This window comes from Sceloporus occidentalis, unplaced genomic scaffold, assembly GCF_023333645.1.
Source record: "Sceloporus occidentalis isolate IW3139 unplaced genomic scaffold, rSceOcc1.0.p SCAF_23, whole genome shotgun sequence".
Taxonomy (NCBI): Eukaryota; Metazoa; Chordata; class Lepidosauria; order Squamata; family Phrynosomatidae; genus Sceloporus; species Sceloporus occidentalis.
In genome coordinates, this window is record NW_028317003.1 from 11,342,453 (window position 1) to 11,414,541 (window position 72,089).

The 72,089-nt window shown below is 39.9% G+C and overlaps 3 protein-coding genes across 3 annotated transcripts; 2 read left to right on the top strand and 1 right to left on the bottom strand.

Annotated features, from left to right (window-relative positions):
• Window positions 1-12,087: 12,087 nt before the first annotated feature.
• On the bottom strand, window positions 12,088-34,743 carry LOC149300798 (pleckstrin homology domain-containing family A member 8-like). Its single transcript, XM_089484808.1, has 14 exons — window positions 34,704-34,743; window positions 25,850-25,966; window positions 24,698-24,853; window positions 22,772-22,896; window positions 21,943-22,101; window positions 21,256-21,296; window positions 20,150-20,298; window positions 16,379-16,592; window positions 15,779-15,864; window positions 15,256-15,314; window positions 14,527-14,657; window positions 13,823-13,893; window positions 12,759-12,820; window positions 12,088-12,285 (listed from the first exon to the last, which is right to left on the bottom strand). The coding sequence occupies exons 1-14, from the start codon at window positions 34,741-34,743 to the stop codon at window positions 12,088-12,090; spliced, it is 1,608 nt and encodes a 535-aa protein (XP_089340934.1).
• A 564-nt stretch (window positions 34,744-35,307) lies between these two features.
• On the top strand, window positions 35,308-42,888 carry LOC149300799 (peptidyl-prolyl cis-trans isomerase FKBP14-like). Its single transcript, XM_089484913.1, has 4 exons — window positions 35,308-35,492; window positions 35,990-36,141; window positions 39,409-39,536; window positions 42,730-42,888. Exons 1-4 carry the CDS (start codon window positions 35,308-35,310, stop codon window positions 42,886-42,888), a joined length of 624 nt encoding a protein of 207 aa, XP_089341039.1.
• Window positions 42,889-47,070: 4,182 nt separating this feature from the next.
• On the top strand, window positions 47,071-55,713 carry LOC149300800 (secernin-1-like). Its single transcript, XM_089484866.1, has 7 exons — window positions 47,071-47,229; window positions 48,432-48,613; window positions 49,293-49,495; window positions 53,971-54,159; window positions 54,521-54,686; window positions 54,954-55,116; window positions 55,555-55,713. The coding sequence occupies exons 1-7, from the start codon at window positions 47,071-47,073 to the stop codon at window positions 55,711-55,713; spliced, it is 1,221 nt and encodes a 406-aa protein (XP_089340992.1).
• The last annotated feature ends 16,376 nt before the right edge of the window (window positions 55,714-72,089 follow it).

The following is a 72,089-nucleotide window of genomic DNA, read 5'->3' on the forward strand; positions in this document are numbered from 1 at the left end:
TTAGCATCTGTTCGCTGGTGTTAATATTATCAGCTCGTCTGTAGTCTTCCTAGAGTAGACATGCCGAGCATACTTTCCTATAGGTCATAGTTTTCCACTTGGTTTTACTCAACAGCTGGTACCCGGACTCCTTCCTGCAACCGAGACGCAGTTCATCTCCTCAATCTGTAGCGTCTCACAGGACTCTTACAGACCCTCCTTAGTAACCCGATAGTGGAGACGTGAACTAAAGTATACAGCATGCTGCTAAACTTGATATAGGGCTTTCTTTTCTGCATCGTGTGGAGCTTGTCACTTTAGAGCTAAAAGAGTTAAAACGGTAATAACGCATACTTGAGGATCAGTCAATGAAAGCTATCTGCGAGGGCATGGTATAACACCCTATAAGCTGAACACTGATCACAGTCAATATACTTGAAGCCATTTGATCACACGTCGTGCACATTGTTCTAGCCCAGCTATTGTTTGTGGTAAGGTACCAAACTGTAAGTTATTAAATTAATGTATAATATATAAAAGTTCTTTTTTTTTTTTACATACTGTGGATGCGTAATTGCAATTATATTTGTAAGTAGAGCTTGAAGTAAGGGGAATACATTTCCATTTGTCTGCCCATTTAGGTAATATTCCATCACACAGACTCATTCCATCACATAGGCATTCAAGAGGAAAAAAAAAACTAAAAAAAACAGCAAACCTGAAAAAATATAGAAACAAAAGAGAGATAAAGAGAAATATACAGTGGAGAGATAATGGGGAGGAGAGAGAAAGGGGAGAGATAGAGAACAGGGAAGAAATGGGAGAGAGAAAGCGAGAAGGGGCGATAACGATAAAGAAGAGGCATGGGAAAAGTGGGAACAATATTGGAAAAGGGAATTGATAATGAATAAGGGAAGAGAAAGGAGGAGATAATGTGATATGGGAGAGATGAGCTATAGAAAAAGAAGCGATAATGAGAAAGGAGGAAGAGATAAAGAGAAAGGAGGAAGAGATAAAGAGAAAGGAGGAGAAATATAGAGAAAGAGGGGGAGAGACAAAGAAAAGAGGTGGAGAGATAAACAGAAAGTAGAAAAGAAGTAGACAGCAAGGGGAGGGGAGATAAACAGACTGGGAGAAACAGGGTAAAAAGGGTGAGGTAAAGAAAAAGAGAAAGAACAAAGAGAAGGGGATCTATACATCTGAACCTGAACTTTTATGCCTTTTAGGTTGTGCACTGCCCTGTTTTGTATATTTTTGGTGCTGTGCATATTTTCTGACCAAACCTTGGGGTTGAGCAGCCCCTCCTGCCTCACAGGTGCCCCATTAATGGTATCCAGAGAAGGCTTCACATTGCTCGAGAGTCCCACTGATTCAGCTCCTTGGAAATCAATATAGCCATAAAAATCAGATGGGAGTCGCGGGCTAAGCAATATATGGCCACATAGTGTGACAGAACCCCCAATATTCATGCCTCAGATAGGTTTTTAGAATGGTATTCACTGGGCTTGCGATGAATTATTGCTGTGTATTTGTGCAACGTGTGTGGACCTAGCTGTATAGATGGGAAATATGCAAGCAGAAGACTATATTGATGGGAAAATGCATGGATTGGGCTGGCTGTATAAAGAATATCCATGGATCCAGCAGGATGTATAACATGAGTGGATCTGTGTGGATATAAAATATACAAGGATCCCGCTGTAATTATGTGAAACATGCATGGATCTCATGCATTTATATGGATTTGGCAAATCCAGCATTTGCCCATTTACGCTATATGACCCTACAGGGGCTGTTGCTGCTTTATTGTAAACCCATCCTCCAGGGCTAATGTTCCCTCTTGGCATTTCTAGGGAGTCGATCCACATACAAATGCAGTTGCATTTAGCTTGGACACACAAGCGAATCCTGAGCTGGGGCGAATCTCCTAAGTGACATCTCTAAGTGAGGAGTTACAAGCAAAGAAGGAGTTAAAAAGCAAGAAGGAGGGTAAAGTATAAATCCTTGTGATTGCATATAATATATTTATATATATTTTGCGCCTTACTGTCTGTTTTTGCCAGTTATTGGAGCTATCCCCATTGCCAAGATGTCCTCCATGTTTGACAATGCGGTCAGGTGTACATCTTGCTCAATGTATGCAATCCTTGAGCAGCGCTTCGAGGGTGCATATTGCTGTGCGAGATGTGTGCGGGTTGCTCATTTGGAAGCACAAATCCTGAGTCTAGAGGAGCAACTGGCAACACTGAGATCTATTGACAACTTGGAGAGGAGTCTGCTGCTCACTGAGCAAGCTCTCTCGCAGGTAGAGGTGGGGGAGGATAGTGGGATGGAGGTACAAGACAGTCAGGCAGCTAGCTGGGTTACAGTTAGAAGGCGGGGTAGGGGGAAAAGCGCCAGGGAGGCTAGTCCTGATCTAGCACACCCCAACAAGTTTGCCCGGTTGGCAGATGAGGGGGATGTTAGTTCAGAGTTAGCAGTACTGCAGCAAGTCACTGCCTCTGACCACCAGAGGGGTGTCTGCTCCAGTAAGGAGGGAAGGAGGAGCGCAGGGCAGACCAGACAGGTGCTGGTAGTGGGGGACTCAATTATTAGGGGGACAGACAGGGCGATCTGTCACAAAGACCGGGATCGCCGAACAGTGTGTTGTCTGCCTGGCGCTCGAGTTCGGCACATCGCGGATCGGGTTGACAGATTACTGGGAGGGGCTGGAGAAGACCCAGCAGTCATGGTGCACATTGGCACCAATGACAAAGTGAGAGGGAGGCGGAGTGTCCTTAAAAATGATTTCAGGGACTTAGGTAGCAAGCTTAAGGCAAGGACCTCCAAGGTAGTATTTTCTGAAATATTACCTGTACCACGTGCCACACCAGAGAGGCAGCGGGAGATTAGGGAGCTAAACAAGTGGCTCAGAACCTGGTGTAGGAAGGAGGGGTTTGGGTTCATGGAGAACTGGGCCGACTTCTCTGTCGGATACAGGCTCTACGGTAGGGACGGGCTGCACCTCAATGGGGAGGGTGCAGCTGTGCTTGGGGAGAAGATGGTCAGAAGGGTGGAGGAGTGTTTAAACTAGGGAAAGGGGGGGAGGGAAACTACAATATAGAAGGGGAAGATAGTGTAGATAGAGAGCTGGGGCTTATAAATGTACCTGGGGGTGGAGCAGAGGGAGGGGTTAGAATAGTTAATAGGGATAGGCTTCATAGGGAAAAAAACCATACACCTCTAAATTGTATGCTTACTAATGCCAGAAGTCTGACCAATAAAACTGACGAACTGGAGTTAATAATGTCTGAAGAAAATTATGACATAGTGGGTATAACAGAGACATGGTTGGATGATAGCTATGACTGGGCGGTTAACATACAGGGGTATAGTCTATTCAGGAAGGATCGGAAAAAACGAAAAGGGGGGGGAGTTTGCCTTTATGTAAAGTCCAGCCTAAAGGCCACACTGCGGGAGAATATATGTGAGGGAAATGATAATGTGGAGTCATTATGGGTAGAAATATATGGAAAGAAAAATAATAAAATACTGATCGGGGTTTGCTATAAGCCACCAAATATAATGGAAGCAGCAGAAGATCAATTATTAAAGCAAATAAACAAGGCAGCTAATCACAATGAGGTGGTTATTATGGGGGACTTTAACTATCCCGACATAAACTGGGAAACAGAGACCTGTGAATCTCATAAAGGAAACCGGTTTCTGACTATAAGTAAGGATAATTATCTGTCCCAAATGGTACAGGACCCGACCAGAGGGGGCGCCCTACTGGACTTAATATTAACCAACAGACCTGACAGAGTAACTAATGTGCAGGTCAGGGGACATCTAGGAAATAGTGATCACAATATGATGCATTATAACTTGTCCTTCAATAAGGGAACTCTTAGAGGAGCCACAAGAACTATGCACTTTAGGAGGGCAAAGTTTGATCAACTAAGAGAAGCCCTTAACACTGTAAATTGGGAAAATGTCCTCAAAAACAAGAGTACAGACGCTCAATGGGAGATTTTTAAGAATATCTTAAATTCTCACTGTGAAAGGTACATACCGTATGGGAATAAAAGAGTCAGGAACAAGAGAAAACCAATGTGGATAAATAAAAATGTAAAGGGGGCAATAAATGGCAAAAAAAAGGCATTTAAGCTACTAAAACAGGAAGGCAGTGAGGAAGCACTAAAAAGCTATCGGGAAAAAAATAAAATATGTAAAAATCAGATAAAAGCAGCAAAATTGGAGACAGAAAGACTCATTGCCAAAGAGAGTAAAACAAACCCCAAAATGTTCTTTAACTATATAAATAGTAAAAAGGTTAACAATGAAAGCGTTGGCCCCTTAAAAAGTAATGAGGGAGAAGTTATAGACGGGGATCAGGAAAAAGCTAATCTATTAAATATATTCTTCTCTGCTGTATTCACAGAGGAAAATGAAATGCCAGGTAATATACAGCAGGATGAGATAAATGCCCCAGTACATGTCGCCTGTCTAACGCAGGAAGAAGTGCAGTGCCGCCTAAAAAAAATCAAAATAGTCAAATCACCAGGTCCAGATGGCATTCACCCCCGCGTTGTAAGGGAGTTAAGTAATGTAATAGACAGACCCCTATTTCTAATATTCAAGGACTCTATAGTGACAGGGTCTGTTCCCCAGGACTGGCGCATAGCAAATGTTGTGCCAATATTCAAAAAGGGGACAAAAAGTGACCCGGGGAATTATAGGCCTGTTAGTTTAACTTCTGTTGTGTGTAAACTGTTTGAGGGTTTCCTAAGAGATGCTATTTTGGAGTATCTCAATGAAAATAAGTGTATGACTCCATATCAGCATGGGTTTACAAGGGATCGGTCCTGTCAAACTAACCTGATCAGCTTTTATGAGGAGGTGAGCTCAAGACTGGATCGGGGTGAATCGCTGGATGTCGTATATCTTGATTTTTCCAAAGCATTTGATACGGTGCCACATAAAAGGCTGGTACATAAAATGAGAATGCTTGGGCTGGGGGAGAATGTGTGTATGTGGGTAAGTAACTGGCTCAGTGATAGGAAACAGAGGGTGGTTATTAATGGTACATACTCTGAGTGGGTGACTGTTGCTAGTGGGGTACCACAGGGGTCAGTTTTGGGTCCTATTCTTTTTAATATATTTATTAATGACCTTGTAGAGGGATTGCATAGTAAAGTATCAATCTTTGCAGACGATACTAAGCTCTGTAACGTGGTTAACACAATAGAGGACAGCGCACGATTACAAATGGATCTGCATAGGTTGGAGGCTTGGGCTGGGATGTGGCAGATGAGGTTCAACACAGATAAATGTAAGGTTATGCACATGGGGAAGAAAAATCCAGGCTGGGAATATGTATTAAATGGGAAAACACTGGGGACGACTGACATGGAAAAGGACTTAGGAGTTTTAGTTAACAGTAAATTTACCTGTAGCGACCAGTGTCAGGCAGCTGCTGCTAAGGCAAATAAAATCATGGGGTGCATCAAAAGGGGCATAGATGCCCACGACAAGGAAATAATTCTACCCCTGTACAAGTCACTAGTCAGACCACACATGGAATACTGTGTACAGTACTGGGCACCAGTGTACAAGAAAGATATAGTGGAGCTGGAGAGGGTTCAAAGACGGGCAACCAGAGTAATAAGGGGAATGGGAGGACTACAGTACCCAGAAAGATTATCAGAATTGGGGTTATTTAGTTTGGAAAAAAGACGGCTTAGGGGGGACTTAATAACTATGTATAAATATATAAGGGGACAGTACAGAGATCACTCCCAGGACCTATTTATACCCAGGACTGTATCTATAACAAGGGGACATCCTCTACGGCTGGAGGAAAGAAGGTTTCTACACCAGCACAGACGGGGGTTCTTTACAGTAAGAGTGGTGAGATTATGGAACTCTCTGCCAGAGGAAGTGGTAATGGTAAACTCAATAAAAGAGTTCAAAAGGAGCCTGGACGTGTTTCTTGAAAGCAATAATATTACAAGTTATGGATATTAGATTAATAGGGACAGAACGTTGATCCAGGGATTTATTCTGATTGCCATATTTGGAGTCGGGAAGGAATTTTCCCCCTGGTATGGGGCAATTGGCATCTGCTTCATAAGGGTTTTTGCCTTCCTCTGGATCAACACAGTAGGGACACAATATGTATATAGGTTGAACTTGATGGACTTTGGTCTTTTTTCAACCTTATGAACTATGTTACTATGTTACTATGTTACATGCAGAAAAACATCCAATTTGTTTTGGCTGACCTATGACTCTAGGGACTTTAGGCCTGAAACTGGGTTAATATTGTCTCCGTTTTGGATGAGACATCTACGTTGTGTTTGTAGGTCCGCGCTGAACTCTGTTACTCTGGATACCCTGGCCTCTATAGACCCAATTTTCTTTCTTACGTTTGCTGGTTGAATTTACTTGGGTGCAGGGATCACAGAACAGAGCTAATATAACAGCCCCGTAATAGCAGGCGCAGCCTGCATCGACTTCTGCACTAATATTCATGCGACTTGTGCCTCGGAGACCTTGTCAGTGGGCTGGTTGGGTTCTGAACACCTTTCAAAGGATGGCCACAAAAACATGCATGGGTGGGGGGCCTGAGAAAGCCATTCTTCTAGTTTTCAGGATACTTAATACCTAATTTTGTTTCCCATAGAAAGCAGTAAACTAAAAGCAAATGAAATGTATTGCTGCAATCCTGCATGTAGAAGAAATGTAAGGTTGCTCTTACAATTATTTATTGTATAAACAGTGCAGATTTTTATATTGACCTTAAATACCTACACGTAAAATGTACCAATAATTGTAAAAGAAAAAAATATATAAATATCAGTAACAATCACTAGGTGGCGCTATAGTACTATCATTTTGGCATTGAATTCCCTAAAATGAGGAATGTTTTTAAGGCTACAAAACAAACACTCCACATGTTCTAAATACAAATATACAAACATATTTATATCACTCTGGTATATCCCTTTCTTAACCATAGCAGCAGTTCTCTGCTACAGTCTGGTCTACTTTAAGCAAACATCATAGGTAAAGTTAATATCTTGTTTTAACCAGCGTTTCCCCCCTATTCCTGTTCTTGACTTAAAAGTCCTACACACTCTTCATTTTTCTACGCTTATTCTACTGATTACTTGTTCATAGGACTCTGTTTGAATATCACCTGTTACACACCTTATTGCGTATCCCATTGGAAAATGAACCAACTAGAAAAACTAGAGGACAACATTAGCCTTGTAGGAATAATTAGCTGCTTGGTGTTTCAAGAGATCAAGTCCTTTCCTTACGTGGGTAGCCATCCACATAATGTTGTGCTTCAATTACATCACCTTCACCAAACCTTCTTCACCAATTGTGATCGGGAGTTGAGGACACAAGCAACAACTGTCTCTTGATCTCTAGCATATAAAGAACAAACAAGAAAATTCATTTCAATTTTATTACCTTTTATTCTTTATATACAAAAGTTTAGAAGTACAATCTGCAACACCTGCATAGCAGATAGATCTAACGGAAATCTATTGTCATAGCACTGTACAATGGTACAATAAGTGCATCAAGAACACTGAGATACATAACACATAGCACCAGTGAGCTGGATTCAAAACCGGTAAAATGTTTGTGATAAAGCTTTGATTATAGCGCATTGTGCACAATTGAAAAGCCTTATGTTTACCACTTCCCTATTTGTTTTTTGCTCTACAGTTTGAAATTAATAATTATATTAGTAATAGAAATAGGACAAGATTTAGAAGAAAAAAAGAACGATCACATTCTCTATAGAAAGAAAGTATTGTAGATCAAGCACAAGCTAGAATTGGGTGTAGCCTGCTCACAATAGTAGGAGGCTGCTCACAATGGTAGGAGGCTGCTCACAATGGTAGGAGGCTGCTCACAATGGTAGGAGGCTGCTCACAATGGTAGGAGGCTGCTCACAATAGCAGGAGAATGCTTGCTCACAATAGTAGGAGGCTGCTCGGTGCAAGCTAAAATTGGGGGTAACTTGCCGACTACAGTAGGAGGCTGCTCAGGAAACACAGAAAAATGTACATGGGCTGCTGCTAGGCCCTTCTTTATTTTACCTCCCAGAGCACCCCTAAAAAATAAAAAAGGAATTTCTTGGCTAATGCACCTTATGGGGAATCCAGCTCTGAACAGAACCTAAGGTGACCCTGTATATATCTTTATACTAATCACTTGTAAACAGTGAATTGCCCATAAAAAAAAAAGTGGAAAAAAAATCCATAAAAAATGTTCTCCTATATTCAAGTCTCTTTCCAAAATAAAACAAATAAACTAACTTAGAATAACTTGGTTTATTCTCGTAAGTTCTTTGTATTGTGTGGGTGCATAGTATTATATGGATTAGTAATGCATTTTAAAATATTAAGAAGCAATAATCTACCAACTACATCTATAAATTGCATATTCGTCAGCTCTTAATTGAATAGACTTATGATATTTTATGACATAATTCAGCAGCATGTTTGCTTTATGTATAATTTCTGCACATAAAAAGCTCATGTGAATGATCCACCTGTGTGCATCCCTGTCTCGGGGAAAAATAACTTTTACTGTAAATGAAGTTAATTTATTTGTTCAAAGGACCTCTTCAACACAATATATAGATTGACTTTCTTTAGTATGTTGGTACTTAGTTTAGTTTAGGTGTCGCTTCTATATCTAGTATCATGGTTGGGTTTAAGCCATGGTCTCCCTACGTTGAAAACATGTCTGTAAGAGAACACATTCTAATGACGTCTTACAGCGTTTTTAGAATACTAATGCAATTTCTTTTCACTCTGTCCTGATGTACCGGTATATAGTAAGTCTCTAAAATGAAACATTATCTTAAATATTATATGAGGTATGGTTTATAAAATCTGTAGCAAATGTTGCTCAGAACAAATTTTATTAATGCTATTGGGCAATTATCTCAAAGACTGTAGAAATGAAGGACAATCTGTATTGCATTATATATGTTTGGCTTTAGTGGTAGTTGCTCCTAAGCTACTAATGTAAACTACTCCATGTTTGTCTTTAAAAATAGTATAACGATGGTATGTGGGATTTCCCAAGGAATACCGTATTTGCTCGATTATAAGATGACCCTGATTATAAAACGACCCCCCAAATCTGAATATTAATTTAGGGAAAAAAGAAAAAGCCTGACTATAAGACGACCCTATAGGAAAAGTGTTTTACCAGTAAATGTTAATTCATGTAAACTATTTTTTTTATTAAAAGCTATGATTGAGAAAAATATTTTGGTTTTATTTCCGTCTATTTTCCAACCTGCCCCCAAGTTATGCACATCTGCCCCAGAAATGCCTTATACCCCCCCTATATGCCACTGTGCCCCATGATATGCCTTTTAACCCTATATGCCACTGTGCCCCATGATATGCCTTTTGACCCCCTATGTGCCACTCTGCCTCCAGAAATGCCTTATACCCCTATAGGTCACTCTGGCATTAAGGGGGTTAAAAGGCATATTATGGGGCAGAGTGGCATATAGGGAGGTTTAAGGCATTTCAGGAGGCAGAGTGGTGTATAGAGAGTTAAAATGGCATTTCTGGAGGCAGAGTGGCATTAAGGGGGTTAAAAGGCATTTCATAGAACACTCTGCCTCCAGAAAGGCCTTATGCCTCCCATTTAACACTCCCCCCCCCCCCCCCCCAAACTTATCGGTGCTTCTGACTCCCCTGTCATGCAGCCAGGGCAGTGTGTAGATGTCTACGCGATTCACATAGACAACTTATGCTGCAGCCGGAAGGAGGTGTGGCTAGCAGCGGGGGTTGTCTGCGTCCATCGTGCAGACCTTCCCCGACTGTCACCGGTGCGGGGAACTCTGATCTCTGACAGCCGGGGAAGGTCTGCGCAAAGGACGCAGACAACCCCCGCTGCTAGCCACACCTCCTTCCGGCTGCAGCGTAAGTTGTCTACGCGAATCACACCGGGGACTCAAAAGCACCGGTAATGGGGGCGGGGGGGGGGGGGGGCTTGAGAGACAGGAGCATCCAGGTCCCATGCAGCTGCGGGGGATCTGGATCTTAGTCGTCTCATAGTCAGACCTATTTGAGGTCTGATTATAAAACGACCCCGATTATAAGACGACGGGTATTTTTCAGAGCATTTGCTCTGAAAAAAACCTCGTCTTATAATCGAGCAAATACGGTACTTTCCATATACTCTGCACTTTGTTTTTTTAGTGCACAATACCATTAATGCTAAAATTTAGATAGGCATCCTGGAGACACCTGTACCTCGATCAAGGGTGGTTACCTAGAAATTCTACACTCGCTATAAGAAAAAGTTGTGATCCATTGAAATGAAAGATTTGAACAAATCTTAAATTTAACAGCAGCATCCAAATAGTTTAATCCATTAATACCCAAGATTTATCAAAGACGTTGCTAACTATATTTACAAAGAATTTCAGCGCTGGCCCAGTTCTCCTGCATTATTACATATAGAACCCCCCAGGAAAGGTTCTGTGGAATTAATGGGATTCAAATGGCAAATTATCTTGAGAAGCATTTGGTAAATTATTAATGGCCCATTCTTTGGGTCACTTGGCCCCATAGTGGACAGGTCCTATGGTTCCTTTTTGTTTAACTTATTGGTAGTTTATAAAGACAAAATAAGATATATGGTTATTATTATGGCAAAAAAAATAAAAAATACATTGTTTGCACTTAATCATAAAAAAAATCTCATTCAATAAATAAAAGACTGCATTTATCATTAATGTTTTACCCCACGAAAACAACACAATAAAAAAAAAAAAAACATGTATTGAGGGAGGTTTTTTTTGTTGTTTTTCTTTACATCTTTTCTGTTCCTTTAGCTTGAGAGCTTCCAAAATTGAAGAAATTTATACATAAATGTATCTGCACCTAGTTTTAATAGAAATAAATGGGACAATGCTGAGCAATTGGAGATTTCACTGGATTTATTCTAGGATAATTTTCCGGCACATTGTGTTGTGAAATCTGGGGAGGTGCAGCGACGACCAGCGAGGTCAGTCCAGACTCGATATGCCACCGAGATCATCGGTATAGTTTTGCTCCTTGGGCATTGGTGATGGACGTGGATTGGTGTACTTTTCGCAACTGTAGTGCATTTCATCTTATCAATGGATTTATGGAATAAAAATGCTCAAAATGTGACAATGGGCGATCACCCCACAGCTGACCTGTCACCAGCACTGTTGCTAAATATAAATGTTTCCTCAGACGGTAGATTCATAGAGTAATATAAAATATTTAGTAATAGAAAATTGTAAATGGAAAATTCTATTACACAACACATGATAAAAGGCTGCCAACAAAATACAATTTCAAAGTACAATCAGTATAATTGGACGGCACTCGCATGTTCTGGTTTAGGTTCCTCGAGGATTGTTTCAGAAACTAGTGTTAGGTGGCATCTTCCGAAGGGTTCTATAAAACCCAGACAATTGGGACAGTTCAGAAATTTTGGTGTGAAGCTGTAGACATAAGACAATCAAACCCTCTATGCTATTGAACGTGTTACACAACCCGTTTGGCCTTAAAAAGTATATAACATACATATTGTGTACATTTACAAACCTGAAAACGTTCTGCTCTGAAAGTAGACAAGCTCCCAGACGGCCAGCCTTGTCCATCTCTTGTAATTATTAGGCCAATAGAGCCTCTTGGTATTTAGCTGTTCGTTCATTTACACAAAATGAAATTTTTAAAACGTGTGAATACATTATATACAACAAATAATATATATTTAATATAGGCATCTACATTTTGAGACTCCTCTGAATGACAAAGCTCTAATAATAAGTTACATTTCTTATCTGTTACTCCCCACTCACTGAAGCGGCTACTCAAAGGAGGTCCTCAGACTGAAGCCCAATTGACTTATGAGCCCTTAAGAGGGCAACTTCACAGCCAAAACAGAAGTCCAGATAACAGAACGTTTCCCTGTTCAATGCTCTTCATAAAAGACGTTATGGTAGCATCAGAAGATGGCACTCATACAGTTGGCCTAGGGGAACCAAGGAGATCAATGACATCCGAAATCCCTGAATCTTCGACCGGTCACTACTCCTCATACTACTTCATCCGATTCCAAACCATGTTTTTCGTACAGACTGTCCAGGAGGTGTAGGTGCTTCTCCATGGCAGGAAGGTAGATGCTCAGGTCTCTCTTCATGGCATCATGGAAAGAGTCTCTCTTGTCGTCTCCCTCATTGACAGCGAGGGCGGCCACAAATCCATCGTACGCTGGTGCTGCTCTTAGGGCCAACTGCAAACAGAACCACACAGATACGCAATCTGGTAACCCGAGTATTTTTCCTTAAAAGCGCAGACAAAAAAAATGCATCGCACAATGATATTAAATATTTCCCTCACTATGTTCTGAAATGTAGATTTACGTAAATCATGAACTTTTACACTGCTGTAGATATTAGTTGAACATGTTTTTTATGCCTTGATTTAGTAACAATATATTATATTTGTCTTCAAACATACATTCGTGTTAGAATGAACATTTGTTTTCAGCTAAATAAGATACACCTGGCTTTAGGAACAGATGATCACACTTACTGGTTCGTTCCAGAGCCACTTTGTCTCTTTAATGTGTTGCTAAAAGTTTGTTAGGAACAAAAACTGGACTGAGCAGGCAGTGGGTAGAGGGAAAGGGATGACACGGTCCTGGTTTCACTATGATAAAGAATTATGAAAATGATTATCTCATTGGGGAAAACAAATACTTACCGCGAAAACACCACGTACAACCCAGCCGTGATACTGCCGTAATGTTCTACCATATGCATTACCTGAAGACACAGAATGACAGAATCAGACGCAGCTAGAATAAGTTATAATTTCCTCTATAATAATAAATACCGTATTTGCCCGATTATAATCGATTATAGTCGACTAAGATCCAGGTCCCCCGCAGCGATGCAGGGGACCTGGATCTTCCTTCTGTGTTATGCCCCCCCCCCCCCAAATTACCGGTGCTTCTGATTCCCCGGTGCTTAGTCCGGGCAGCGTGGAGAGCTCTATGCGATTCGCGTGGAGCTCTACGCGCTGCCCGGACTAAGAACCGGGGACTCAGATGCAGGGGAGCCGGATCCTCCTGTGTTATGCCCCCCGCCAACTTACCGGTGCTTCTGAGTCCCTGGTGCTTAGTCCGGGCAGCGTGTAGAGCTCTACGCGGTTCGCGTAGACAACTTCCGCTCAAGCGCGTAGAGCTTTACATGCTGCCCGGACTAAGCACCGGGGACTCGGATGCAGGGGACCTGGATCCTCCTGTGTTATTTCCCCCCCCTCAACTTACCGGTGCCTTTTAACCCTCTATGCGCCACTCTGCCTCCTGAAATGCCTTATACCTCCCTATATGCCACTCTGCCCCATAATATGACTTTTAACCCCCTAAATGCCAGAGTGGCATATAGTGGTATAAGGCAATTCTGGAGGCAGAGTGGCACATAGGGGGTCAAAAGGCATATCATGGGGCACAGTGGCATTTCGAGGGTATAAGGCATTTCTGGGGCAGAGTGGCAAGCCTGGGGGCAGATGTGCATAACTGGCAGGTTGAAAAAAAGGAAATAAAAACAAAAACAAAATATTTTTCTCAATCATAGCTTTTATTAACAAACAATTGTTTACATGAATTAACATTTACTGGTAAAACTTTTTTCCTATAGGGTCGTCTTATATTTAGGCTTTTTCTTTTTTTCATAAATTAATATTCAGATTTTGGGGGGTCGTCTTATAATCAGGGTCGTCTTATAATCGAGCAAATACGGTAATCTATAGGAAATAGCACTTACTTAAGGCTGCTTGGATGTCGTTCTGACCATTTTTCAGCTCAGTTAGAAATGCATACAAAAACTTCAATCCCCTGGAGGGCAAAAGGAAACGTTACTTGTCACTTTGATCCTGCGCCAGACTATCTTTGGCCCACAACTCCCACCATCCTGTGAACATTTCACAGTAAATTAAATGCATTTCAAGGAGAGCCTTCTTGATATGCGTTTCACAGCATTCCTAATCCTCTGAGGGTGATGGGAGTTGCACATCACTCGCTGAACATGATGAGACATATAACCTGCTGCCAGAATGAATATGCGTTGAAGTTCACCATAGAGTTGCGGAGCAGGTAGGTCTCATATCATCTCTGATCGTATTACCCTTTAATCTCAACACTTACATTAAAAAGGGGCAAAATAATCTTGCTTAACTTTGGAGCCACATATCCCTACAATCTTACTAACAAGTCCTGATGGTGCAACCAGCTACATGCACCCATTCTATCTCTAGCCAACAAAAGTCGGGTGGAGAACATCTCCCCGAGACTCGCCTGAGTTCAGGTTTACATGTATACGTGACCTAAACATCTATTAAAAGGGAGTCTCATTTTATTTGTGGAAATCAAAGTTAGAGCAGTTGTGTCTTATCTGTCTTTATACCGGTCTCATCCGGGTGCTCTTCTATTCGATGCCCGCATGTAATTCTCGAGTTATCCGCAATTTACCTTTTGAGCCACAACAAAGCCTCGGTTGCAGAGTTCCTGACGTGTGCCACATTTGCATGAACTTCATGGAGGACGATCTTCTGTAGAGTCGTGAACTCTTCTTTATCGGTTATGTATTTTTGGTTTATTTTCTGGAAAACATGGTAACGGATAAGCTTTACCATCAGCATTTGGTGCAAAACTGGTAGGAAAAGTAGCATTATTGACTATAAGCATTATCAACTGCATGAGTAGCAGTACAGAACCCATGCGATTTTAGAGTGGATTCAACATTTCTAGGTAATAAGGAGCAAGATGATATTTATAAATCGGATTGGAAAAAATTAAATTGCAATGCCTTATAAAAAGCATGTAAAGAAGCGACTCTTGGATAGCTTCACAGTGTTCATTCTGGACTTAACTGATGTCAACGTCAGACTGATATAAAAGAGAAAGTCTTGCTAAATTATATGATTCACGCATTTAAGAATGGTGAACAAGTACCCCTCGAGTCTAATGGGTTGCAATATGGATCGCATGTGGCCACGAGTGTCTCAATAAATGCACTAGAGTTCAGTTTTAAGACGCTGTGATGGCTTTACTGGCCCAGGGTGTTTATAAGACTTGAAGAGCTGCGTACATTTTAAAAGAACATATGAGACATGGCTACCACGTGAATGCCATTGGTTTTAAATTATTCCGATTAGTGCGTTATTGAAAACAAATTGTTCTGACTTCATACAATCTCACCTTAATATTTCCCACAAAGTCCATTTTTACAGGAGCAAACACTGTTGATCCCAGCTTGTCTACAGAAAAACAAAGCATTAAGTGTCAATGACCATACAGAAAACGCTTAATAATAATAATAATTAGACCTAATTAAGTTCTAATTATATCAACAAGCAAAATAAAAAGTATTTAAATCTACAGATGTGTTTTTGAGGTCTTGGATGTAAGGAAATAGGGCTCTAAAGTAGGTTAGAGACTTTACCGGCACCTATATGTTCTGAGACCGGCAATAGAGATCAGCGATAATTCTTTAATCAAGTAAGTGTTTGCCTCATTCATAGTTTTTGCCAGGAACATAAAACTCAAAAGTGAGCACTGAAAAGGCTTCTAAAAAAATAGTTTTTTTATGCAGTTAAATTGCCAAGGTTTAACTGCTTAACATACTAGAGTACAATGTATTTATTTTTTGCCATCGGTGGAACCGCATCTTTAAAACGCAGCACAGCAATAACTCTAGAAGTACATACAGGCAATCACATACCCAGAACGGGAACAATTGCATAACATGAGTCCAGAAAATATTCGGTTGGTATTCCATCTTCATCATCCAATATAATGTCGCTGAATCTTCAAAATAAATATGTCACTTAAGTACAGAATAAGGCTTGTGTAACAGCACAAAATGCAGTCGTAATATAAAATAGTCATAATAAAATAAAATATAGTGGTAATATCTACATATAACTCCCTAAAATCATGCGTGGTCTGTACTGGAAAATTCTGTATGGGTTTAATAACGATAACTATAACATCACAGGCAATTCATTTATATATAATTTAGAAAAGAGGTGTTTACATAGACAGCTGTAAACTGGCTGGAAAACACTAGGACTTCTCTATCTCTCTTCATTTCTCTTCTGACAGCGTAGGCAGACCTGGCACAGGTTACGACTAGTTGCATACTTGTCAATCGCTCACTTCTACTTGGGAGAAGAAATGTCTTAATCATAATCATAATCATCATCATAAGTCACCACACCAGTTTTTCTACCAGTGAATGGAAGCAGAGGCTGGAACTTATTTATATAAAGGTAACATACAGGCTGATACCCCCCGCCCCCCCCCCGGTGACTGGAAATACCTGTGAGTCATTGCATTGAAAAAGGTGTGAAGATCATCAGAGCCTCCCATTTCTTCTCCTCCGCCATCACTTCCATCACCTCCACCTTGATCTTGCTGCTGTGTGCCGGCCACCGAGGGTGCTTCAGCCTGTACATCTGTCCTTCCATCGGTTTGGTCGCTGACCGCAGTACTGTCTGCGTGCTGAGAAATGGTATCCGGGGTCCCTTTACTATCTGCACAGATTAATAGTAGCTATTATGAAGCAAGACACGCTAAAGCAGCAAAAAGCTAAGTTACACTTCATTGTATTTAACAAGAAATGTCAATAAAAAAAAAAAAGCAATGTAACTGATGGAACATATTATACTACTATATCTCAACCGTTCACTAAAATTAAAACTTCAATGGTAAAATTTCTTTTTATGGATCTACTCAAACATAGCTTCTCCACTGTATGAATGTCCTTCATCAAAACCCGAGGATGATTAAGGTTGGGTTTCTCCCCTGTGGCCATAGAAAGTAAAAGACCGTGAGAAACAAAGATCAGACAATGGGTTATTTTAGCAAAAAGCATTCCCACTAAATAAAAAAAAATGGTTTCAATAAACTATGAAATAGAACACCTGGAAAAGGTTTGAAAAGCCTAGTTCAGGTGAAACCAACATGTAGCTTCCCGAAGGCGAGGGTTCTCTAGTTGTTAAGGAAATTCAAATCACTTAATGTTGTTAGAAACATATAGTAGGAACAATGAAGGGCCATTAATAGAAGAGAAATTCGTTTCCTAACCCCCGGCCTATCATATTTACAAAAAGCAGGGACATAAAAAATATTTTCACAATAATTGCACACTGGGACCACATTCCACCAACACTGATGTATTTTACATGAAAAAATTTGCATTAAAACATAAACATCTAATTTGGGGTAACCACCTGTTCTTTTAACCCCTTCGAGACAAAGGCTGATTTTACTTTTTGTACCCTTTGTGACAATGGCCTTTTTAACATTTCTGCGCTGCTTGTGTTTAGCTGTAATTTTCTTCTTTCCCATTTACTGAACCCACACACATTAGATATTGTTTTTTTCAGGACAAGAAGGGCTTTCTTTAGATGACATTGTTTTGATTGTATCATATTATTTACTATTAAAAAAATTATAAAATATGGTGAAAAATTTAGAAAAAAATGACTGTTTCTAACTTTTAGTTGAAAAATCTTTTACTCATCTATAAAAGGTAATGAAAAAACCTGCTAAATAGATTCTACTATTTGTCCTGAGTTTAGAAATACCCAATGTTTTTATGTTTTTTTGCTTTTTTCTACCCATTATGGGGCAATAAGTACAGGTAGCGTTTTGCTATTTCAAAGCCATTTTTTCCAAATCTGGTAATTCTTCCCCCCATGTGCCATTTCGGGTATCTTTGAACCCGGCCAATGCAATTTACCCCATCAAGTCATATATTTTTGAAAACTAGACAGCCCAGGGTATTCCAAATGCTAGTATTTTAACTCTTTCCATGCACCATATCTACCACCAGTCTTTGTCAAACTTTATGGTAGTCATTTTTTTGCATTTGTTTTGTCATACACATTTTACTTCAGGTATGAATTAAAATGTTCTAGTTTATGTCACTATCACAAAACACCCCAATATGTGTTCAGCAACATCTCCTGAGCGCAGCGATACCCCACATGAATGATTTTGCCTGGCTGTTTGGGGGCAAAAGGGCCACATTTGGGGCATGCGCATTTTTCAATGTTGAACTTTGGCATTTGGGGATCCACTGCCCATGCCCTATTTGGTACATCTTTGAGCCGGGCCATTTCAGTGTGCCCAATAAACCCATATATTTTTGAAAACTAGACACCCCAGGGTATTTCAAATGCTAGTATTTTAACTCTTTCCATGCACCATATCTACCACCAGTCTTTGTCAAACTTTGTGGTAGTCATTTTTTTGCATTTGGTTTTCCACACACATTTTAATTCAGGTATGAATTAAAATGTTCTCGTATATGTCACTATCACAAAACACCCCAATATGTGTTCAGCAACATCTCCTGAGTACAGCGATACCTCACATGAATGATTTTGCCTGGCTGTTTTGGGGCAAAAGGGCCACATTTGGGGCATGCGCTTTTTTCAATGTTGAACTTTGGCATTTGGGATCCACTGCCCATGCCCTATTTGGTACATCTTTGAGCCAGGCCATTTCAGTGTGCCCAACAAAACCATATATTTTTCAAAACTAGACACCACAGGGTATTTTAAATGCTGGTATTTTAACTCTTTGCATGCACATATTTTACCACCAGCATTTTTTCAAAGTTTGCAGTAATATTTTTGTGTGTGTATTTTTCCCACACACACCTACTTTATGTATGAATTTACAGCTCCTGGTATATGCCGCTGTCACACGACACCCCATAATGTGTTCAGCAACATCTCCTGAGTGCAGTGATACCCCACATGCATGGGTGTGTCATTTTTTGGGGGAACTAAAAGGCCACATTTGGTACGTGTGCATTTTTCTAATTGGAAATTAGATGTGTGGCCATCCTTCCCCCCGTGTTAATTGGGACGTTGTTGAACCTGGCCCATTCAATTTACCCCATCAAATCATACATTTTTTAAAAGTAGACACCCCACGGGCATTTAATATGCCAGTATTTTAACTCTTTCCATGCGAGAATTGTTTTAAGCTAATATGCTAATTTTAGGACTTGCTCACAAAAATATATTTTTTATATATATATATTTTTTTTTATTTTTTTTAAAAAAAAATTTAACATTTTTTTTTAAAAAAAATGTAACATTTTTTTTCAACTTGGAGGTTCCCCTGATAGTGACATCAGTGGGAAATGATTTTTACATTTTACTGTTTTTTTACTATTTTTTTCTAATTATTATTAATTTTATTTTATTTTTTAATTTATTTTTACTAATCACACTGTGATTAGAAAGCTGGGCTCCATTGACTTGCATGGTGAATGCAGTACCTGTATTCAACCTGCAAGTGGAGCCAAAGTTCTCTAGATGGTCTGGACTATCTAGCGAACTTTTAAAATTTGTGGTTCCTGTTACAGGACGGCGGCCATCTTCCTTGATGGCGAAGATTGCCGGCAGCTGCGGCTGTGACCGCTCTCCGGAGCGGTCACAGCCCATCAAAAGGTTAGTGTTTGGTGTCGCTGGATGCCTCCTGATCGAGGCATTCCAGCGACACCATTTAAGTTTAGGAGGCGATCGTCGATCGCCTCCTAAACGCTTTTAAAACGGGCGTCCGCCGCCATACAAAGTATGGCGGATGTTGACGCCCCGTGGAGGGGCCAGAGATGGCCCCTTCGTGCCGATCGCGGCGTTGCTGAATGCCTCGAGGTCGAGGCATTCAGCAACGCTTTTTGGGTGCAGAAAGCGATAGTAGATCGCTTTCTGCACCCGTTTAAAGACGTGCCGGTCCTGGCACGTCGATTGTCGTAAAGCACATGCTTTTCCGTGCCGTGCCAGGACCGGCAATTGTCATTAAGGGGTTAAGTAAACAAAAAAGTATGCTTATTGGGGTACACTTTTTTGTTTTACTAATATTGTGGCATGGTTATATTCCCGAAAAAATCTAATTGACATATTTTACCTCGTTCTGTAAATCCATGGCAGATTAATCTGCCAAAAAAAAAAAAAAAAAAAGCCAAACCTTTCTTTCTTGTGACTTACGTGAAGGAGTCATTTCTACACTATCCATTATCAACAAATTAAAAAAGAAAAAAGTTTTTAGCAGATTTGTTACGTAGTTTTACCTGATAAATGTTTGTTCCAATCGCCGGACAGAGAGCTGACAGGCACGTTTCTGGAAGTTTCCATACTGATGCAATGGACATGTTCATTTATTGAATTGCTCTCTTCCTTTAATGACCCATTTTCAAGGTTATTATTCAATTCAATTTTCCTATAGGGAGTAATGACGTTAAAATATCAGTATTCCAGTGTAAATGCATTCTCCGGGGCTGTACAATTCTAATTATGAATTGGGCTCTTTCCTAAATGTTATCGAGTTATTTCAACTGGAGCTCTGACCGACAAACGTGTGGATAATAGGGTGCATTAACCCTTTACATGGTGATGATTAAAAATGCAAATACATGTAAGTTCAGAGTCTACAAGTACAGACAACAGGATTAGTGCATTCACATCTACATTCCTCTCCATTCTTTTGTAGAATGCCGTGAACACTCATAATTCTGAATTTACGTGGAGATGACTGTTGCCCCCAACCCCCTCCTGCAGCCCTCTTATAATTTTTAAATCTTTATGGTGCAACAAGAGATGGTATAGAGATTAGGGCTCTAATATTTTTTTACAACCCGTCCTGTGGAATTTTGTCATCTTTATAACATTGTACTTTCCTCTCACTTTGTGCAATGGCCCCCTACAACGGATTCTGTTCTAGATGATGCAAGATGACTGGGTATCCCATAAGGAACTAGACATTTATATATGTGTGCCCATTTTTAGAGTTCTCCCTAACATAAAGTAGTGGTTTGTGAGGTTTAGGTACTAGGTAAAACTTAAATTGCCTAATACAATATATTCTGTATTTGCAAACCTCCGCTTTGTGACTAGATGTTGCTTTCTATACAGAACCAGCAGCGTATTACGGTGATCAGTGCTGCCCAGCATGTATAATATGGGTGGCTCTCTCATCCGGTTATTCAGATGCAAAGAAAGAGTCAGTTTACTATTAAGAAAATAAACGTTTGCAACTGAAAAGTCAGAAAGGCTTGTTAGTGACAACAATGATACACTTAACTATTGCTCTGCTGGACGGAATATTGTCCCAACTTGCGGGGTGGGGGATGGGCACCATTATTTTTTTAATGCAATGCATTTTCAAAGACCCACTCACCTTTGCGCAGATGCATGAGTTGGCAATGTAGACCGACGTACCTGACACAACAAAAAAAAAAAAAGTTTCGACTACAAATATTCAGTTTGAAATACACCGCGTATTTTCTAAAGTCTCCAGGAAAAGCTATTGCGTTTATAAAAAGCATGAAATTCCCAGAATCTCAATCTCAAAGCATACACACTGGTGGGCAAAAGCAAGGTTTGAGTATTGTCAACACAAAACAAACACAACAGTGTTTGAGTGGCCGTGACAGGTCACAGCAAGAATGCAAGTTTGCCTTTTATTGTTGTGATAGATTATATATATTTAAAAGAAAATATTGCTTATTAATTTAATTTGTATACATATTTGCATATGTTTATTTAGTGTATAGAACTGTAAGATGTAGGAAGAAAAATTGTGGGATATCATCACTGATATTTTTTACAGGAAGGGAATGAGTTAATTGTTTTTCGGCTCTGATTCCTTGTGTTGTTAACTTATGCAAATCTGAAATGGAAATGCATCTATCTATAGATATACATTTTTCCCCTGTCTTGCTTCAATCCTGTTGGGGGTCACAAGCCGAATCTAGGGTATGGAATTCAACATGTGAATGAAGCGTGCGTCATGCTGCTTTATGATGTATGTAAGTCAGCAGTTTGGCAGCCGGTCACGTGGATGTCACAGAAGCAAACTTTGTACCTTGGTGGGTTTCAGAACGGAGAGGTGTGGAGATCCCGGAGGTGTACCCTGCACGAGGTGAGACGTGAAGGTGGTATTTGCAATCTGCATGCACTCCTCCAGCGTTTTCAGGAATGTATTACATGTAGATTTCAATAGTGTTCCCATATCAATATTTTCCTGGAAAAAGAATACATTTTACATTAAAAAAACGCACACAGAAAACTCAACATTTTTTTTTTTCCAGGTACAAAGCGTGAGCATTTGGGTCAGAGGTCTATATAAAGACCTTTCCGCCATCACTCACCCAACTAAAGCAGTTTACAGTAAATAATCTGTATGGGAGACTTGTCCAACACAGCCCTTGAGGGCAATAACCTTGCCGGAATCTTATGATTGTTTCCGCTGACATGCAATCAGCCAGCAAACACAGTTTCTGTATCATTTTGAAGGTTAAACTTAAGAAAACTGGAGCTGGATACTGCTGGGACATGGAAACATAATATACAGGTTTCCCTCTCTGTGAAGGGTCTTCCATCTATACAAGTATTACGAAGGCAAAATACAAAAACAGATTAGAATTTGGAAATTTCCGCCAGCTTTCTTATACTCGTATGCATAGCTCGGCTCTGTACCAACAGGGCTGCTTACTTGTGGGTTTTTGCACCTGAAGAGATGCCACATGGGCTGCACAATTCTCCTCTAAACACAGTCTTGTTACACATTTACAGAACAAAATCAGGGTTAAGCTATCTTTAGCACAAGAGTAAAAAAAAAGGGTGTGAGCCTCTGACAGCACTCTGTCGAGGAGTGCCCAGCCTACAATGAAATGACAGGTAACACAACTCACCTGAGAATCATCATCGCCGACTGCAGAGCTTTCTTTCGTTTTGTTGACTTGTTGCACTAGAATATCACAGTACAGTCTTAATTCTGACATCTTCCTTTTCAGAACATCTGTATTGTCACTGAACTCTAGAATGAAGAGGATAACAAGCATAAAAAAATAAATTCACAATCTACACACACACACACACACACACACACACACTGCTATGCTGGCTACTGGTGATTATGTCCAAGGAAAAGCATTTCCAGTTGATGGGGTCAGGTCATCACAGAGATTTGATCATGTTCTTGTGTAATGTAATCTGTGCTTAAACAGATGCTGAAGAACAGGTTGCCTCTCTGCAACAAATCAGATTAATAATTCCTTAACACTATATAAAGGACTGTGAATGAGTGCTTAAGGATACTGCAACATAAACAAATCAATGAAAAATGCACAAAATTCAGACAAAAGTCATCAGTGGGTGGCAGATTACCCTGGTGGTGAACCCACTCGTGAAACTTCAACTAGTATTCTGGAACTCAGTTTCTGCGTTTCCCTGATCTGCCCCGCTAATACAATCTGCATTGGACTTGTGAACGTGAAGTAAAGAGTTAATACGCAAACATCACACACTCTGGCATTTATTACTTACAAGCAGCAGACAACAGGGTTTGGTTGTTGATTCATTCATTCACACACACACATTGCAACATCAAAAAAGATGCTAGAGAGAAGAGATGGTGTATATCCTGCATAGGTGGAATCGACGCCACCGTAGAATACTTAAGTGCACATACGTGCGCAGAATACAAAGTACTCAAAGCCCTAGAAATTAGGGTTGCCATACAGTACATCTCTTTATTAGTAAAAAAAAAAATATTTTCCCATTAATGCAAAGCTGCAGATTCTGTGCTTTACCAATAAGTAATAGGATAGTTCTTTTGAACAGTAGTGTAGAAAAGACAACTCCTGAATTTAGCACTCTTCCCATTCCCAAAAAACAAACATTTACACACAGCCCAGTATTTTTTGTTCCTTATCTTAAGATTTGATTAACATGCAAACACGTCCCGCAAGCTAAAACCAAGGTGACCATGGAAATCTACACAGAAAGCACAACAGAAGCTGAACGTCAAAAGCCTTAAGGTTAGGGCACTCTGTAGCTATTTTGCACGCCAGTATCTCAAAAATATTGTATCTTAAAACATATAGGGGTTAAGTATAAAAAGTGACTTGGTAGTCAAGCATCACCATAGCAACCAATGAAACGTTCCTGTAATTGGAGCATTTCCAGTGGCGGAACTACCGGGGTCGCGACTGCGACCGGGCCCTGGAGTTCTGCCAGTCAGGGGGGCCCAAGGGGTGCCGAGCGGTTGCTGAAAACGACCGCTCGGCAACTCTTGGGCCCCCCTGACTGACAGAAATCCAGGATGCCTCTGCTCCCCGCTGCTGCTGCTGCCGCCGTCGCTGCCGCCGCCTGCCTCAGCGCTGCCCAGAGTACAGTGTTGGGAGCGTGAGGCGTCATATGCCGGCGCTCAGCAGTGAAGCGCCGGCACCCGAGACAAACGCCTCATGCTCCCAACACAGGAGTTGACGGTAAGTGACCTACAAGGGGGGGAGTGGGTAGATCGTGAAAAGGGGTGGGGAGTGGGTAGATCGTGAAAGGGGGGGAGTGGGTAGATTGTGAGAAGGGGGGGTAGGGAGGGAGAGGGAGATCGTGAGAAGGGGGGTAGGGAGGGAGAGGATAGAAAGTGAGAAAGGAATAGATGGGTTGGGGGTGTGTGGGGGCCCCTTAACAGATTCTTGCACCGGGCCCCTGACGTTTCTAGTTACGCCCCTGAGCATTTCACTGGGTGCTATGGTGATGTAGACTCCTTTACAAATGTTGCACCAGAATCCCTTTTTAAACAGATCTCCTGGTGTATAAAGAGAGAGCCCACTCACCTTTCTCCTTCTTTGTGCGGACGTCCGTAATACAGGCTTTAGCGGACCCCAGCGCCACAAGCCACTGCTGTCTTTCAGCTGCCGTCCTGGCTTTCAGGTAAAAGTACTGCTCCCCTGGAATAGCCAAGTCCATCCGTGTGTTATCTGTGGGGTGAACTAAAGGCACAACATTTCAAAATAAAAGATATTGAAAGTTCTGGAAAAAAAATAAAGGACATGAAAATGTATAAATCACCAGCAATTCCTCACTGGATACAGAAGACCCTCCAAAGCAACACCCCCTGTGATTATATAAAGACTATTTTTAAGGCCCAGATTGATTGGCCAAGAGTTTTTAATTAAGAATAACTTGAAACCACAGTTTAGAAATTCCTGATATACATGGATGATTTTGGGGAAGCGGAGCCGCGTTTGGACACAACTAGAAGAGGTTGCCAGGTATGCTGACCAGGGGCAGGTAATCTGGGCCAACAAGGTCTGAAATTAGGCTTGTGAAAGTCATTGGTGCTTATGAAGCCTTTCGAAAAGTATCAGCCGCAAAGCCCGAGACTGCGCACATGCAGGCCAGTTCATCAGTTATTCTGATTTAGTTTTGTTAAAGGCAAGTAAAAGAGTATTTATGATCACAAAAAAGGGATGGGTGTTATAAGACCCCCCTATACTTTGGTTACATTGACCCAGAACTACAGTATATCCTGGAGGTAGCCATCTTTATTCTTCTTTAATTAAATTTATCCTCATTGGAAGTGATTGTCAGGTTTCCCAATTAAGTCAGAACATTCTGACACTCACTATAACAATGCATTTACGTGCATCAGGGATGACAGAACGGTTTAAGTCACACACATATATATATATATATATATATATATATATATATATATATATATATATATATATATATATATATATATGACCAGCATTTTGCTTACAACACTAACTAGATTGTAAGCTCCTTTGAGAAAAGCCCTCCTCACCATTTGTGTGATGCACTGCTTGCTATGTCTTATTTACACACTGTACAGTGCTGCAGAATTCAATGTCGCTATATACATCAATAAGTCATGATAATAGTAACTCCCTTTTCAAATAGAACAGTAAAAATATTTCATATGGAATCTTGTTGAATGTTCTATTGGGATGTAGTTTTACCTTGAATTTCACAAACAGCCATTTGAATGCTTCCTTTACAGCCCTTCCAAGCATCTTCTTTTGAGTCGTAATAAGACAATATCCCTCCACGCAAAAGAAACCATCGAGGCTGCCACCCTAGAAGAACATCAGAGAAATGTTTAGATTAACAATACAACAGCAAGGGAATAAACACAGAGTAGAATCGTTTTACGGTGTCTGGCATATATTCTGTTCAAATTGACAAATAAGGAAGTTAGTAAGAGTCAGGAGACAGGTAGGAACTTTACATCTTGCATGACCTTAACTCAAGCGAGTGAGGCAACCCGGAATCCTCAAGGTGTATATGGTCTACCATTGCAACTGTATAATAAGAGGCTTAGGTCAGTCTTTAGAAAAGAGAAGAAACTTGATATTCTAGCTCAATCTGAAATAGCACATTTTAGGTCTAATAGGTAACGTTAACATTTGTAGGAAAGGCACATACTATCCTTTAGTCGGTGACCAAAGTCTTTTCGTAGCCAAAGGGCATATACCTTCACCAAAGATGAATAGACATGGGGGGGGCTGGCTGGGTCAAATCCAAGGGAAAATATGAAGTAAAGGGAGCTTAAAACAAGGAAATCGGAACCGACACATACAGGGTATCAGTACTGACTCTTATTCATAACGGGCCCAAAGATTGCAGATGATATCATCATTCTACTCAGTAAGTACCGATTCCTGGCCAGTAGATAAAACTTAGCGATATACAGATTTTAATATTCATCTCTAAGTCAAGGACCAGATCGCATAGCAAACATTTCTTACAGCAACCCGACAAATAAGTGGACAATGTAAGGGAAGGGTGAATTCCAGACATACTGGTGTATAAAGAAAACACCCAATTAAAAAAAGTCAATCAATACTGGTCCGGCAGAAACAATATGGAATAGGTGGGAGATTCATAAGCAATACCAATGCATACTTTATTACCAGCACACGCATTGTTGTATCAATAAATGTTCCAAAATCAGAACCTGATCCAACTCTCTCTCGACCAATGGAATTTTATACCATAAAGGTCCGGAATTAATCCTTTCTACCATATTTGTTTAGAAGAAACATTCTCCCAAGTTAATTTATCATTTATTAATCAGATAAAATTGTTTGACTTGAATGTGGCTTCTGTTTACTTAACACAGAAAAAGAAGAAAAAAAGTGAACATGGGAACCCACAAGAAGTTTTCTGGAGGGGCACAAAATGTTGGTGAGGACCAGGACCGATAGGGTAGCACTGTTAGGAAATTTCTACGTTGCCAGAATAAACATACCTGTATTAGACTGATATATAGATAATATATATATATATATATATATATAACAAAAATAGGTGAAATTGAAAAATATTTTTTGTTACTATTTTACAGGGGGAGAATGCCTGTACCAAAGCACCATTACACCAAACATGCAATGCAGGCTGCTTCTGATTGCAGAGAAACCGGGTTTTTATGTTTTGTTTATTTTATTGGTTATTTTTTCTGTTCATTTAATTGAAACAGTGCTTACGTCAATACTGATTTTTGTACTTTACAGTCCCTTCAATGTTCAATTTAACTTTTTTCTTAAAAGGACACTCCAATCATTATTTTGACTTTAATGCATAATATTTGCAAATGCATGGGGGGTCTGCAAAATCCCACCAAATGCATTTGCCCCCCTTACCCACAACCCAGCCAAATCTAAATGCCTCATGGGAGATGCATTTGGCATTGGACTTGTGAACGTGAAGTAAAGGGTTAATAAGCAGAGCTGGCTCCGCTGTACGCTGCATTCATAAGTCAGATTATACCCCAGTGCACATGTGTAAAGTCTTCCCATTTTAATTGGAGCACTTACTTTTCACTCATTGGACTGCTTAAGCAGCCAATCAGAAATTTCAGATCATGGAGGAAGTACTCACAGAATGCTTTATTATACATTCTATAGTAGGGGTGTCAGGGGCTTTAGAATATTCCTTTAAGCAGTGCTTAATACATCAGTAGTGGGGAAATGAATGGAAACTATTTTAAAGGATAGGATTGTCGAGCATCTGAAGTCACATGGGTTTCAAGATCAAAAACAACATGGGTTTACCTCAGGAAGATCATGCCAAACTAATATTGATTTTTTTGATTGGGTGACTTAAGTAATTGATCGCGGTGGTGCAGTAGACATTGCGTATCTGGATTTCAGTAAGGCCTTTGACACTGTCCCACATAGAAGACTTATAAATAAACTGCAATCTCTGGGTTTAGATCCCAATGTTGTTGAATGGATTAGGGAGTGGCTGAGTGACAGACAACAGAGGGTTGTAGTCAATGGCGTATATTCAGAACAAGGTCTTGTTACCAGTGGGATAGCTCAGCATCTGTACTCGGACCCATTCTCTTTAATATCTTTATTAGCGATATTGCAGAAGGACTCGAAAGTAAGGGAAGTCTAACATTGGAAGGTTAAGCACAATTTGTGGTCAATTATTGACATTAAATAATCATATTAAAATGTATTGGCTTGTCCCAATTTAAAGAAGGAGATATATAAGGGGAAAAAAAAAAAAAAAAAAGAGGAAAACTGGAAGGGCATATATTGACATGTCTGATAATTACTGCATGGTACTTACCTGATTGAGTCAATATCGCTAAGCTTGTAGAAATAAATCCTCAAATGAACATAATGGAAAAAGAGGATTACAAGATATTTATTATTCAAAAACCTTTTGGCCCAGAAGAGGGGTCACTGTGAGCCACTCAATCTTCAGATGCATTTTAAAGGAAACGATAGCCGAGAGGTCCCTTGGACTCTGCAAATCCCCCCAATATGCATTGCCCCCCCAGCTATTTTACATGCAGGAGGTGTGTTGCACCCCCGATGGGAGCGTCTCCCCACTAATACCTTAAGGGACACATTGAGGGCGTGAACTGCAGTTTCTCATTAAGGTATAGGTTTTTTCACATTTGTAAACAATGCATATACAAGTACTTCCACACACATTGTTTGCTTATGGGCTCCGGGTGACACTGGAGTGTCCTTTCAACAGATAAGGAAGCTCCATAGCAAAATCCCCAACTGACTAGGACAGGGATGCTCGTGAAAAAGCCCTCAAGGCCTGCATAACAATTTAGGTTTAGCACTGCCTCATTTGTCAACAACAGGACTGGAGTGTTGTACCCTACAAATAGGGCTCAATGTCTTATCAACAATTTGCAATTACAGAATCCCCAGCAGAGATACAGTTTGCATGCTGCAGACACAAGGTAGTTTATTTCATACATGTATTGCAGCTAGGATTGGTTATTACTCCAGCTATCGAGCTTACACTTCCCATGACTCTCAGACAGTCTGGTATGTTAAACATCTTGTGAAGGTGGATAACAACTGGAGTGCCAAAGGTTAATTTTTAAATCCTGGCTTAGTACTGCAGCTGCTGTGGAATGAACATCTCATCATTCTCAGCCATCCATTTGGCCATCATGACAAATGCAATAACAGCACTTCGATGGCTAAATGTTAGCCACAACTCCTGCAAAACTACCAAGTGTCCTATATTGTTCCACGCATTTATGTCACTTTTTTTGTAGTAGCTCAGAATGTTTGCTGTCCATCACAGAACTACACTACACAACATTAACGTTTCTTGACTGCAACACCCATGATGCCGAACAAGCAACCTTGCTAGTTGATTATTATGCGGATAGCTGTAACTGTAGATTGGGCTTGGAGAGTACACTAAGTCTACAGCACATACACTAACTTTGTTGACTGCATCTACATTAATATTCAGCAGCCATATTGCCAGCTGAACTTCATGGGAATCATAGTTATCGACTGCAGTTGTGGTGACCTACACTACACACTAACTAGACTGGGGTTGTACTGACCTACACTACACACTAACGCTTTTGTTGTTGGCTGCAGCTGCTATGACTGGCTGACGATCATAGGAATAATAAAACTGGGGTACCTGAGGCTATTCTTCACCACCCTAGGTATTGTAAAGTTCCCATGTTGTGCAGGTACATGCCGGTGTGTAGCCACTATTACTGGGGTCATTTATGTTTTCCCATTCATAGGGAACTAACATTTACCTTCCACCCGCACCAGGAAATGCCACAATTCGGACAATGAATGGTTTAGTGGTTCACCAATTTTATAAACCAAATCTTATTAGGGATAGGTTAGCGGAGGTAGTAGTTACACATCTCTGTCTTTCACTAGGTGCCATGGCAGATTCCAACATATTACGGATGTTAGTGACACAAAACAAAATTTTATTTCTCATGACCTGACCCAGAATTTACTATAGCGATGACGAGTACAGGCAGAGTAGCCCCATGGTATGAGATAATCGGAGCGGTTTGGTGTATGGCTGTGCATGTATAGATACTTCCATAAATAATTATAAATGCAGAATGTAGAATAATATTCTAAACCACTATTTAGGTCATTGGTGCAGATTAACTAATGACTACTTAAAATGGGATTCAGAAGCTAATCTGATGTGCCTAGGAGTCAGGCGTGTATATCGAACAGTAACCGTGCACACTGTATCAAAGTGCCTCTTTCAGCTCACAAATCTAAAATGAAGGAAAAAAAAACCAAATAAACCCCCCCCACACATTATTATAAGATTGGGGTACACTGCCGTTACAAGCGAACCACACGCCTAACAAAATAAAATATCTATACAGGGAATGTGACATTAAGTTGTATATACTCATCTTCCACAGGTCACGTATGAGTCGGAAGACTAACCAAATAGTAAGGAGAACACAAAATACTATTTTTGTAACTACATTACAAAATGATCCAAGATGAATGACTTTTCATAGACATACATAAATGTATTCGCAAACATCATGACCATAGTCAGAACCCATTTGTGTACCAGAGACTGTAGGTTCAGTTATTCATCCAAATGTCATTTATTTGGAGGAACAGTCGTACCTACAAATCCCTGGACTTGTCTATGTTGACCAACTTAACTCTGAGGGACCGAGGAGCATAGAAGGCCATTGTTCAGCAATCACTTCTGCGTTTAGGGATGGGAAACCAGTGACTAGACATTGTTGTCAGGACTCGGGTGATCAGGTCGGGTAGGAGCCCATGCGCAGGGGATACTCGGGGTTCAGTATGTAACCCACGGTGCATGATTATGCAAACAAAGACACCACAAGCAGAATTCCAGGTAATGTAGTGTATTTTATGTATAACAGGACCAGCAAATAAGGGCAATACAGTCAAAGCAAGTAACAGGACGTATGGCAAAATAAATACCAGTAATAAGTCTTTTGACAGGGAGCCTGCTTGGAAGGGCACGGAAAGGCACACAGCCCGCTTGGAAGGACACAATAGCAGGGAGTCCACTTGGAAGGACACAATAGCAGGGAACCAGGAACAGTACAGGTGCAGAGCCACAGCAGGAAGGTCCATAGACTTCAATACAAAGGCCCTGACTGAAGGGCAGGGCAGGTTCATAAAGGCAGGGTAATCCAGATAACAAGGCCCAGCTGGATGTAGACTAGGGCTCAACCCAGGTAACAAGGCACACCTGAGTTCTCCAGAGGGCAGAGGGTGGCCACTAGTGGTCGCAGATGTAAACGCCACAGGTATAAAAAAGCCATGGTTCAGGCAGTGAAAAATTGGTTCCTGACAATTGTTTTGCAGTTTGGTTACTAATTACGCTCCCTTATATTTGAGACACATGGTCATGTACCCCAAGAATTTGTAAAGGGGAAACTGTTCTCAGATGCATTTTGGATTAGCAGCCTGGATGGAGTGGCTCCTTGGGATGGAATTACAGTAATTACAAATTACAATTTTCTATGCGAGACACATATTTGAACCTTTAAAACAGATTTGGGTCAAAACGTGGCTTCTCGCAAAAAAACATTCCGTAGAAGCGTAAAAATAATATAGCAAATCGTTGGGTGTTGATTTTATGTGAAAAATACTTGATTTTTGCTAGGCAGTGCTAGTCAGTCATATGTAATACTGACACATTGTCATAATGACTATTAGATAGTCCTACGCTACACCAGGGGATATATTATATATATATACATATATATATATATATACATACATACATAATAATACCAGCTCTTTAATAAATTGTCCTAAAAGGTGTATTCTTCTTGAAATACGATACATGTATAGGAAACAGTAAAGTGGAATCCAAATATTAGGACGCCAAAGATACATCATTATGTATCAGTCATGTAAATGCTATTTAATGCACGGTGTCATCGCTCGTTATGACCTGTGAAGATAGGGTGTTGTTCTGACAATACAATGCTTTAAATGTGTATCATCAGCACCATTACTTATAATGGGTGTTAAAATTGTGCTAAAGGTGCTTGAGTGTTACCGTCAGGCAGCCGGTCTTGATTGATCAGTCCGAATTCCAGTCTAACCAGTACTGGTTTGGCCAAGCTATACAACAGACTACAACTAAAGACTCTAAACAAACAGCGTCCCGCTTCTACCTCTTTTACTTTTTTTGTCTACCTCCATCACCCCCTAATTAGAATGCACAACTTCCAAAAAAAGCTGGTGATTTGCCCTTCTTTTAATGAAGACGTTTGGGGTTCCCAGATCCATAGCGCTGCTCAGCAATACATCAAATTCACACACACAGTTAATTTAAATCGTTGATATGGAAACATGAACATTAAATATAAATCCTGAATATCAACTGAATGAAAGATTGAACATGGGCAGAATAAGCTTGCGGAATACAAATGGCAAAGAACCCACAAAAAAAGTTGCGAAAAACTGTTGTTTTTGGATACATGCTATTGCTTACAGAGTATCCACAACTCCAAAGGCACTTGTTTCACAATAAATATATTGGGTAGAATTAAAACTGAAAGGTTCTGGGAAGAAAAGAAAAAAAGAACATTATATACAATGAAAAGGGCAAAAAAAAAACCCCAAAAATCTAATGTTTCACAATTTCTATGGTTTTGTTTATAAAACTGGATAAAATCCAGCAGCATATTATAAATAGAAGAAAAACAACCCAAATTCCACGTGTGAGAATATAAAATATATAAGTAATAAATAATAAATACTCCCCAAGTAAGCAGCTTCCAATAACACTCTTCCTCAAGATGTTTAGCAACACAATATGATAACCATGGAGCGCATATAAATGGGGAGAAAAAAACAACAATAATAGTGTAGTATGAACACACAAATGAAAAATAAAAAAAGAGGTTGTAAGATCCACTCCAACGTGTTTGTGAGTGGATCTTACAACCTCTTTTTTATTTTTCATTTGTGTGTTCATACTACACTATTATTGTTGTTTTTTCTCCCCATTTATATGCGCTCCGTGGTTAGCATATTATAAATAGTACATGAATTTTGGTCTTGTCCCTCTAGGTCATTAATGGTAACTCTTCCATACCATAGTAAACACCTCCAAAAGATAATAAAACATAGCTCGAGCTTGTGTAGTTCCCTCAACACCTCTAATTAGAACACCATAAAATCTTGGCAATATCAGCAAACATGCCTATAAAGTTCGGAATAAAGAGCCCAGTCATTGGAGCTGCACTTCATGTACCGCAGGCTGCTTCCTGCTGCGTCATGACATGTCAACAAACACCGCCGCTGTTACACATGCTTTATCAACATAGAAACATACAGTTTGACGGCAGATAAGAACCATTTAGTCCATCTGGTCTGCCCGTTTTAATCAGTCCGGATAGTTATATGCCTATCCCATGCATGTTTATATCACTGTATTAGCTTCTGCTAATTCGGATGGTTCCATTTAAGAGCATTAGTTCAAGTATAGAGACAGGTTGTTTTTTTTTTATTAATCTGGGATATAGTTTGGGGGGGGGGACGGTTTTCTTATAGTTCTATGTCTCTCAGTGAGGAGGAGAGCCGCAGAGAACAGAGAAAATAAATGGTTACCAGCATTGCTTCTGGCTGACATTACCTCATTTGTGGTGAGGTGGGAGAGATCTTAAGCGAGAACATACCAGGTACGTCACTGGTCCCTTAGGGCCATTTTTTGTGAGTGATCCTGGTCCAGAATATTTCGTGTCACTGCAGAAACAGGTGGACTAATTCAACTGGTCTTGGTTGCCATGGTGACACAGCTACAGTTCAAACCAGCCACAATCCTGTTATAGATAACCCCTTCTTAGTCTCTATTTTGGGGAAATGGCACGGGCAGGCACAAGGGTGATCGAAAACTATTTCCAAAGGCTTTGTACCAGCTAAACGCTCTCAAATAAACTGAGTAACCATTATGGTTCCAGGCTATCTTATACCTGAACAGGTAAGATACCAACTGTTGGTATGGGTACTAGCACTGCAGGATAGAATGAATGGGCGAAGGATAGTGGAGACTCTCAACTTCCCAGCACTGCTTTAAACAGCCATAACAAGCATCCAATGTGTATTACCATAGCACTTTTACTAAAGATTAAACTACTATATCACCCCAAAGAAATGGACAGATAAAATCCCCACAGCAGATGCCCATCACGATCGGGAGAGCTCCCTTACTTCACTACATATAGTAAAAGGGGCTACCCCTAGCAAATTTCAAGGAGGACTGAGCTGGCCCTGTATAATTCATAAATCAATACCTAAGGCTTAAAAGAAATCTCAGTGATTTAATTATACGTGACGCAGGACCAGCAGAGATCTTTTGGAAGTAGAAGCTCACTGTGGTAGGCTCTTCATAATGTATAGTGAGGTCACAGCTCTATGGTAGTGAATATACAGCGTCCAGCAGCCCGGTATTTCCTGTACATACAGACGATATCCTCATGACAGATAACAGGCTAAATCTCCAAATCGCATTAGGAATGTGTCGGCCAGGAGCACTCACCGCTCAGGTAATTGGTCCACTTATGCAATATCCCTTCCATGCTCCGGGGCTTGTCTCGATTAACTTCGCATGCCCCAAATTCTGTCGCCAGTCGTGCTCCTGACAGCTCTGTGCCTCCCCTGGGCTGATGTCTCAGTATTACAGCAGACACAGGACCCAACGCGGGCGGAAGTACAGAAACTAGTACCTAGTAAATCACAACTCCTGGTGACGCAACACAACGCCCACTGTACGTTACAATCGCCAGAGAGCAAACAACCCGCTATTCTACTGCCCGAACGACTGGAGATTTGTGAGCTAATAGGCGAAAGCACAGCGCCTCTCACCGCCGTACACTCTCTTCCTGGAATGTATGAGCAGCCAATCGGATCTCACAACCGGTCCACGAGATGTCGCCTTCGAACCAATGAGCATCCCCAGCTAGCTGCTTTCCCTGCCCACCTTTCCAGCCAATCCGAATGAAAGCTGCACAGTTTAGCGGCCCATCAACTGGCGGTAAGTGTAGGAGTAGTCGTGCCACGTCTGCGGGTGCTGAGGCGTTAATGGGGAAGTGAGAGGACCCTCAGGGTTCCGTGTCATGCACAGTTACTGAGCGAACACCGACATGAAGCTGCTCTTACTCACCGCGCTGCTCGCCTGCGCCAGCGGAGCCCTCATACCGGAGCCCGAGGTGCAGATAAAGGTGCTGGAGAAGCCATTCCTCTGCAAGAGGAAGACCAAGAATGGTGACATGCTGCTGGTTCACTTTGAAGGCTTCCTAGAAAAGAATGGGACCCGATTCCACTCCACGTGAGTGCTTCTCCTGCAGGCATCCTGTGATAACCCACAAGGGGGTTTACAAGAAGGACCGAGATATAGACTTTGTCGGGGAGTGGGGTTAACCTCCGGGGTCTTGGAGCTATGCTGAAAGGGTTAAAAATATCGTGTAATAACTGGTGATATATTATATAAACTATGTACCATAAGCAATAATAGGGTGTTCCTTACTGATTAATACTCATTGAACTTATTTTTAATGTTTGGGTGGGTGGGTGGGTGGGATTTCAGCTCCTACTATATGAGCTAAATGGACCCAGCAGCCCTTATGTATTAAAGCACACTGTCAGCAGTTTTGGGGTAATGTAAGTTTGGGGACTGTAGGTAATGCGATTTGTCAATATGATCCATTGAGTGAGATTGCCTCTCATCTGTACTTACCAGCCTGGCACACAGATATTAAAGATCTTGTATAATATAAAAAAAGGATCGATTTGTACAACTAGGCTGAGCAACTGTCTCTCCTTCAGTTACACGGAAAACAACGGCCAACCGGTGTGGTTCACGCTCGGCATTAAAGAAGTTATTAAAGGCTGGGATAAAGGCCTCAAGGAGATGTGTGTTGGAGAAAAGCGAAAACTGGTAGTACCACCAGCTCTTGCGTATGGGAAAGAAGGGAAAGGTAATTCCTAGAAGCTACTATGGGCTCGCGTGTCCCCTTTTACCCTGGTTTATTACATGTTGTGTTAATGTACGCTGCCCTCTTTAATAAAGGGACATTGCTGTACATGATATTAGATACAAAGCAGGGTACGTAGAGAGGGTAAACCGGCTTGCCGGGGCAACCACTTTCTAAGACCTTTAATACGTGTTATTGTAAGTTTGATGTGAAATACTAGATATAATTTGTCCAATGAAAGCTGCTACAGTTGAGCTTCATGGGAATTAGATGATGCCTTCCTCTCCATTGATGTAGGGCAGTTCTAGGGTATTAAGTGCCCTAAATCAAGGGAGAGAGAGCCTGTAACTGGTTGACGCTCTTTGTAAAGTAAATGTGAAAACCGGTGCCTGTCTGTACGTGGGATAATGTAAAAACAAAGGGGGGATACTTCCCTTCTTAACGGAAACACAGCTGTAAAACACTCTCTTCACAAACAGATTCCACTTAGGGGCGCTCGTGTCAACCGCCAATGAAAAAACAAAGACTCTGATAGTGTAGACGTCAAAATGGACAACTATTGACCGATTCATTCTCTCAATGCACTCACAAGATTTCGGTGGTATTCAGAATAGGATTCCTTAGGGTCTGTATGCAGGCTCACATATATAGGAAAAAGCACGAAGACAGAAGGCAAAAAAAACATGGGATGGTATCTCTTCTTCAAAGAAATAATAGAAGGTACGGGAAGCACTTACGCTTGGATGAATATACTAGGCATGTATGTCACTCGGACGTATCTCCGGGGATGGTTGCTGTCTGATGATTGTCCACAGCTTCATGATATGGTTCCCCGGTCCTTATGACTGTTCCACTAGTATCTCTGATGTTTCCAAATAGGGTATGGGGTGCCAATATAGTTCAAAGACTTGTCTTCCTATATCACCAATCTTTTCTCATCCAAGGATTAATCAATCAAAATTTATTATGGGACACAGCCCTATATTTATATATTACAAGCAACTCTTAATACATGATTCCAAATAAATAAATATTCTAAAATAAACTTAATACTTAAAATCCGTATGTAGTGTCCAAGTTCCGTGAAAAATATATAAATAGATAAAAAACAGTCTATTAAAAAGTCAGTATCTAGTGACTATTAAAAAGTCACTTAGTTTAGGCTTCCTAGTTTGTGGAGTTGGAGGATTATGGTTGATGGCTAGTTAGCAGAGTTGAGTAAAGTAGGTTCCTTTACAGTACTAGTCTCTCCGGTGTAATATTTACTACAGATGTAAAATCCAAATAAATTTAACAATCGCACTGATTTTAGCATGAAAGCCAAAGTTATTACCGTATTGGCTCGGATATAGGCCGCCCCCGTGTATAGGCCGCACCCTAAAAGTTTGGTGCTTTTTTAAAGAAAGTTTTTTTTTTTTTCTTTAAAAAAGCACCAAAAAAACATGCTGCCACTCTGTCTCCCCCCCCCCCCCGAGATATGCTGCCACTCTGTCTCTCCACCCCGAGAGATATGCTGCCACTGTCCCCCCCCCCCCGAGATATGCTGCCACTCTGTCTCTCCACCCCGAGAGATATGCTGCCACTGTCCCCCCCCCCCGAGATATGCTGCCACTCTGTCTCTCCACCCCGAGAGATATGCTGCCACTGTCCCCCCCCTGAGATATGCTGCCACTGTCCTCCCCCCCCCACGAGATATGCTGCCACTGCCCCCCCGAGATATGCTGCCACTGTCCTTCCCCCCCCCCCCCCCCACTCAGCACTCAGCTGATGTGCCGGCACCGGAAGTTGTATACGCGTATTGCGTAGATGTCCCCCGCAAGACACCCGGGAGTCTCCTCTGGTAAGTCTTGGGGGCAGAGGTGAAACGCATCGTGCGGACGGTCACCGGCTGCGGCGATGCGGGTAAACAACCCCCGCAGCCGGTGACCATCCGCATGATGCGCTTAGCCAACCTCCCGTGCCGGCGCAACCCCCCCCTGTCTAAGGGCTGTCTAAGCGTATCGGGGAGTAGGATGCGGGGCATCTGTATCCTAACCCTGCCCGGCGCCTGGGACTGCATGGGACGGGCGACGCCGGGACGGGCGTCGGGCACTAGACCCCGAATATAGGCCGCACCCCCACTTTAAAGACTTAAAGTGGGGGGAAAAAGTGCGGCCTATATTCGAGCCAATACGGTAAATCTGGATTACCACTATATATTATTTTTTACTAATATGTAAAATACTTTCCTTGCATGCGATTGCTTAAAAGTCACGGAATCTCTTTTTAAAATGGTTGTTAAACCCAGTTCCAGTAACTTTTTTTACTATGTGCATGGAACAGACAGAAACCCGATGTCGGGATGACTGGAATATGTTTTAGCAAGACGTTCGCTAGATTTAGCGTTCCTTTCTGTGTAGACTGCCAGCGCGTCATGCATGAGTAATGTTTTAGTCTGTGTGTATTTGCAGAAATAATATTTGGCTCCACTTCAGGTATACTAACACCTTTCCTGTTTTACACGGGGCTGCTAGTATTTTATGCATGAGTACCTCCTTGGAAAACCGCCAGCCTTAATCCAGAACAAATGCATGTGGGTTTCGCACACTCCCTTTAACTCTGCACCTCTTTGAACCGGTAAGCCTCTATGTTGCACCTTCTTGTCTTTGTCTCTTTATTTCTAACCATATTTGCCTTCTCTTTGTGTGACGATATTTGTCCAGGACGTGTATGTGTGTAAAGTTTGTTTTACCTTCTTTGAACTTTGTAATATATATATATATATATATATATATATATATATATATATATATATATATATATATATATATATATATATATATATATATATATGGATTGGCTGCTGCTATATCGGGGTCGGACGGACACTTTTTTTTTTTTTCGGCCAGTGTTGCATGCGTTCATCCATTATTTGGACGAAACTGTAAAATTTGGCATGAAAACGACTTGGTGCATTAGTAACTTATTTGGAACCCATTTACCTATCTCTGTGTTCTGTTTTGAATGTCATTCCACTGAACCCAGCTTTACGAAGGAAAACAGTTGCCAGCGTCAAACCATCCATCTTCAACATAGTTAAACAGTGGGGACTGTTACTGGTCGTTAAGGGATATTCATCTTTAGCGTGCTAAATCCTGTGGTCTAGCCAAACCGGTATTATGTTACCTTAGTATGAAATGCTGTCTAGCCCACGTTTCTACAGCATCGCTGCACTTTGCCTGAGTTTGTATTGTGGCCAGAAAGTGTTTGAGAACTGTATTTGCTTTCCAGGCAAAATTCCTCCAGAGAGCACTCTTATCTTCCACATTGACCTTATCGAAATCCGAAATGGACCAAGATCCCACGAATCCTTCCAGCAAATGGATCTTAATGATGACTGGAAGTTATCGAAACAAGAGGTATACTTTTTCTTTTTCGCAACCACGAGTGTGCATTTTAATGTCTCCTATCCCATATAAACTATAATGCCAGTGCCCCAGGCAGCCCGATGAACAACGAATGCAAATGAAAGTTCTTTGCTACAGGCATTTAACAAGCAAAAATAAATGCCTTCCCTTAGACAGAAGCTGCAGCCCCAGAGCCAGTGCTGCAGCTGACTGGCAGCAAGCTTACCACATGTTAGAAGAGAACTCCTAGCTAGGGCATGGGAGAAAATGCAGGTCCCCCCCCCACCCATTTGCAAGCAAAACACTGAAAATATAAAGGGACCGCTTTAACCCCTTAATGACAATTGCCGGTCCTGGCACGGCACGGAAAAGCATGTGCTTTACGACAATTGACGTGCCAGGACCGGCACGTCTTTAAACGGGTGCAGAAAGCGATCTACTATCGCTTTCTGCACCCAAAAAGCGTTGCTGAATGCCTCGACCTCGAGGCATTCAGCAACGCCGCGATCGGCACGAAGGGGCCATCTCTGGCCCCTCCACGGGGCGTCAACATCCGCCATACTTTGTATGGCGGCGGACGCCCGTTTTAAAAGCGTTTAGGAGGCGATCGACGATCGCCTCCTAAACTTAAATGGTGTCGCTGGAATGCCTCGATCAGGAGGCATCCAGCGACACCAAACACTAACCTTTTGATGGGCTGTGACCGCTCCGGAGAGCGGTCACAGCCGCAGCTGCCGGTAATCTTCGCCATCAAGGAAGATGGCCGCCGTCCTGTAACAGGAACCACAAATTTTAAAAGTTCGCTAGATGGTCCAGACCATCTAGAGAACTTTGGCTCCACTTGCAGGTTGAATACAGGTACTGCATTCACCATGCAAGTCAATGGAGCCCAGCTTTCTAATCACAGTGTGATTAGTAAAAATAAATTAAAAAATAAAATAAAATTAATAATAATTAGAAAAAAATAGTAAAAAAACAGTAAAATGTAAAAATCATTTCCCACTGATGTCACTATCAGGGGAACCTCCAAGTTGAAAAAAAATGTTAAATTTTTTTTTAAAAAAAATAATAAAAAAAATATATATATATATATATAAAAAATATATTTTTGTGAGCAAGTCCTAAAATTAGCATATTAGCTTAAAACAATTCTCGCATGGAAAGAGTTAAAATACTGGCATATTAAATGCCCGTGGGGTGTCTACTTTTAAAAAATGTATGATTTGATGGGGTAAATTGAATGGGCCAGGTTCAACAACGTCCCAATTAACACGGGGCGAAGGATGGCCACACATCTAATTTCCAATTAGAAAAATGCACACGTACCAAATGTGGCCTTTTAGTTCCCCCAAAAAATGACACACCCATGCATGTGGGGTATCACTGCACTCAGGAGATGTTGCTGAACACATTATGGGGTGTCGTGTGACAGCGGCATATACCAGGAGCTGTAAATTCATACATAAAGTAGGTGTGTGTGGGAAAAATACACACACAAAAATATTACTGCAAACTTTGAAAAAATGCTGGTGGTAAAATATGTGCATGCAAAGAGTTAAAATACCAGCATTTAAAATACCCTGTGGTGTCTAGTTTTGAAAAATATATGGTTTTGTTGGGCACACTGAAATGGCCCGGCTCAAAGATGTACCAAATAGGGCATGGGCAGTGGATCCCAAATGCCAAAGTTCAACATTGAAAAAAGCGCATGCCCCAAATGTGGCCCTTTTGCCCCAAAACAGCCAGGCAAAATCATTCATGTGAGGTATCGCTGTACTCAGGAGATGTTGCTGAACACATATTGGGGTGTTTTGTGATAGTGACATATACGAGAACATTTTAATTCATACCTGAATTAAAATGTGTGTGGAAAACCAAATGCAAAAAAATGACTACCACAAAGTTTGACAAAGACTGGTGGTAGATATGGTGCATGGAAAGAGTTAAAATACTAGCATTTGAAATACCCTGGGGTGTCTAGTTTTCAAAAATATATGGGTTTATTGGGCACACTGAAATGGCCCGGCTCAAAGATGTACCAAATAGGGCATGGGCAGTGGATCCCCAAATGCCAAAGTTCAACATTGAAAAATGCGCATGCCCCAAATGTGGCCCTTTTGCCCCCAAACAGCCAGGCAAAATCATTCATGTGGGGTATCGCTGCGCTCAGGAGATGTTGCTGAACACATATTGGGGTGTTTTGTGATAGTGACATAAACTAGAACATTTTAATTCATACCTGAAGTAAAATGTGTATGACAAAACAAATGCAAAAAAATGACTACCATAAAGTTTGACAAAGACTGGTGGTAGATATGGTGCATGGAAAGAGTTAAAATACTAGCATTTGGAATACCCTGGGCTGTCTAGTTTTCAAAAATATATGACTTGATGGGGTAAATTGCATTGGCCGGGTTCAAAGATACCCGAAATGGCACATGGGGGGAAGAATTACCAGATTTGGAAAAAATGGCTTTGAAATAGCAAAACGCTACCTGTACTTATTGCCCCATAATGGGTAGAAAAAAGCAAAAAAACATAAAAACATTGGGTATTTCTAAACTCAGGACAAATAGTAGAATCTATTTAGCAGGTTTTTTCATTACCTTTTATAGATGAGTAAAAGATTTTTCAACTAAAAGTTAGAAACAGTCATTTTTTTCTAAATTTTTCACCATATTTTATAATTTTTTTAATAGTAAATAATATGATACAATCAAAACAATGTCATCTAAAGAAAGCCCTTCTTGTCCTGAAAAAAACAATATCTAATGTGTGTGGGTTCAGTAAACGGGAAAGAAGAAAATTACAGCTAAACACAAGCAGCGCAGAAATGTTAAAAAGGCCATTGTCACAAAGGGTACAAAAAGTAAAATCAGCCTTTGTCTCGAAGGGGTTAAAGTTCATATGATAGCTGGAGTGTCCCTTTCATTCTCTGTGGTCAGGAGGTCTTACAAAGCTGCAGTTTCTCAAACTGTAAATTTTTCAAGCCCAACTAAGTGTTCAAGTATGGAAAGCACCTTTCTTTTCCTAAATTACCCACCTAACATGATTAAAATTCTATTAACCATAAAACATATAATAAGCCTCTATAAATGTAATTGCAAGGTATAATAGTGTTTGAATATTGGATTTTTATAGATGTGGTATTTAAGGATTTGAAATTATGGTGTGTGTGTAATTTTTTTTTTTCCTTTGTAAACAGGTAAAAGAATATTTAAAGCTTGAATTTCAGAAGCATGGATCCCAAGTAAACGACACCCATCATGAAGTCCTCGTGGAGAGTATCTTTGAAAAGGAAGATGAGGACAATGATGGCTACATTTCTGCCAGAGAATTTACATACGTCCACGACGAGCTTTAATGCGCAGAATGGCTTTGTATCAGTCTGCAGCATTTACTAACCCATTGCGTTCACTGATCTGGGGTGTAGGATTTGATGATGTCATCATAGTCGTACACGCACAGAAGTATGGCTGCCAAAATCTGCGAAGCTGCGGTCATTCTGAGCCAGGGATTTTTATGACTGTTAAAGCCAAATCGGGTTACTTTTAAGAAAGCCCACCTGAAAGTTGGATGGCCGCCTTTGGTTGTAACACATCTTTGTTCAGTAAACATTCGAAGGCTGAGCCACTTGAATTTTTAAATGTTGACCATTAAACCTGGCCATTCCTTTTAATTTATGCAGTTTTTAAATGGAGCCAAACTTTTGTTTTTATATCTAGGCCACTTTAATAAAGAGGACTTTATAGGAATGCTGCGTTTTGGGTTTTTTTCTTTTTCATTGAGTGTTACGCGCATACAGTATTCAGCCGCAGGCTTTCTTAACAATTCTCCGCAGATGCATGGTCATTCTACCCAGAACTCTTACATTCCATTAAGAAACAAATACTCTTGGAGATATTTAAACATCGCCCATGTGCCATCGACCTGCCCCATATACAGGAAAGTGTTATGAGGAGTATAGCAAGGTGTTTGTCTCTGAAAGTCACAGGGATGACGCCTGTATTTTTGAAGTATCTTTTTATTGTATATTTTTATATATATATATATACATATATAGCCGGACCTAGCTTGGTCTTTTATTATATATTTTATTCGAATGGCTTGATCTGTGGTCTGTTGGGCACTACATGGTTTTGGACCCAGGGTACGCAGCGGCGGTCTGTGACTAAAAGCCCCATAAGCAACAATGACTTCCGCAAGCCTTGTCACGGATACTGCTGACACACTGACTACTCCTTCACTGCATTCATTGACTGTCGCTCCTCATACTCTTCAATACAGCTGGATATAGTTATTAGGAAGACCCCAACTGGGATGCTGCCATATGAAATAATATGAAATTATCATGGCAATGCGTGTGACCCTGGTAATCCAGCATATGCTGCACTGCAGTTGTTGGTTAAACCGCATTGCCTTGTGCTAGCTGCCTCCATGTGGGAATAACAACTCCCATATTCCAGCATATAAACGCAGAGCAGAACCATTCGGTCCATCTATCCTGATCTAAGACTCAAACTGTTGTTTTGATCAGTCCTTGGTCTAGTTTCAGATTCGGGATAGCGTGTTTAAATTTCACCACTGAATTAGCCTCTACCAACTCTGCTGGGAGGCTGCTCCAGTGCACCGTAGTGCAGTGTGATGCTCTTTACCCCCCCCCCCCAGCAGGCAGTGCACTGTGCAGCGCATCGCTCTGGCTCCGGCAGTTAAGGGCGGCGCTAGCACAGAGCAGGCGAACCGGGGCGAGCGGCCGTTCATCTCGGTGCTCGCGATCATCGTTCACATCCAGGGGTCCGGGGCCTGCAGCGGGTGAGTGGCAGCCTCTGGGGGTCTGCATGCGGGTGAGTGGCAGCCTCTGGGGGTCTGCATGCGGGTGTGTGTCGGCCGGGGCTGTCGGGCTGTAGGATGGATGCTGCTGCATCCTGGGTGTTGTCTGATCTTCATTAACAGCCATAGACTGAGATTCGTTCGGCATTAATATCCGCGTCTGTCTGACTCTCCATCTTCCCATAAAGGATTATGCTGATCAAAAGGATCTGCTCTGTTTAATCTATTAACCCTTCAAGTTACAGCTTCGGTGATGATCATCTACATTCCTGTTTTCGAATGCAGCGGCATCACAGCACATTATAGTGAACAGTGTCAGCCAAGTCACCGCTAGTGTGCTCCATACATGAATAGTCTGTACCTTGTATGTATGTTTTATTAGATCACTAGTGCCATAATCTTCTTAACGAATTAGAAGCCACAATCGGAGGGATCAGATGTCAGACCATATGACATGTCCGTGCCCTAGAAACAGAGATAGAGAGCCATTCCAACTCCTAAAAGCGATCACAGGGTTATCCCAGTGATATATGTGTGTATATATATATATATATATATATATATGTATATATCTTTCTACAACTCATTTCACCTCCGATGAGGTCAGATCAGTTAGATATTTTTTTGTTTATAAAATATAATTTATTATTTGTCAGCAGGGCATGCGAGCCAAGAATGGAAAATAAATTATTAAATTAATATTATTAATAATCATGTTTTATTTATATACATACATTGAAAGAGTTTGAGAAAATAGGTAGCCGAGTCGCTGGCCGACCTTACAATAAGTGACATGGATGTCACACTTTCCAAATTCCTAGTAAAAGTCCAGGTTACTTGATATTTTTGTCTAAATTTATTTGATTAAATCTGTTTCCGGTTGGTATACAAATAATACTAGCCTAGCCGTTGAGTGGGTTTTTGTGTGACCCCACTCCAAAGTACCTCTTTCAGATAAAAGGTGTCACTTGACAGGGGGTACTGTGCTAGCAAATGAAGAAATATACCTGGGAGCTTCCTAAATGAGCTGACCCTGAGATTCTTGATATAGAAACCCTTTACTAGCCCATTATGAAGATTAATTACAGCTTGAGGGCAGTCTTGATTCCCAAATTTGTGAAAAGTTAAGTGTGTCTTGAGGACATCTTTTTTTTAATAAAACCTTGGAGTGAATTAATTATTTGAAAGGAGAAGTTTTCATACCGAGTTCCCCTGCAGTAAATCTCCACTACCTTTACTTTTATTTGCCTGGTGCTTAGACTCGCAGCACCCATCGCACATGTCCCTCAAAATACCAGTTTCCAAGAAATGAAAGTGACCCATTGTTATACCCATTGCCGCTTCCCTCGTTAGGGCCAAGGTGTATCACGGGTTCACGTGGCTAATTCTGGATTTAATAGATTTGTTTCAGTAGATTATTATTTCTAAAGTTTTTAAATAAGGAAAGGTGCTGGATATCCTTCACCAACATTCCACCAAGATGTCACCAAACAGCTTGTCTGTGCCACATTTGCACCCAAACAGCCTGCCTGTGCCATCTATCCCCCAATGAGCCTGGCTGTGCCATCTTTGCCTGTCAAACAACCTGTCTATGCATCTTTGCCCCCAAACAGCATGTCTGTGCCATCTTTGCCCTCAAATTGCTTGTCTGTGCCATATTTCCATGCCAAACAGCCTGTATGTGCCATCTTAGCCTCCAAACAGCTTGTCTGTGCCCCCCCCCCAAAAAAAAGCTTGCCTGTGTCTCTCTCCTTCAGTGCAGACTGGTCCGGCATGCAGTAACTGGATATAATGTCATTTACTGCATCCTGGAATCCAACACTCGCTGTGCTGCTAACTGCAGGTGTTTCCAGCAGCTAGTAGCTTTTAAAGGGGCGATCGTATGGGTCCCCCGGGCCCCTACAGTGGAGAGCCTGGTCGCAGTTGTGGCTCCTGCGACAATGACTGTTACGCCCCTGGACGTGCAGGGCAAATCCATTATTCACAGTTAATATGCTATAACCTCATCCTTCGGACACACAGACAGTGCTAGCGCATTCCTGTCCCATTGACATCCCCCGGGGCGACACACAGGCCCATTGTTGTATAGACAGGCGCAGCACTGTGGTCCTACCATGAACGTGCTTCTGGTGCGGAAGACTTTCTGAATGTAATTGTTCTACAAAAAGGCTTAGATCTGCAGATTTGTATAAATGATATTAGTTCTAAACTTTTTTTTTCAACCTACTGTTGAATTTTACATCTGTGAAATATTAAAACATCTCGTCACCGAGACAAATTTAATCAGTAGAGCATAACAGACCCTATATGGCAAGACATTTACATTGAAAAAAATAATTTTCTCGTCTCTTATACTGAGATTATATATCCCAATGTGGGGTTCACCCCCTACTTCTTGATTGGTTGCCCATTTAACCTATTATTTTAAAATATATGTGGTACATGATGTTTTTTTTTAAAAAAAATGTATTACAAAAATAGATAAAAAATGGCTTTTCCTGACTAAAATCACATTTATTTTTTACTTTTCATCCAAAAAGGCACACAAAATGCAGGCTCTAAAATTGAATAAGCTTGATTAATTGATTAATTGACTGATATAAAGTAATTAGTGGGAACGGATCGACAATATTTTATAATATATATGGCATACTATATTCTTTATGTAATATTATCTGTTAATCTATTTTATTTTCATGACACTTTACTTTCTAGGATGGCAGATTCTCCACCAAGCGTTTGTTTCGTGGTTTTTCCACCTTTAGCAAAAAATAATCATATCCTTTTTGGGAAGAATTCAGCTCGACCAAGAGATGAAGTTCAAGAAATACTGTACGTACCTGCTAGTGATCATGAACCCGGCAGTAGAGTACAGGTAAGGCTGTCTCAGCAAATAATTCTTTCATTATCTAAAACATTGTTTTATTCCTAATTTTTGTAATGAACACTTACTTATGCAAAAGCAGGCACTGATATTGGGTATTGACATAAATGCCTCTTAAAAGATTTTATGGGGAGGAAAGAATAAAATCACAGATCTGCGCAGATTGATTAGGATGATCGACCCTCCTCGTCTGTTATTCCTGTAATTATGTTATACACCACTTGTCAGGTCCTGTTTACCCATTGTACAGCGCTGTGGAATATGATGGCGCTATATCAAACAATAAATAATAAGAATATTGTCAGGTTGAAAGGCTGGTGTGGAATTGCGTTGTGGGCATTGTGACAGATACATGGGGGAACGTAACCGTTGTGGTCACAAGTTGGTTGATGCCCGTCACAGCTGAACAAGAGTCACTGTTAGCAGACTTCCCTTCTAAGAGAATTCAATATCTTGTTAATAGCTAAACTTGTTTGCTGCGTAGGTATTGATTTTTCCCTGTTGACATGTATTCCCCTCACAGATATTCAAACCAATTTTTTCTTCCAATTAACTTGTTTGCTCTTTCAGCTTAAACTACAAAAAAAGGATATACGTCATAGTGTTTAATGTATGAGACCAATATGGGAAGCATACTCAATGGACTGTATTCTATGAATTTTCAAACAAATGTATAGAATAAGGGAAACTACCGGTGACTCTTTATGACATCATGAACCCAACAACAGATACAGGGAAGGGTAACATCTGCCAAGTGCCATGCCATTGGTGGGGACTTCAATTCCCATGAAGCTCAGCCAGTCTCAAAAGTCATTACCCGATAAAATGAACAATTACACAAAAGATCAATTCATTTACTTTAAAGTGGATCTACAATCATAATTTGCAATCACTAAACATAAAGAGCTATATATATATATCTATCTTTTTAAAAGGATACCAAGGTAGCATGGGCAAGGCTACTGTTAGACTTACCCTTTTGCCACAGACACCAGCCCTAAAACATAGCCCCCTAGGCCAACACTTAGCCTGTCTAGTGGAAAATCTTGACGTAATAGCCAGGTGCGCTAAACAAACATCTCTAGTGAGCATAATTTTCTCCACACTGATGAGAAGGAATGGTAGTTGGTCATACTGCTTCCAATACTTATTCACTTTTGTTAGCGCTTTATTGTTATTATTGATATTTGTAGTGCACATACCTTGAAGTTGACCAAGTCCAGAGGACTCATGCTGTTCTACTTACTAAACCAGTCTGGATGTGGGGAGGAGAGATGGGAGCCAACGAACATGGCGTTTGCATTGGGAACGTGGCGGTCACCGCGAAACAGGAAGCATCCGATAGCAAGTTACTACTAGGGATGGATCTTGTCAGGCGAGTGATTATAATAATATGATTTCTTTATTTGAATGACACTGAAGTACTGTTGATTGATGTAAAAAACATCCCGTGGATAAATAAAATCTTTAGACTCATTGTAATGTCATAAGCTTCAAGACTTGGTACCTGTGTGCGCTGGACAGGCTTTTTCTTTGGCGCTGCCCTGTCCGCGCCCCGTCTTTACTCCTTGGGGCGTCTGGATATAGCGGCATATCCCAGCGCCAAACATTTAAAGGAGAGGAAACCATGAAGGACTGTCGAAGCACAGCCCTTGTTAATGGGCCAGTTAGGGAGATTAGCGATCTCAATCAGCCCATTGAGTAGTGGCGTTGCAGGAAGGCTGCAATAATTATTACGTTATTTCTTTTGTCCTTAATAATTTTATCTCAATGTATATGTTGGTGGGGTATATCTTGTTTCAGGTTTTGATATAGAAGGCCGATGGAGCTAGACTTTTTAGTGAATGTCTATTGATGGATATTGAAGTCAGTTAGCTGAAATCACAACTCTCCTGCCAATTCATGCTTTGATTGAAAACATATTAAGATCTCAGTTTAAAATTTTCATTAAATATATAAAATGTCTGCTAATTGCGTGTGCCATGTGTTCATACACCTTCTATAAAATGTGATGGCAGTGGACTAAAATCATTACATTATCGCTCCTATTTCAGGCTTGGTTTAGAACGAGGAAAAAACGCCAAAGAGTCTTTAGACATAATAGTGTCTCTACTGGAGGAACATGGACAAGGTGGAAATTATTTTGAAGGAGATGGCATATCCCAGACATTCCACAGTGCGTTCCTTATTGTGGACCGAGTGGAAGCCTGGGTGTTGGAGACAGCGGGGAAATTCTGGGCAGCTGAAAAAATAACAGGTTCGTTTTTCACTGATTTACATACTACAGCCAGTGGCGACTCTAGAAACAGTATATAGGGGGGGCACACAAGATACCACAGTCAAACTGGGGGGCATTAATAATTTCCACCATTAAATCATACCACTGAAAAAACATATATATATATATATATATATATATATATATATATTGCCAAAAGTAATGTGCTATGGAATGATACTTTTGTTATTGGACAATACAATACTTGATCATTCAACATGGGAAGCCTGAAGCCACAATTTAGTACGACTAATCCTTGAAATCCTTTAAACAGCACAATACCTTAACTTTTGCACTAAATGATTTCAGGGCCTAATATTAGATCCTGCTGCTGATATATATATATATTTGCCCCTGCTGCCCATATATATTAATATTAGCCCCAGTTGCCGATATATATTAATATTAGTCCCTGCTGCCGATATATATATATAAATATATATATATATATAAATATTAGACCCTGCTGCCGATAGCAGGTATAGATCAACACATTAACACACAAACCTAGCTTTGCATGTATAGATCAATTGCAATTCACTTGTGATCTCAGCACTGAAGGTATATATCAAATCAACAGAATCAGACATACAAATCCTGTATTTGCAGGTATACAATAATAATATATGAAACGTAGCATCGCAGGTATAGATCAAATAAATACATGGAAACAGCATTGCAGGTATTAATCAACTGAACAAGACATACAAACCCTGTATTTGCAGGTATACATAAATAACGTATGGAAACATAGCATAGCAGATATGGATCTACAGAATAACACAGAAACCCAGCTTTGCAGGTATAGATCAATTGGAATTCACATAGAAACACAGCATTAAAGGTATATTTAAAACCCCCTAAATTACAGGCATAGATCACAGGTTGCACACCCCAAAGCAAGCCCTGGCGTCCACATAGAACCTGGCCAGCACCCAGATAACACACATACGATTTGCCATCTTTGTCCCATATACACCCGGGCTGTGCCATCTCGGTCCCCAAGGCTCAAACATCCTGCTAGTGCCATCTTTTCCCTTCCATAATTATACATCTATGATACACACAATAACATTAACTCATGTTCTCCCTCATTCAGACAATTCATCCATTTAAAGAAACTACGCCCCTTGGAGCTTCAAATAAGGGGCTACATGTATTTCTAGGACAAAAGTTGAGTGCACAAATAATGATGGAATATGTCGCTTTGGCTAGAAAATATGTTTTTTCTATCCAAAGCGACTTGTTCATTTGTGTCTAGCGCACTCCAGGTTTGTACTAGAAACACATACAGCCCCTCATTAGATGCGCCAAGGGATGTAGTTCTTGCAAATGTGTACTTTTTGTGCCATAATTTAACTTCCTACATGAGCAGTAATGCCACGTCAAGGCTTCAACCCTAATTACTGATCATTCACACGCCTTTCATATCTCCATTCACTCGCAGAAGCACACACCATACTTTCCATACATTCACTCACAGAAGCACACACCATTCTTTCCCCTTACAATCCCAAAGAAATGATGGTAAAGGGAGAAAAAAAATCACTTTTACAGGGGAAAAAAAAGGTTTGCAGTAAAAATGCAAGGCGCTGCAGGGATGAGATGGTTACTCAAGTACCGCACAGGCTAAATGGCTGATTTTAATAATATTTTCAGTTCATCAGGATTTCAAAAATTGCCTCCCTCTACCGTTGGCTAAATGTAACCCCATGATCAAAGGGATCATGGGATTAAAAATTAGTATCGGCCATTTTTAAAAAGGGAATGTGACTTTTTATAGCTATATTTAGCTATTTAGCTAGAATACTTAAACTTTTTTTTTTTTTTTAAAGTTTAACTACTTTATGTTTAAATCATTTTTTTTACTTTTTTTTTTAACATAATTTTTTTAAATTATTTTTGTACAAGCTATATACCGTTGGAAAGGTGAGATAATTAGCTTTCTAACAGTATATGTTGGGGGTCTGTAGCTGGTTAGATACAGGCATCTAAGCAGCATGCCCCCATATTGCTTTAACTGACAATTGTCAGTTATTAATAAAGTTGCGCGGTGACGTCATCGCGTCATTGCGTGAGACGTCACCAGGCAGATCGGGTGGCCCCGGTGATGCCCTTCAGTGTGAGGGGCAGATCGCCGGGGTAGGTGGTGATGGGGGTCCACAGACCTCCATCAAGGTAAGATAGTGCTAGCGACGGCATGGTGCCGTCGTTAGCACCTGACTGGGACTGCTAGCGATGGCACCATGCCGTCGTTAGCAGTCAAGGGGACTGTCCTGGGTGGCTCCAAATTCGGCGGGGGGGGCAACAGGGGGGGCAATTGCCCCCCTGTAGCGACGCCACTGACTACAGCCAAAGACACAATAAATTCTTCGGGGTGGTGAAAGAGTTGATGAATCTCAAGGTTCATTTGCTATTTGACTACAACTCCCACCATGGTCTACTGGAAAATTGGGGTGGTTGTTGTTAATGGATTTTAGAGGGCTGTCTGCTTTAAATACTAATGTTTCAAGCTAAGGGTTTGATTGTGGGATTGCAAAAAATGCACATTTTTAATGTTGTTACATGTGAACCAAAGAGCTAACAATATTTGTGAATTGTGGATTAAAATGCTCTTTTGCCTTTTTCACTCATGCCCACATTTCCATATATTGCCAACAGGTAAGTGGGAAGTTACCAACCACTGTGGCTTCTTGGGATACGAGAAAGCTTTTATTAGTGGGATCCCTAATATTTTGGGGGACGCTGAATTCTATATAGTATCCATGCTTTATGTCGGCAAAACAAGTTGACCAACTCACAATGCCTCTAAGAATAGAAGAAACACATTATAAAGTTAGATTGTAGATAGGTATTGTGTATAGGCAGGTAAAAGGTGGCTTGGAAATGCTTCATGCAAAACTTCTTATGTTGTCTTTCTATTTAGTACAGTGGGTTTATTAACTTAGCGTAAACGTTATTTTTGATATTTTCCACCAAATGAAATATATCTGTGGAAAGTGGCTTAACACTGAACCAAAAAATGTACACTTGTTGGCATTGAAAAAAATTAACTAGAATATAATAATTAAAAAAAACACATAGAACAAAAGAAATGAAAAACCAAAGTCAAGCTTTTCATAAAAAATAAAATCAGGAAAATCTATTCATATGGAGAAACTATATATTCCGTGCTTTTTGGAGGACACATATAGCCCCTTCTTTCCTACGCCTTCAAGGACATTTGGCATAATGATATTTTAAATTGTCTACTTTGGTTAATAAATGGCATAAATCAGCATAGAAACATAAATTGTCACTAATGATAAAATAGCCATTTGGGCCACCATTTTTTGTGAGATCTATGGCCCCAGACAATTTTTTTTGTTCCGAATACCTATGCCTTTTCCTTGATTGCTTAATTTAATATAGGACAGGGATGTTCTTCTATACCTATAATGACTGTACTACCAGTATTATATCTTTTAATAATATTTGTTTGTTTACACACTACATCCACACGCCTTACTCAGCAAAACTCAAACTCATGAGAGGTTCACCAAATCTTAAACTTACAGCTACTACTGAATTGCATCTACTAAAGACCCAACCGTGAATGGTTCTTGGAGGCTTAGAGAAAGCCCAAGTTCTGAAAACAAAAACCCAGAAATAATAGTTGGTGCCAGCAAGTGTACCAATGTTTGGGGGTTTTACAAAGGAGAAACTTAACCCTTAATATTCCCTTCCAGCATCCCTTCAAATACTTTTACACAACAACACATATACCACTATTAGGGATATGTGGTGAAAAGGGACTAAAAGTTTAATGAAGAAAGCTGACCCAAAATGAGCCGTCTTCTAGATGTACTCAGTACTGCGGCATTATGGCATCACTGGATTATGATGACATTCCAAGGTTATGGACACGGTTGTCTTTCTTCAACAATCTCTCACGTTTCTACATTAAGAAAAGCAATTATGTATTAAGTCACCCATGTGTACCATGGAAAGGAGAGGCTGTTTAGTTATACGGACTACAGTGCTTACAACCAGCAGTTAATAGATACTTTCTACTAGTTTATCCAAAACAGTGTACACAGAAGATCCTGATTTCTAAATGCGTTGCAAATGAATTAGCTAATGTATTTAACCACAGCCTTCGCGTGTGTATAATATATATATATACAGTATAGTATACACAATTGGGGGTCCCTTAGTTTTCATGGAAGGGTTTTCTAATGATCAATTAACCATTTAAGCTTACACTTGGATTAGTAAACACAAACATGCCATTGGAACACGGACGTGATGGGAGTGATAAAGGCCGCAGAATACTTTTAGTAACTGCAGAACTTTCCTAAGCTAATCTTGAGATCAGAGTTTATTATTTTTCTTTAACAAAAACTAATGTTAGAATAACGATTGACCAAAGTGCATGCCTCCACCTTCTTTTGTTCTCCTTTTTATTGACATAGACGGAGTGAAATGCATTTGCGATCATTTCTCTATAAAGACACAAATTGATCTGGAACACCCAGAGCTCCGTAGTCACGCAAAGAACCAAGGCTGGTGGAATGAAGATAAAGAATTTAGTTTTTCTGACGTGTTCTCAGAAGATAGTGGACGTGATTGTTCCCGAAAGAAGACAATTGAAAATCAAGAAGGTAGCATATATAGAATAACATTATGTAGGTCCCAGACATACTAACTGTACCTTAGCTTCCTGTATAGAATTTAGAGCAGTAATGTTCTTAGACATATTATTGGAATAGGTGATTTTATTTTGCTTGCTGTACTCTATAAGTTTTGTCGCTTGTTTGCATACCATAGAAATACTGAAGAAATATACCGGTATATATAACATATATATTTACCATGTGTATGACATGTGGATTGCCAGTAGGTGGCGCCGTGATGAGGATAAAACACTTTATTTTGTAAGAAGGTATAGGCTCCCCTTAAATTACAGCGATTCAAATTAGACTTTTTTTGTGTTTTGTTTTTTTTGCGTTTTTTTGGATGCAGATATGATGTCAGTGGAAACTATGTTCAGTGTTCTTCGTGATAAGAGCAGTGGCGTCTGTGTGGACTCTGGGCCGTTCATTACTACAGCGAGTGCCGTATCAGTGATACCTCAAAATGGGAGCTCTCCTTGTATCCACTTTGTAACTGGAACACCAGATCCATCAAGGTGAGTCAGGTGAAGATGACACAGTGTGTTGTATACATTATTTATTTAAAGGTGTAGTCAAAACCCAATGCTGCCTTCTTTGAGAAATGTGACCAGCACTCTTTCCCTTTCTCCTTTTCCCATTTGTTTCTCTCCCAGCACACGACAGCTCTGTATTTACTGCTCCATTTTTAAGTCACTGAATTTTAGTTTGTACAAATTAGCCGAAGAAACCGAAAACTGATCATACTGATGTTACGATTTATATTCCTGTTCGTTCATCTTCAGGTCCGTATTTAAGCCCTTTATCTTTGTAGAAGATGTAAAGCCGGTAAACAAGGCTCAGTCATGTTGTCTAGGAGGTGAACCGTGCGGCCATGGGCACTCGCAGCGGAGCCATGAGCTATATAAACGCCATCAATGCGCCCTGTCTTTAAAAGAGAATGACCAGGTGAGTCTAACTCCAAATACACATAATAGCGTATAGAAAAATTTAAGGGATTTAAACGCACTAAACCTCTGCAGACAACGCTTTTTATAAATAGGAACTATTTATCCACTTATAATATAACTTATATTTCACAGGTGATACTTCATTGAGGAAATTGTCCCAGGTATTTTTATACACACAATACAATGTTTTCGTTTTTTTTATACTGTTTGTATACTTGTTTACATTTTCAAAAACAAATGTTGCCAAGCTTTTTTTTATTATTATATAGTTATCTTATGGTAGTGACGCTATAGAACATCAGCTCAAGAAGACCGGAAAAAAAAGCATAGCATTACAAAAAAAAATGGCTACATTTCCGAATAAATGTGTTCTAGTTTCCATTTTTTTGTTTATCTTGATAAAAGAGGGAATTCATGTTTCCTCTATGTTATGCAGGCTCAAGGAGAGAAGCTATTAAGTATAATGCAGGACCTGGAGAAACAAGGCTTGGAGGCCATGGAAGATATACTGAAAGGTTCAAGTCCCTTAGATCCTGCAGAGATAGTGGACCTTTTCTATGACTGTGTTGACACAGAAATCAAGTTCTACAAGTGAAGTAAGATGGTTGTGCTTGGTACATAATGCGGGTACTTGGGAATGAAACGGATCATTAGGGATTTTGTTCTAAAGGAACAATCATGCCTATTTTCAATGTTGATGTACGTTCCCCAAATTCTCTATACCAACAAGTAGTGTTTCTGTGAGAAACATAATGGATTTTTGCTCCGGCCCTTCCCTATAATAGCATGCTAGCTGCCTAGCAGGTGCTCGTGCTGATTGCCTGGATGGGGCAAGACTGTGTTGATTGCTAGATTCAGGGGAAATGCGTTGGGGGGCTGTTGCTGCTAATGTAAGGAGGCAGCTTCCAGGTGACTAACAGACAGCTGAGAAAAAGTGTGGCTTCCCCTCTGAAGCACCACATGCGGTGGTATTATTGTAAAAAAAACTCTACTGTTCCTCTAAGACATGCTCACGGTGTGAGACCCCCTAGAATAGATTTAGTAACTTGTGAAAAGTTACACAGCAGCTTGAAAACAAAGCGTCACAAAGTCAAATCGGATTTGTCACGGAGGGGTCAGAAACCTCCTCATATTCCAGTGCTTATCAGGAGGCGGAGGAATAGCATGGTATATAGCTATAACTATAGGCGTCTTGTATAGCCCATATAGGAAATATAGGTGCTACAGGTTTATTGTTTCAGAATGTGTTACGGATTTAGATTTTCTTTCTAGTGAGTGTGCTTGGGTCTGCTGTCTGCCTCCAAACTTTTTCTTACAGCATCGGTTTATAGACACTTCTGTAATGCCCTCAATTATTCACTAACCCAACCTCCCACCCTAAAAACCTTCCTCCTCACCCATAATATTTGTTTCATACTAACTTGATTTATACATTTATGTTCATTTCAGAAAACCTGGAGCACATCTGCCTTTATTAGCAGAAGAAAGAATCCATATGTTGGCCAGCTAGATTCTCCATGTTCTGGTGTGATGACGGACAGTTTCTCTAGCTTTTTGTTCCACCTCGTCGTTTGTTCAGTGATAAGAATGGGCTTCTGATTATATGTCTTTGCATGCAGGATAACGCTAAGATGAATGTGTTTGTGCGTTTTCTGTGTCCATCTCTTCCATCGAATAGAAAATAACTCCATAATACTTTTTATTAAACAATAATAGTGATTATGCAGATTAATTTGACTGCCTTTACAATGAAACCAATTTGTAGTTTTACTTCTAAATGGTCAGAAAAAACATTGTACTATAAAAAAAACAAGTAATAGGCTGAAATCCATTGGCAATAAAGAGTTTTTCAACAAATTTATTAAAGTGTCTCATATTTTACGGTACAGCTGTATGGCCAGTGTGGGGACCGAAATGATGATGGTTCAGTGACTATACTATCTATTTATTTATTAGCAAAGTCCTGGGAGAGGCAGAGCTTTTGGATGGTTATTATATATACATATATTGTATATATACACATATACTATATATATATATATATATATATATATATATATAGACACACACATATACTGTATATATAGGAGGTCTACTCACCTTGTCAGTAAAGATCTTATAGTGTATGAAAGAATCAAATGCATTTTTTAAATTATTTTATTTATAAAACTTTAAAGAGCCCCCTCACAGCAAATTACAACTAATAAACAGGAACAGTCAACTGGTATCCAAATGCACACAATTAAAAAAATAAGGCATGCTCAGCAGAGCTCACATTCGGGGTTATCACTGTTACCATAAAACTCACAGCTAGTACACTATACTACACCTGCTTTGAATACTCTATATGTTGTATATTGAGCCGCGTGTGACTATGAAACCCATAGTAGAATAACATTTCTCAGTAAAAACCAGTGCAACCAGATTTCAGTTGTTTATTTTAGTTGAACGGGAACCAAATCTATCTTTACCAGCAGATGACCAGTTACAATTCTTCATGTTTTGCATGGTAAAGGGCCCTTATTGAAACCACTGCAGTCCTGCAGCATGTATATTATATAATACATGTGCAACGGTATGGTAGCCCATTGTGAAAAAGGTATCACCTATATAGTGAATAGTAAACTCACAATATATGTCCTTTTCAAACTAGGGATTTCTAGTCCAACACCAATTTAAAGTTACAGGCTGGTCATAAGTGCTGCATTTCTGAAAAAGAAAACAAATTTCTCGGCAAAAGGACATGTGTATTATACTATTCACTATTTAGAGAACTGTATCCTCCGGGCGGTTTACAGTTTGCAAGGACTGGTTAGGGATATCTCTGCATTAATCGGCTTTTATAACCCAAATTAATGTAGATTTTTTTAAAAAAAAATATACACACTGTTCACATATTTATATTACCACTTATCAAATTAACAGGTACTGTGACAGCTGTCTTGAGCCATTAGCTACCCTTGTAAATGATAACACAAGTCATTAAATATACAGTAGTTATGTTAGGCTAAGGAGCCGAAAAATACATTATATTAAGTAACTTATTACTAAAATAATTACTTTGAAATAAAGTTACAGTAATAAATTACCATTCTAATTACTTACTTTGAGGATTTTATTAACATATTAAATGTCAGTTAAGATTAGTGTTGTAGAGTTAGATTTAAAATAATCGATGTTGATAGATATACTTTGATCCATATAAACATATATGTCAATACTGTGTCCTTTTAAGCATTTTCATGCATAACAGGTATAATGGGACAATATTAACCATACATGGTTATAAACCACCGAGAACGAGTAATGGCTTGTTACTCAATAATGGCTTCTGGAATTATGAAGGTTTTAGGCTCATCTCATCTGGAACCTCAGAGGCGGCGGTAGAGGTGGTGCTCCTGGGTAGGCTAAAAATAAAAAAATATAAATATTGATTAACTAAACACCACATGGATACCTTGCTAGGTCACAGCTAAACCCCTACCTCTATTAGCTGTTTAGGTGCAAGAAAACAATCAAATGAACAATGCAAGATTTGGGTGATCTTCTCAAATTATTGGTTATTTTATAGATGCAAACATTTCATGCTTTTCAGTAACAGTTTATTACAGGTGTCAATTTAGGTCCTTAAAACCATAATCTTGATTGAGTTCATGTAGTTCTTTATTTTAAATGGAATCCGACAAGCAACACCGTATATCGCTGTATAGCTGAAAACTTTAAGGAGAGTTCCAACCTTTTTTCTGTATTTTGGGATATTTTTCTATGCCAATAGGGTACCCAGCATTGTGTACTAAGTAGCTTTTGTTATTTGAAGTAGAAGAGCATGAGATATTTTGTAACATTTCACACGAGTGCCCCTTTGTTGCTGTTTTTACCTGCAGTAAATCAAGTGTTGGCTACGATTGAGTGTCGCCTTTCCTAGTCAGATTTTGGACATTAAGGACTGGCCTTAGATGACCCCGGAAGTGCCGTACATGAAACATGAGCATTGTTGCAATTAAGACACGTTTTACTATTTTTGGGGCAATACTTGGCTTGCGTAAGGACATTTTTATTCCACACACAAATATTTCCATGATTGGGTTACGCACGGCATCATGTGAGACAAAATCAGTGCCATGATCTAATCTCCTAGACGCTTTTATGCCGAGAGAGCTGGCTGCATACACAGCAGAGAATCATAGGTAGGTGAGTACTTGTACAAAAGACAGAAAAACATGCTGAAAGCAATTATTTGTTAAAACTTTTTCTGGCACGTATTACATATACATTGCTTACAGTCATAGGACAATAATAAAAGACCGGTGGTATCTATGGCCTATGTCCTGTCCTCTGTTGCCACTTTGCCCATGCATCCTTGACACAATCAAATGCTTCCATTATCCTTTCTTGTTCCCCATTCGTATTTTCTACGTTATTCTTATTTTGTCATTCACTGTAGTATCCTCAATATGTGCAATCCGTGCTCACAGCACACTGACCATAGACCCTGAGGTCTCACTTAATCCCAAGGGCAGGGCCAGATTAACGTGGGGGCTGATGGAGCTGCAGCTCCAGTCTTCCACCTGAAAACAGGCCCAGATAGGGTGGGACTGGCCCACCAGGAAACCAGGAGATTTTCCCGGTGGGCCAGCCAGCGGAGCACTGAAGTGGCCGCACGACCGCCAGGACCGGCTTTAACGCGGGGCAAAAGGGGCAGCACGGGTGTCGCAACTGTGACAAGTTAAAAATTTTAAAAAGGAAATTAAAAAAAGGGCAAACCAGATGGGAGAACGGTTTCTGTTTTGCTATCATCAACAATTGCACCAAATGAGAAATGAGTGCATTAATATCATAACCTTAATGACAGATACACGTTGCTATGATATATTAAATCATAAATAAGAATTTTTTAGAATGTTGTAGGCTATGTCATTTTCTACTCATGTATAATATGCACCCCCACCTCTAACTGTCCTAAGACTGGGGGAGAAGTTATTATAGGTGTCTATCTATTCTAAAAACCCATCACTACATTACTTTTCTCCATGGAAATAACATTCTCCACCCTCTGCAGTCTGCCTTTTCCATCCAGTGCGGCCTAAATTTCCTGCCAATAGACATTTTGCCTGAACAGCTCAATACATTCTTTATACTTTTTGGCTTCTTATTTTGAGATACCAAAGAGTTTCCACCAATTGCACGGCATTGATTAAAAACAATAAAAAAAAATATTTTAAGCTTCAAACATTTTTCCTCCTATTCTGTTACTGATTTGTTTTTTCTCTGTTGTGATGAAAGTTACGACTTACCACGAGGGCACTTGCTGGGATAGACACGTTCAAAGGGTTCAAAATGTTCTGGAGCTGGCAAATCCTCCACTGAATGGAACGTAAATTTAGATTCAAAATCATCTGTGCACACAAGCAAATATGAAATGGTTAGATAATAACATGGTGCATGATACACCTAAGGGATTCAAGTCTGATTACAGTCACCCACAAAAAATGTATATTAAGGTAAACTTGTTAAAAATGATAAAGGCAATTACATTTTGGAGAAGCATGGAATTGTTTTCAATAGTTAAAATATAATTCACGATATTTGGCATGATCAATGTCATTATAAAGATACCCATCCCATATTTGTACTATTAGCCTTAGATAGTATTAATAAAATCTGTTAAACCAGGTTAAGCAATGTGGGCAAAAACATTAAAACCATTTATGTTATTGCATTAATAATGTCCCCAGATTTTCTATAAAAAAGGAGACTACTAAGGCTTCAGATGGTTTCCTTTGGAACAATCACTAATTAACTTTTCTGTGTTAGTGCTAAACCTTCCAATGCAGTGGGTGACACCAACAAAACAAATAAAACTCAAGACTTTCTTATAAAGCCATAAAAACAAAGACCCCCCCCCAAAAAAATAAAGATAAGTGCATATTACAAAAAAAGACAGCCTCTCAGAACTCAGAAAGCTGCCCACCTAAAATATCTTGTCCTGCCTTGCTGTTAAGGACAATATCAACCTTTCTACAGAAATGTCATAGATGTTCTTCTAACTAGCACTGTGTCCAACAATAAAACCATTTGCCTTTCTGTGTTACAGTGTGATCTCTGCACCGGTAGCCAGTTATATGGAGAAATAAACAAATCAATTTTATTTTACCCAAGGGGTGATTTGACAGGCCTGACATGCGGTTCGAAGAAACTTGCTGCCTGCTCGACAGTTCTGTAGAAGATGACCTTGCTGGTGGTGGTGGGGGAGGAATTAATTTTCCACCAGGGGTTGCTGTAAGAAAGAAGAAGTTGAAACTGTATAAAATAGTTATACATTTTGTACATTTCTTTAACTATTGTAATAGTAATAATATCCCTTTAAATGTCCCATGAGTTAGGAAAACACTCCAAACTCTACATCTTAAAGGGTTAATGAGATAAACACAATTGTAATAACCTATTAATAAAGCAATAATGCCTGGAGAAATTTAGTCTGACCTATCCAACATAAATTATAGTGTCACTTTAAAAACACAAAAATCCAGGGCTGCAACTAACGATTATTTTCATAATCGGTTAGTCGGCCGATTATTTTTTCAGATAAAAAATAAATGTAATTTTTTTCCTTTATTTAAAATAATTTAATTAACAAACTGGATGTTAAAAACAAACAGCAGAATAAAAAAACTTTGAGAAAAATGCATTTCTTCTATCACTGAGCACCGGAAGGTCATGTGATGCCGGCGCTCCATCATAGAAGCCCCAGTGGAAGTGTCAGCAGTAGCGGAGGCACCCACCAGCTGCCAGAGGGCAAGATCCAGGTCCCCTGCAGCGCTGCGGCGGATCTACCTCTCTGGCAGCCGGCGAACTTTGCGCAATGTGCGCAGACAACCTGCGCCGCTGCTAGCCGGTACTTCCGGACGGGCTTCTACAGTGGAGCACCGGAAGGTCATGTCACGGTGGTGCTCCATCATAGAATCTCTGGTGGAAGTGCAGGACAGTAGCGTAGGATGTCTGCGCGCATCGCACAGACGCCCACCGCCAACCGGAGAGAAGGATCCGTGTCCCCTGCAGCGCTGCGGGGGTTCTGGATCTTAGTGTTATTATCCGACCTCTATTTGAGGTCGGATTATAAAACGAAACCTCATCTTATATTCGATAAAATCTATTCAACTATCGATAATGAAATTCATTGGCACTGATTTTCATTTTCAATTATTATTGATTAGTTCTTGCAGCACTACAAAAATCACCTTTGTGAATCCTTAAGGGTGCAGGTGGTGGTGGTGGTTGCAAAGATTGTTTCACAGCGGAGGACTTAGGTGGCCTGGGTGGAACATTACTCGGCTCAGTGAAAAAAGATGGAGGTAAGGGAAAAGGCTCTGAAAATCTTCGCCTAGCAGATTGTGATAATGGAGGCGGTGGGGGTGGAGGATAGTCCCTGATGTCTGGTGGTGGAGGAAAATAGTCAGGAAGCTCATAATCCATACTTGGTTGTCCAGATGGCAAGGGTTCTATATATTCACTACAGTCATATGGTGAAGGAGAAGAGATTGAGACTTCTTCTGCTCTGCCAGAATAACCAGGAGTGGGTGGTGGTGGAAGATGATGAGAAAAAGGAGGCGGTGGCGGCGGCAGTGGCGGAAAAGGCTGGGAATGACGTCTTTGTGACCTTGGAGATTTTTCTGCTTGGTATTGAAAAGGTGGTGGTGGCGGCGGATTTGAGGTTCCTGTTGATTTTGTATATCTTTCTTTAAATGGAGGGCCTGCAGAGGAATTTGGCAACATTATCTGTGGTTTACTGCTGGATGGTGGAATTGGTGGTGGACCTGGAGGTGAGGAACCAAAAACAGATGGCCGTGGTGGTGGAACTCTCATTGCAAGAGTGGGTGGTGCAGATGCAGGTGGTGGCTTTGGAAGTTCTGGTGGACCAGGTTTTACAGGTGTTTGGTCTTGATATTTCGTGGCACTGTTTTTCATTCCAGGCAGCTGAGCAAAACCTTTATTTACTGCAAAGATACTGACATTACTTACAGCCAAAAAGAACTGTTAAAAAAAAACAAAAAAACAGTACTGATCTGGCCTATTAAGAAAATGAATAAATATTATTAAAGAATCCCACATCAATCACTTCAAGGAGTCCTGGACTTTGCTTTTATAAACACAAAACTAATTATTATTTATTTCTGTTTCTATTGTGCAATTAGTACTACTATTTTGTGCAAACAAAATATTTTTAAAACTACACAGGAAGGAATACATCCTTAGGGATCAGAGTATATATATATATATATTAATATATATATATATTATAATATATCATATTTCTAAAAAATAATGTCTTACATACATGAATAGGATTTTTAAAAAGCTCTACATGTCACCAAAAACCAAATATTCTTGAAAAATAAAGGTTGAAGAAAGACATAGCAAAAAAATTAAAATTGCTCTTGTTGTGTATCGCAAAATAGCTCTAGTCCTTAAGGGGGTAGTATATTGTACTATTATATTTAGATTATATTTTTAAAAATGAGATGAGATTTCCTTTCTTACCTGGCGAATCTCTTTGACCAGTTGGTTTAAGTACAGGAAATCCCCCTGCAAATAAACCCCCTGTAGGGGGCGCCCCAGCTCCCCTTCCATTTCCGGTGTTGTTTTTCTTTGTACCTATATGATGACAGTGGAAATGATGATGATGTCATAACCAAACTAAGGACAATGCGCTGTACAATCTCTATCTCGTAGGAATGGCATGTTATATTTAGGTTATTAGGTAACGAAATGTAACATGACCTCCACATAGTGATTTCATGAAAAATCTTGCAAAATGTCCCCTTTTCACAGAACAACAACTACCAAAAATCAATCCTTGTGTAAAACATGATGCCAAAACATTTACACTTGTCCTTGTTAAAAACCTAGAATTTCAAGTAGAGCAGCTTTCAACAAGTTTTATCTCCTAGATAACAGTGGTTTATTGGTTCCCAGAGACAAAATTAGCACAGGCTACATTACACAAAGGTATCTGAAATAAGAAGGCCTATTAAATGTGAAAAAAATGTTTTCCAGATCTACAATCTCATGGTTGGGTTGATATGGTTTCTTGTGTCCTGAAAAGTAAAAAATCTAATAGCAACTAGTTAAGCTGATTTCCAACAGCACGTGCATGTATCCAATAAACACCATTGATAGATTTAACAAATGAATGGCTAGGGAAGTCTTTTGCAAAGACATACATTGTACTTCTGAGTAGTAACTGGGCTGATATACACTAGAAAAATAAGATACTGTACAAGTGCAACACTCAAGAAAGTGCTGACATAAAAATATATGCTACTCTTTGAATGCCCCAGGAGCAGTCAAATATCAGATGCAGGAATGCTCTATGTAACCTATCAGCATCAATGCATGGCAATCAAAATCTCCTTTCTTCAAGCCCACAATAAGACAAAAAATTACTTCCTTACACTCAGCTTTAAGTCTTAAGCCTTTATGCTCCCCATGCAAAAAAAAAAAAGAGTAACCCTCTCATACAGCTTGTTAAAGCTTCAAATTAGTATTAACCTTTGTAAATATTACCTACTCACCGTCAATTTGTGGAGCACTTCGATCATTAATCTGGGCGACTTTCTTTAATCGAGCTCCATTTTGAATGTCTGCAAGTAATGCAGATCTACCCCCTGACCCGCCTGACACTTCCTGCTTTGGTTTTGCCAGTGCCGGTCGCCCCTGTTGAAAAAAAGAATGAGATTTTAAATATAATGCCCAAACTGTCTCAATGTGTTACAATATACAGTCGTGTGAAAAGGAAGTACGCCGTCTTTGAATTTACATATCAGGACACAATAACAATCATCTGTTCCTTAGCAGATCTGAAAATTAGGTAAATGCAACCTTAGATGAACAACAAACACATTACATATTATGCTGTGTCATGGTTTTTCCACCAAAAGTAAAGCCAAAATGGAGAAGCCATGTGTGAAAAATGAAGTGCACCCTTACTGCTTTCTTAGGAATTTAAATGCTAAGTAGCAGACAGGTGTTGCTAATCAAACACCCTTGATTAATTGATCATCAGCAAGTGTGACCACCTCTAAAAAAGTCAAACTTTTGCTTTGCTGGAGCATTCAGGTGTTTGTTAACACAATGTCAAGGAGCAAAGATATCAGCAATGATCTTAGAGAAACAATTGTTGCTGCCCATAAATCTGGGAAAGGTTATAAGGCAGTTTCCAAATAATTTAAAGTCCATTATTCTTCAGTGAGAAGCATTACTCAAAAGTGGAAAACATTCAAGACAGTTTCCAATCTTCCCAGGAGTGGACGTCCTGACAAATTCACCCCAAGATCATATGGTGCAATGCTCATAGAATCAAATCTGCCCGTTTTCCTCTGCTCTTAATGAGTTCTTGGTCTGGTCTTAGAGTCAGGATAGCGTCATGCCTATCCCCAGCATGTTTAAAAGAATGTGTTAGAAGGAATATAGTGCAGATATCAATGAGCATCCACTAGATGGCAACACCCTGCTGCAGTCACATATACTCTGCTTGTACAATTACTTCACAATAACATGTTAAATAAAGCTCACCTAAGACTTCCACATTTAAAAAGGCTGAACCTTTAGCTAACATCAAACATCACTTCATAACCGTGTCAAACAATACAAAATTCGTAGTGAACATAGTGAGACAAAGCCTCAAAACGTGGAGGTAAGGCATTCCATTAGAAGATATTATTCTCTCCGTGGAGGGTCTAATGTATGTTCCAGCTGCCTCTAGAGATACGGGTAGCATTTAATCTCACCATCTTCATTATGCAATATGAAGGGCCATCGTTGAGGTTCTGTTGTACATGGAAATCTCCAGGCCTCTGACACCTTCCAGTAACCTTCGCTAAAATCAAATCATCCTCACCAAGTAGCATCTTAGATTCTGTCTCATTCCTTCTCAACCTCCTAATAGAGTGTAACATTACAAAATTAGGGCTCTTCTCCTTCTGTAAAAAGTGTGGCTTATGTTTGTTTGTGTTATTCTTTTCTTTTTGAATTGTAACAGCGGTAGAGAGGCCTGCAGGGGCTCTCAAAAAATAAAAAAAAAATATTTTAAGAATTTTGAAACCACTATTTTGTGGATGGCTGACTCATTTCTTTTCCTGTATTTGATGTTGGAGGAGTTATACACATGTTTTGCACTACAATATAGGCAGTATAAGTGAAGAGGAGGAAAGCGGCATAGGCAAATGTTTTAGTATAATGTTAAACATACCACCGCACTCTTTATTCTTAACAGGATGAAATCCAATACATTATTAGAGAGAGTATATATATATATATATATATATATATATATATATATATATATATATATAAATATATATATATATATATATATATATATACACGCACACACACTATATATATATATATATATATATATATATATATATATATATATATATATATGTATACATATATATATATATATACAGCAACACGCATATATATATTCATATTGATTTGGATTACTGCCACATTACGGTTACATTATATTTTCTGAGTTTCTGTTACAAAATGTGCCAGAGTTGCATGCCTTCATACAGATTTACTCTATTACCTAAATATCTTTGGACTTTATTACTGAACTATTCTTTTCCTTCTTCTGTGAGGCAGAGACGACCTTGGTTTCGAGGAAGTAAACAGATTCAAATATGCTCTGCACTTCCTCCTCCGACACACTACCAGGCAGTGACTCTCCAGCCGTCAGCACATGTTTGATGACAGACGAGTGGGAGAACTTGGAGAATCCAGAAAGGAGGGTGTGAGGGTGCGCAGGAGTGTTATTGTGTGAATACACTGCACATTTTCTGAAATAAACATGTCTGCATACATCTAAAAGTAACCTATTAAAATGTTTTATCCAGGAGGGAGCATTAGACCTTCAACACAGTGAAATGATCCTATATAGTTTTTTGAAAGTAAAATATTTATATCTATACAATGTCTACTGTTTCCTGTTTGGCCAAGTCCCTGTTTACAAACCTTCATGCTCTTGGTTCTTTAAACAAACGTTAGTTTTCCCTGTACACTTACAGAAGGTAAGTTGGTGTTTCCAGAACTGCTTTGACCGTTATCCTGGCTGAGGTTTCTACTTTCTTCTCATTTATGATTGATGGTGATACATTTGTATCCAGCGAGTACCTACTCCTCTGTTTCCCCTGTCTCTCTCACTGAGAGCTTTTTGTATATTCATTGTTGCTACCTACAGAGTGGAGTTCACATTTATAAGCAGCTCCGGTGATCCTTTGCTATACACTTACAGAATGTATACTTTCCCGATACGTCACTTTTTGACTGCTGCCCATTTGCAGGGCTGCTAATTAGGATGACCACATTGGCCATTGTTTTCAGGACACGTACACATTTGATGTTACTGAAAAGCACATAAATGATATCCTTGAGCATGTGGGATGTGTATGAATTACACAGATTTAGAGAACACCAACTGCAGACAGCTGTTTCAATCATACACATCATCAGTGTAGAACAGGATCATCCCTGGGCCATGCCGGGGAAACTGCTTAACAGCTGTGACAAAAGCATTCTAAAAAATAACAAACTGGTACATTTCAGTAAAGTGGCTTTGATGTCCTGGCCATGCTGACTGCATCATGAGTTTTGCACTTAATCACAGGCCTATGATCTCCCGGGTGGAGATGCTGCCTGGTCAGACGGAAGGTTGTTCAAGTGACTGGCAGAAGCAGCTTTTTTAAAGTCTTGTTGGCAGAGAGGCCAGTGTCTGCAGAAGACACCCCAAACCCTACATTTTCACTTTAGATTAGCTACTGATGAAGGTCACATTTCCTGAGTTATCCGTTGCTTTCTACACTGCATCTATTTAATAAAAGCGAGTACCAAACAGGAAACAATAATCATACATTAATAATAATAATAATAAAACATGATTTGCAGCCAGGTACTGTTTGAAGTGCTGGGGTTAGGGCCTATCTGTGACACAAACTTGTTATGTGAGTTATTTACATTACTGGTGATACCTTTAAGTGCGTACATTTGTATACAGTGGTTATAGAGTATTGAGCATCACCAAGGGAACTCTACAGGTTTAGCAAGTAATCCGGCAGCTTGCTAAACATCTGCAATTCACCTCCCAGATATAAATTATTATCCACCCAGCAATATCGCTTCACTGCTTGCAACTCCCTTCCTTGCCTCATTATACCATCAGTTCTTGCCCCACCCAAATGTTGGCAACAAAACACACACACGGTGTGTCAGACTTTGTCTGACCTCTCAGTAAGGATTTGTAATAACGGATTGGTGTGGAAATGTCTGAACGTGTACGTACTACATACATACTCGGGCATACATACATAATATTGGAGAGAGTTCAGAGGGGGACTATGAAAATGGTAAATGGTTTGCAGGATAAAAATTATCAGGAAAGACTAAGGGATCTCAAGAAGGCAGATGCGATAGAAACATTTACATACATAAAGGGATTTAACAAAACACAGGTGGGAAATGTATTCAAATAAGTAGAAATGTTAGAACAAGAGTTCATGATCTAAAACTAGAGGCTCATAGGTTCATAACATGCATAGGATAGGCATAAAGCTATCTTAAACTTAAAAGAAAACCAAGGACTGAATCTTTACATCAGGGAAAATGGGCAGGCTAGATGGGCCGAATGGTTTTTATCTGCTGCCAAATTCATCCATATTTTTTATTTATTTCTTACTAGAATAGGGGAACTGGCAATTGTAAGAACAAGCTGCTGTGTTTTAAAGAACATAAATGGTAAATTAGCTTTTTTATGTAAAAGCCTAAAAGAAAGAGATATTATAACAAGCTGCTCATGAGAAAGAAATATTATAAATATACTGTATAGACAATATATAAAAAATATTGCCTTAAAAGAAGGAATGTTATCTGACAAAAAGATTCCTACATTAAAAGGGCAATCAGCTGCTTAGCAATGACTTCAATATTTGTTCTTTGTTGCAGATAATGACAGATAACATGCTCAGCAGATACAAATGAGCAGTTTTCATTTGGAGATAATAGAAACTTTTCTACAAGTGCTTAACATTCCTCTGGGAAAGTCGCTGCTTTGAAGGTAGAGAGTATCAGTATATCAAAAAGGAGGATCTGCCGAAGTCCCTACAGTAGAAATGTATGTCGGCATAATGATATGTGTAATTAAAGGGACACTCCTGACATCATGTGCACCTTAATAGATATGATAGCTGAGCGGTCCCTTTAAACTTTTGTGGTTTTCCCCTTGGAAATGCACATGAAACTTTCAAATGCATTTATTGTTCAGGGAGCTCACTGGGTCACGGAGAGTCACTTTAATATACAGACATTTCATTTGTTCTATTACAGTGTATGCAGTTGATTATTTTCTGCTTTAACACTTTAGAGCAGTTACATCAACTCCAGGCCTCGCGGGCCACCAATTTTTGTAAATCAAAACAAGCAACTATTCGTCCTGAGTTTAGAAATACCCAAATGTTTGTATGGGTTTTTTTTGCATGTTATAGAGCAATAAGTACAAGTGGCATTTTGCTATTTTGAAACCATTTTTTTCTAAATCTGGTCAGTCTGCCACCATGTGCCATATTTGAAATTGCAATGCAATTTAACTCATTAAACCATATATTTTTGAAAACTAGACACCACATGGTATTTCAAATGCTAATATTTTGACCCTTTCCATGCACTGATTCTACCACCAGTCTTTGTCAAACGTTGTGGTAGTATTTTCTTTTACTTCACACAACACCCAGATCCGTGTTCAGCAACATCTCCTGATTACAGTGATACCCTCATGAATTGAGTGTGTCAGGTTGTTTGGGGGTAACACATTTGGGGCATGTGCAATTAAGTTTTTCAATTCGGAATTTTGACATGTTGAAAATTCTCCCCCATGTCCTATTTGGGGCATATTTGAAGCTGGCCAATTCAATTTACCCCATCAAACCATATATGTTTGAAAACTACACATCCCAACCATAGCCAACGACTGTGGTAGTGATTTATTTGTATGTTTTTCCACACACATTGTACTTTTGGTATGAATTTACTGTTCCTTGGAATTTTGACATGTTTAAAATTCTGCCCACATATCCTATTTGGGAGACCTTTGAAGATGGTCAGTTCAATTTACCCCATCTAATCATATATTTTTGATAACAAGACACCCCTGGGAATTTAAAATGCTGGTATTTTAACCGTTTCCATGCACTACTTTTACCACCAGCCTTTGTCAAAATTTGTGGTGGTATTTTTTTGTGTGTATTTTTTTTCCACACACATTGTACTTCAGGTATGAATTTACCGCTCCTTGTATATGTCACTGCAAAACATACACCCCAATATTTGTGTTCGGCAACATCTTCTGAGTACAGTGATACCCCCATGTATGGGTTTGTCAAATTATTTGGAAGGTAAAAGTCCACCTTTGCGATTGGTGCATTTTTTGGAATTTGGACCTCTGGTCAGTCTGTGCCCATGTCCTGTTTTTGGGACCTCTTTAAACCCGGCAAATTTGATTTACCCCATCAAATCATACATTTAAAAAAAACTAGACATACCAATGGGCATTTAACATGTCAATAACTTTAACTCTTTGCATGCAAGGACTGTTGATATAGCACTAATTTAAGGACTTGCTCATAAAAATAAACTTTTTTTTCTCTCCTGTCTCCTCAATCCACCCTTCTAAAGGGCCTGAACCAGTCAACAATAATCTGTAATTTAACAGAAGAGATACAACAAGGACAGGAATAGGCATGCAGATCCCGAGAACGGGGATGTTAAGAGACCTGACTCTCATGACTTACACTTAACATTGGTTCTAATTCGATATGTGCTGCCTATTAGTAAATACCAGGTTTATGTAGCATACATAGAACCGTAAAATATAAAAGTTTGGAAAACTTTTACAGATCTGTTTTAACATGCAGGTCAGGAAGTAAAAAGCCTGGGCAGTGTGGCCAGGGACAAATTTCATACTTTAAGCACAGTATGTAGGTACCCAGGGAGAGCCTGTTTGTGTAATGTGTACCTGTCTGCATGATAAGAGTTTAACTTCTGTATGTCTTGCATGTTACAATGTAACACATGTACCCATAATTAAGTCAATGTTTCCATTATGCGATGGAAAAAACTTCTTTGACCTTTTGCAACTAGGACTTTCCTCTTTTCCTCATTACTGCTCAGCTACATTTCTGTTACTATGCTGCCAGATCACTTCCCTTCTTTTTTTCCCTGCTGTTCCCGGAGAGATAAGCTCCAGAGGCATCAAGGGAGAGCAGAATAGCATGTGCCAGGAGATCTTGGCCTGGTTCTGTATCCTCAAATTACACCATGTGCTTACAATATACTAAGTGAGAAAAAAAATTAGGAAAAACTTAACATTTTGACTTAACCATTTCAGTGCCGCATGGGTGTGCCACTCTTGGCTAGCAACACGTTTTCAATTTTCTCAGGCCAATGCTTGAGAACAATGGATAAAAACATCTTGCTATATTCGACATGTCCTGGGCTATAGTACTGAACATGTAATATGCTAGAGAAACTCCTAAGTCTTCCTCTAAATAACAATGGAGGTAAAAACACGAGAGTCAATAAAAATGTAAACAAGGAATAGACCGCAATAGTCACAATAGTTGCCTACCATATACCATTCACATTCTATACTTTAATAAGCTGTTCGGCATTTTTAGTTCTTTTTGTTGTAATAACAAAACGTTTATACGGAATAAATAAAATGAGGAAACAAGAATAGGCAAAACAGGGAAAAAGACATTACATAGAAACTGAACACCAACCTTAACTTTAAGTGACAGGTTTTTTAAGTCATGCAATGGTTCAATTCACATATATACATATAGAATAGAAGTTTAGAAACATTCCGAAAACAAAAATAGCAACATAACCGTGACAGAAATACAAGCTGCTCATATG

Excerpts from the sequence above, each read along its gene's own strand:
- LOC149300800 (XM_089484866.1), top strand. The coding sequence starts at position 47,071 with ATGGCAGATTCTCCACCAAGCGTTTGTTTCGTGGTTTTTCCACCTTTA. Across the intron at positions 47,230-48,431 it reads AACCCGGCAGTAGAGTACAG|TGCACATACCTTGAAGTTGA; the intron begins GTAAGGCTGTCT and ends TGATATTTGTAG. Across the intron at positions 54,160-54,520 it reads GACAATTGAAAATCAAGAAG|ATATGATGTCAGTGGAAACT; the intron begins GTAGCATATATA and ends TTTTGGATGCAG.
- LOC149300798 (XM_089484808.1), bottom strand. The coding sequence starts at position 34,743 with ATGGAAGGGATATTGCATAAGTGGACCAATTACCTGAGCG. Across the intron at positions 13,894-14,526 it reads GCTTTGTTGTGGCTCAAAAG|GGGATTGAAGTTTTTGTATG; the intron begins GTAAATTGCGGA and ends TTTGCCCTCCAG. Across the intron at positions 12,821-13,822 it reads CGACATCCAAGCAGCCTTAA|GTAATGCATATGGTAGAACA; the intron begins GTAAGTGCTATT and ends CTGTGTCTTCAG.
- LOC149300799 (XM_089484913.1), top strand. The coding sequence starts at position 35,308 with ATGAAGCTGCTCTTACTCACCGCGCTGCTCGCCTGCGCCAGCGGAGCC. Across the intron at positions 36,142-39,408 it reads GTATGGGAAAGAAGGGAAAG|GCAAAATTCCTCCAGAGAGC; the intron begins GTAATTCCTAGA and ends TTTGCTTTCCAG. Across the intron at positions 39,537-42,729 it reads GGAAGTTATCGAAACAAGAG|GTAAAAGAATATTTAAAGCT; the intron begins GTATACTTTTTC and ends CTTTGTAAACAG.